The sequence below is a fragment of the Melanostigma gelatinosum genome, assembly GCF_949748355.1.
Source record: "Melanostigma gelatinosum genome assembly, chromosome: 18".
NCBI classification, from domain to species: domain Eukaryota; kingdom Metazoa; phylum Chordata; class Actinopteri; order Perciformes; family Zoarcidae; genus Melanostigma; species Melanostigma gelatinosum.
In genome coordinates this window covers 2,732,457-2,802,832 of record NC_136651.1, presented here as the reverse complement: position 1 = coordinate 2,802,832, position 70,376 = coordinate 2,732,457, and the positions used below count along the sequence as shown (strand labels likewise).

Below are 70,376 nucleotides of genomic sequence, written 5' to 3'. Positions count from 1 at the left end.
AGCCTGGCCAAGGTGAGAGCCCCGGGACGCATTCATAGTAGAAGTGTGCACGCGCTCTCTCAGAAAACATGCATGTTGTTGTGGTTGAGCTGTATTAATTGCTGCTGTTGTTTCTAGTTTGCAGAGAAGTTTGCCGAGTTCAAGGAGGCGGCGCGGCTAGCGAAGGAGAAGTCTCAGGAGAAGATGGAGCTCAGCAGCTCTCCCTCTCAGGTGACTCACAACATCAGTGAAACGCAGCGATATTCAAACATTTAACTGAATGTAGAATACAACTATAAAATAGAACAAAGTGTTTCAGAAGAAGCACTGAACTAAAATGTGTTTTAAGAAGGAAGGAACCATACAGACTCAGTTCGGCTTAGCTTAGCTTAGCATAAAGACTGGCTCAAGCCTCAGATTTATCATACAGACATGAAACTCTCGGCATTAAAGGAAATGATCTGTTTTCCCTAAAAGGTTGAACTGTTGCTTCAACAAAATCTCCATGTGTTTGTGTTCTGCTAATATATATACGTTTCTGTTTACCGACGTGTGGAACCAGGAGTCGGCTCCAGGCGATCTGCTGTCACCGATGACCCCAGAGAGCATCAACGGCACAGACGATGAGAGAGTCCCACCGGCCACACCTCAGCACGCCGAGCCCAGAGCAGAGCCTTCCCACAATGCACTGCCCTTCTCACACAGGTAAGCCAGGTTAGCACAGAGCCGAGAGGAGAAGAGAATCTCACCATGTGACTTCCTGTTCTTTCCATTTGCATCCTGATGGTGAAACGATCACGTTCGGGAGCGTGTGCGAGACGCTCTGGAGTGCTGATTTAAAATGAAACTGGCACAGCGCGGCTCAGAGCGCTGCAGCTCGTGTCGATTCGTTCGCTCGTGTATTGTTAATGTGGTCCCCGGGCCTCTGGACAGCGTTACATTGAACCACTCCGCATGCTTCCTATTAATTCTAAAGCACTAAATGAGTGGAGATAGTTTTGTCCGCTGTGCTTCGGGGGACATTAATGCAGCAGAAGAACTTTAACGAGTTATAACCACGTAGAAATCTAACTTTTCTAAATGCTTTTCACATTCTTCTGCCAAATGTTAAAAGGAAAACTTCTGTATTTTTCAACCAGGACTATATTTTCCATGTTTTTTGTGTCCGAGTGACGAATGAAGACGACTCCTTTTAAAACCGGTCCAGTGTTGAAGGAGAAGACTGTAACCGGCTGTAACTTGCTTTTGTCCCCTGATTGTTGTTATAAGTGGAAGTTAATGACGGTGCCAGCTGGTGCCAATACATGACATCGCAGCCCTCTCGCTCATTACTGGACCAGTTTGCACTAAAACATGAGGAAACAAGCTCCAGGTTTAAATATACATGAGCTGCAGCCCTTCTAACGGTCTCCTCTTCACGTCCCAGTTCATCCAACATCAATAAGCACTGGGAGGCAGAGCTGGCGGCTCTTAAAGGGAACAACGCCAAGCTGACGACGGCTCTGCTCGAGTCCACGGCCAACGTCAAACAGTGGAAGCAACAGCTGGTGGCCTATCAGGAGGAAGCGAAGTGGCTACACAAACGGGTATCGCTGCAGTCATTAACATGATCTTGTTTAGTGATGAGTCAGCTTCGGCCCTGTGTTGATGGTTTATTTTGTATCCCAGGTGACGGAGATGGAGTGTGTGAGCGGCCAAACCACAGTGATCAAATCCCAAAAGACAGAACTCCACCAAACGATAGAGGAGCTGGAGTCGGCTCTGAGGGCCAAGGAGGAGGTACGAGTCTGTGTACTGAGGAGTGCTACACGTCTTATTTGAGCTTTAAGAAGTACTTTCTCTTTTTGGATTACTTCCAGGAGTTGGAGATTCTTAAAGAAGAGGTGCAGAGTGCCAACGAGTTTCACCCTCAAAAAGACTCCCTGACACGGAAGCTACAGGTGAGTGAACTACAGGTGCACCTGCAGCTCATTAGCATGTTGCTGCTGATGCTGCGTTCATGACATATTGGACAGTCTGTAAATATGAGCAGCTGAAACAAGGTGAATTTCTTTCATAATTCATTTACAAAAATTGTAAAAAAAAACGATGGAATCTATACATCCAACATGTGTCCAAAAGTGTAACGAATGTTAGAAATAAACATACGACGCGTTATCTACTTTAAACTATTCACATTTCTACAGCCTCTCCTCTCTGTGCGAAGTCTTACAGAATATTTGTCACGTGACTGTTGCTCTCAGTCAAATCAATCATGGCTTCTGCATAAATGAAAACATACGACAACTAGTCTGATGCACCAAATTCTGACGGGCATGTTATTTTTATTGTGTTGTTTTTAGGACACGGAGTCGATGAACCAGGCGTTGGAGGCCCGGCTGAGCGACCTGGAGCAGCGTCTGCAGAGCAACCAGCAGGAGAGGGAAGCCTTCCGCAAGAGCCTGCGCTCGCTGCTGGAGCTGCTGGACGGGAAGCTGTTCGAGCTGACGGAGCTGCGGGACGCGCTGGGGAAGCTCATCGAGAGCAGCTAGAGAGACCAACGCAGCCGCAGACGCAGCCAGAGAGACCAACGCAGACAGAGAGACCAACGCAGATGCAGCCGCAGCCAGAGAGACCAACGCAGACAGAGAGACCAACGCAGATGCAGCCGCAGCCAGAGAGACCAATGCAGCCAGAGAAACCAACGCAGACGCAGAGACCAACGCAGCCAGAGAGACCAACGCAGACGCAGCCACAGAGACAAACACAGCCGCAGACGCAGCCAGAGAGACCAACGCAGACGCAGCCAGAGAGACCAACGCAGCCAGAGAGTCCAACGCAGACGCAGCCACAGAGACCAACGCAGCCACAGACGCAGCCAGAGACCAACACACCCGCAGATGCAGCCAGAGAGACCAACGCAGACGCAGAAGCAGCCAGAGAGACCAACGCAGCCAGAGAGACCAACGCAGCCAGAGAGACCAACGCAGCCAGAGAGACCAACGCAGATGCAGCCGCAGCCAGAGAGACCAATGCAGCCGCAGCTCTGGAACATTCTTAACACGAGTTTCTTTAATATCATGCCGTTTGCGGGGACATTTTGTATTTAATGAATTAATTGAAGGAGAGCGGCGCTTTCTGTTTTTGGAGCTTGGCGTTGGTGCGTTGTGCAGTCACCTGGAGCCGGTGATTGTTCGCTTTTTTTTTTCTCTTTCTTTCATCGTCTGCCAAAAAGAACACTTGGGAGTCAGATGAGATGGACTCCAGCTTTTCCTACACTCGGATTCATTTGTATTCAGTTGAACTTTGGAGGTTTGAAGGCCGCTTCGAATGTTATGAAGAGACAAAGGTTCCTCCTGTGACTATAATCCACCGAGGGACTGCCAAAAAAATAACAAAAAAAAAGATGACCGGTGAGGACTCGTCTTATATTCTTATAAAATATGTGAGCAATACAAAAAAGGGAGCTTCAGAGGGTAAATAAACACTTTCCACTCTCACTTTCAGGTACTTTTACGCCTCTCTCGGATATGTTTGAACGACAAGCGAGATTTTATTCACGTTCTTTCTAAACTTTTTTTTTAAAGAATATAAATTCATAGTGCACTTGTAAAAATGGAGTTTGTGTGTATGAGTGAATCTCTCTCTCTCCTCTCATTTCTGTTGCGACTTGAAGTGCAAAGATTGAACCTTTTTTGATTTGTTGTTAATTTATTACTAACAGTTACTGAAGATGAAAGTTGTACACAAGCAGAGATCTTTATTTGCAGCTTGTTTTCACTTAATCTTAAATGTCTGGTACGTGGGTTGTCGAGGTAGATTTGTTTTTTGGAAAAACTGGCAATATTTTTGAACTATTTATGAAGATGAGAATATAAAGAAGGCAATTGCTGGTGGGATTTGCAGAGAATCTTTTTTTCCTTTTGCCAAATCACGTTTTCCTGTACAGATTTGAACCGTCGCCGACGTCGCCGCTGGTCCAGAGACTCACCAACGGTAGCGGACTAGCGCTCCTTTATTTTTTTGTGGGATTTACTATTGCCAAAAATTCAGCGCCGTTCAGAGGAATAAGTATACACACACCTGAAGAACACTATTTAAGGGCTTGTTGTTGGTTCGGGTACATTTGGGAGACTTGAAATGATTTTAGCGGTGTCTTTATCATGTTGAAAATTATGAATATTACAGCTTGAAAGGAAGAAAATAAAAAACATTTGAATAAACTTTTAAATGTTGATTATACCACATGCTTAAAAACACAAATTGTAATTTTGAGTTTATAGTAAAAGAGAACCAAATGCAACTTGTCGTGTCGTTCTTTCACAATCTGGGCTGCACATCGGTACTTTGAGTAAAAGTAGTAATACTACAGTGTAAAAATACTTTTACTGGCAAAATGTAGAGTAAAAAAGTACAAAAGTAACGGCATGAACATACACCAAAGGTCTGTGTCTATATCAATAATCATAATGTATTAGTTTATTCATATTTTGTGTTAATCTGCAAAGTGAAGAGTTATAGCTGTTAAACACATGATATAATCCATCTCTTAAATGTTTATAAACTACTTAATAATGGGGTTTAAAATAAGACACCGGAGAGTATTCTAAGACATGTTGGTGCTTCATTTTATTTTGAAAGGGAAATATAATCAGGATATAGAAAGCGGAGAGGAATGTCATGATAGGAAACAAAAAGAGCAACAAAAAGGAAAACTTTATAAAGTACATTTACATTTGTATGCTTTTAAAAATCATTTTAAAATATGAAGTTTCAATAAATACTTCAATACATTTAGGCATGCGGATATAATTTTACATTTCATTACAGTATTTTAATTCATAAAAATGAATTTTTTCTTCTGATTATTGCACTTACGTTGTGATGGGTTCGTCACATGCATAAGGTCGTAAAAGGTTCAACCAGTGTCGTATTCTGCACGTTTAAAAAACAGGTTTTTGTCAAAAGCACGATGGTTTAAGAAGCTCAAATTAAAATATAAAATAAGAGCAGTGTGATGGAGTTACTGCCACTGAGCTAATATCTGCTGCCAAGTTGTACTGTTACACATGATGTAAAAAATGTTAAATATCATTAAAGATCTCCGTGGATGGAAGAGAAGCACAGTTTGAGCCACGATGTCGTCGCACAGCATGCAACATGTTCAAGAGTCACGATGATTTTCTAACACTTAGCAACAGTTGCTCTCTTTAAACGGCAGCTGTTTAACTCCATTATGTTCACAGTGAACAGTTTGACACCTTTTGTTTTCCTTGCCGAGAGTTTTAAGGAGATTATTGACGCCACTGTCGCACGTCTGTGCGGGAAATGTGAAGACGATTAGCTTAGCTTAAACGGGGGGGGGAGGACAGCTAGCCTAGCTCTGTCGAAAGCTAACGGCTAACGACTCAAAACCTCACAAATGAACACGGTATATCGTGTGTTTAAACCAAAAGTGTAAAACTACAGTTTAGTGGTTTAATGGAGTATTATGCGTCCGATTTTTTACTATAATTAAACACAACACTCATTTAAACACTTTTCTTTGTTAGCAAACGCTTATGTACTCATACATCCGGCCAATACAGAGCAACGGTAGCTTCTTTTAGAGTCTGTTAACTCTTGTTTCTATTTTATTGGTCTGGTTAACAGCATTCAGTCGTCTTTTATCATGTTAAACAGACAAAAAATACAGGTTAATCAACGCTGGTAGGTGGTTTTTCTCATTTCAACAAAGCTAGGCTAGCAGTTCCCCCCTGTTTCCACTCTTTAAGCTAAGCTAAGCTAACCATCGGCTAGCTGTAGCTCAGACACGAGTGTATTTCTAACCTTCTCATCAACCTCTCGGCCTGAAATAAGATGAATTTCCACCCCAACAAAAGTCAAACTATTCCTGTTAAATGTAACCATCAGTGCATTACTTGTTAAATACAGGAGAGTACGGGTGAGATTCAGTTAAAGACAGGTTTGACACAGTTTAACACATAATAAAGACTGGTATAAAACACACACACACACACACACACACCACAACTCCATAAGTAAACAAGCTTGGAAAACGAATGTTTGAAGGCAGTGGAAGGAGAGAAGACTCTCGGGTTAATAAAATGACAGTACAAATAAATAAAACGATCACATGTGATGTAAATGTTGACCAGCAGAGGGCGATGAAGCCTCAGACTTCAGCTCGTTCCTGCAGACAGGCTTCAACATGCTGCAAGGAGAAGCTTCTACATCATGTATCCGAACCAGATATCCTGGAGTTTGTTACACACGTGTGTTTAAAGTATATAAATAGAGGGGGGGGGGAATCTGCAGGTTGTTTTCTCAAGTAATCGATTAACCGCTGAGTCTTTAAAATAGTGAAACATGCTCACAAAGAGACGTTTTCAAATGGCTTCTTTTGTCCCAATAAACAGAAAGTGACGTAAAACAGATAAAAGCAGCAAATCATCACATTTTAGGAGCTTCAACCGGAGAATCATTTCAGTTTCTGCTTTAGGGAAATCACAAGAACAATCGTTTAAATACTTTGTATTCTGCAGAATTGTTCCAGCAGAGTAGAGCTCCATTAAAAAAATATTCTTTTGTGTGTTTTTGGGTCTTGAATTGTGATTTAACGGTAATTAAATGTATGATAACGGGGGGCGATCGTACATACACACACACACACACACACACACACAGTCAAAATACTGACCCGGTCAAAATGGCGTCCTTGGATGCACAAGTCAACTTAATTTGTTATGAATATGCATCTGATAAAAACTACAGGTGTTTGTGAACCAGCTGAGCTTCTAACGGTCTGATCCTGTGTTGTTGGGTAAACAGTAAATCAGGTAGACGCTTTATTTGGACACAAGCGCTCACTTGTCAGCTACAGCGTGTTAAACTTTCAAAGTTCCGAACACGAATACGTAGATATTTATGGTTTTTTGTCACTCCTGTTATTAGAAAACCTGCTCTTGGTTTTGGAATTACATTTCCCATGATGCTTTGGGGGGGATGTAAACAGGAAGTGCGATGTCATGGAGTCAGTGAGTCACACTGTGGGAACCAATTTGAGCCCCATTTTTGGCAAATTGGCACCATTAAAAGCAGTGTCAGCACTTCCTGTTGTTTCCAGAACCGATGACGGAGATTGAAATGGACTTTGATGTCCTTCCCCTAAAATATGATGTCATTGTTTAGTCACATAAACCTCTATATGCAAGCTTTTTTAGAATATACCTATCATTTTTAAAGTGAAAATGCTAAAAACTAGCATGACTGATTTGCTAAGTACACAAATCAAAGCCAGTTTTTTACATTCTTCCCACTAGGATGATGAAATTAAAGTAGTAGTTTGACATTTTTGGGGAAATACACTTTGCCCATTTTGCTGAGACTGTCTGTATATGAAGCTACAGCCAGCAGCTCCATCTCCTAAAATGTCAAACGATTACTGCAAGGAAGGTGGGAATGATCCTCCTCTGCATACACGTTTCTATGCAGTGAAATATACAGTATAGATGGTTGTCGCCAATGTAAAAGTGTACAGCACACGTGTTCAGTGAACGCTTACTGTGTCGATGTAAGCGAGAGAAACGTAAAAAACGAAATACTCACTTCCTAAAACAAACCCATCACAGCAAGCTACAGTACGACTCTGACAAGTAGACGACATGATGAGAGGTCAGAGGTTGTATCCTCGCCGAGGACGCCACGGCAACGACTTAAAAAATAAGAAGATTAGTGGTCCATCTTTACAAACGACACACAGAAGTATGAATAAAAAACAACGACATACTTCTGAGCGGTTTTCTGATGTATAAAAAAGAAGAAAATCAAGTGTTTTTGTTCAAATTGTACCAAGCTACCTCCAGGTGAGTTAACCCCGGCTTGTCCGCTGGTTTCCTCTTCGTTTTGGCTCCACGTATCCATCAAAATAAAAACTTCCAAGAGCTAGTTTTCCCAGTCAGTGCACGGCAGGCCTTCGTCCTCCGACTCGGAATCCGGCGAGGCCTCTTTGATTCTCCTCAGGGCCTCGTGGATGCTGCGGGTGAGAGCGTCGGCCGAGTGGGTGAAGCTCCTGTGTTGGCGCTGCTGCTCCGGCCGGGTCCGCACCTTCTTCAGCCGGACGCCCTGCCGGATCTGAGCCAGGATGTTGTCGCCGTCGTCGTCCGGGTCCGGGGCCAGGACCCGCAGCTCGGCCTTCCTCAGGTGGAAACAGCCGCGTTTGAGGGACGCCAGCACCTCGTCCATGGGGGAGCTCGCTGCGGGAAACACACAAAGTCAGCCTCACGCACAAGGTAAAGACGTTTAAATACGGGATAATACGCAATTTAACACCTGTTTAAAGTATCACGGAAAACCAGTGGGGACGATAGAATTTTTTAACAATAATTCCGAATGTTGTAATTCATGAAAATAACAAAACCTGAACCTGGAAAAGCTGCAAGAAATGAATGTACGCATGCATGAAGAAGGTATGTTCACGATGAGATCGCCTCTCTATATAAAGCAGTTATTACTGTAATTAAACTTGAACCTTTTCCTTTGTTCTGACACACGTCAATAAAAGACTTCCCTCCTCACCTCTACTCCACTGAGACGAGTCCAGCGAGGCCGTCTTCTTCAGCTTCTTCCTCGCCGTCTGCAGCTGACTGCTGTCAAAGAAGCGAGGGGAAAACGGAGCCAGAGGCAGAGACGAAGATTCAGACTCGCATTCAAGACGCCGCACCGGGCTGGGGTTACCCTCCCTGCCCTCACCCTGCTGGTCCTCTGAGGGAGGAGGAGGTGGTGGAGGAGGAGGAGCACCCAGTGACAGCGGCAGCGAGAGGAAAGGAGGCGACGAGTCGAGGTTATCGAGTTGAACCGTAGGCAGAGAGACGCAGCTGTAGGCGTCAGGCGGAGGAGGAGCAGAGAGTTCTGGGAGATCGGAGATGCAGTCGGTCTGAACGCTGGCCGAGTGAGTGCCGTGCTGCTGGCCGGACCTCCTCCGGCCGGGAGGCTGACTCAGACGCAGCCGGCTGGACTTCAGGGTCACCTGGCCGGGATAACGCTGGTAACAAAAGATCAGACACACCGCGGTCAGTCACAGGTTGCAGGAGCTCTTCAGGAGGAGCTGGACATCAGTGGACGTCTGAGCTTCTCACCTGCTTCAGGCTGCGAAGTCGGTCCAGAGTCCTCTGCCTGTCCTGACTCACTCTGGCGTTGCTCTTGGCTTCGTCGTCTTCACCTCCCTTTACGGGGAAACAAGTTTGATTGTTTGGTGTCTCTTAGTGTGGTTCGCTAACGATGCAACTCGGACTAAACGCTTGCAAAGGAGGCTCTCCCCTACTTCTGTTCTTACCTTTCACAATAAAAGCCCTGGACAAACACACCAGAGGGAGCTCAAATTCAGCCAAAATGCTTATGAATTGCACACAGTGGTGTCTTACCTGTTGCAGGGTCTGTAGGGACACATGGCTGCCTTGTCGCTGTTGAATCTTTTGGTTGTGATTGACGATGCAGATTTCCTGTTGAAGAAAAACAAAAAGGAGATAAACTGACCCGTGCAGCTGTTCTGACACACTTCCACAGAGACATCTTCATCGTCGGCGCTTACCTTCTTGTTTTTGAGGTAGACCTTCTTGGCGGTGATGCGGCCCCGGCGGGCCTCGAGCTGCCTCGTCCTCTGCTGCAGGATGCTGATCTCTTCTTCTCTGAGGGGCGGCGGGGTCGCCGGGTCCTCGCCGCCCTTCATGGCGTCGGGACTCTCAAAGGCGTCGTAGTAAACGACCTCGTCCTGTCGCTCTGGTACAACATCAGAAGGGATTCAACCAAACGCAGGTATAAAACTGCTTCATCAGGTTCTTAAAGCACATCTCTGAACAGACTCTCACAACTCATGCAGCAGAATCAAAGCCTTAACTGTGAAGTATTCCTTTATTGTGTTTTAATGGTCCCTCATGAATTAATGTAATTACCTCACTCAACAAAGATCAGTCTTGGCTCTTAATATTTACTGCAAAGACGGACAGAATTGGGAAAGTAAGGCGTCTTGAGACTCATTTTTAGCGAATACAAAATGTGACATAACCACATATCGGCCAATATTTATTCTTAACATCAACACAAACATTTTGGAAGCCATAGATTTGTGGTGAGTATGTACTGAATGGCCTGTTTTACATTTGAATGACACATTTGTTCCACGGAGCTGGACTGCAGCCCTGAAAGATGCTCACCGGTCATTTGCCTGCGGAGACTCTGCAGCTGAGCGGTGAGCAGCAGCTCCTCACAGCGCAGCACCTCCGCCTGAATGTCGTACAGCTGCAGCTGCAGCTCGTAGTACAGCTCCTCCAGCTGGTCCAGGCGCAGCATGGCGTCCTCTCCGCCGTGCAGACTCTGCATCTAGAAACGCAGACGCACGGTTGTTGCATTACTCTCCTGAACCACAGAGCGGAGGGGGTCCGCCACAGGACGGGTGACTCTGCAGTACTTCCCGTCTGCGCACTTGTTTTTTAACATGCGTTCCTTTTTGAGCTACAACAGGTACTTCTTCATGCGTGTACACATGTACAGTACGCGTGTGACCCCTGCAATCATTCCCAGTGAGTCACTTCCACTGTTGTACAGCAGGATGTCTGAGCCGTGAGCTCATGTTTCGAACACGGACATTCTCTTACTTCTTTCTCAAAGTGTTCGTGTCCCTCGCTCTTGTTGCTGTCGAGTACATTTACTCAAGTACAAGTTGGAGGTACACGTTATAATTTATACTTCTACTTACTACATTTTGGAAGCCAATATTGTATTTTTTACTCATTTATTTGCCAACATTTGTACTTGCTTTGCAGATTCAGATTATTAATAAAATTATTATCAATAAATTGATGTATAATTACAGATTAAACTACCCAGCAGTATATTAAGTAGCTGCAACATTAAAGTGATGAACACATTAATGCAGCAATAATTATAATCCAGTAAAATAATATATATTATGAGCCCCTCTGCAGAATAAGGACTTCCAGTACTTTTAGTATGTGATGCCAATACTTTTACTTAAGTAAGACTTCTACAGAGTATTTGTACACCGTGGTACTGCTACCATCTGGAGTACTTCTTCCATCCCTGGTTATTGTGGCTTCTGAACAGACTCGCTGTGAGAACACAGCGTGATCTCAGCGGTGAACCTTCTCGCGAGCAGCGTCGGTGGACTTTACCTCCTCCTTCAGGCCGTGCTTCCTCTGCTCCAGGCAGATCTCCTTGGCCCTCATCAGCTGCAGGGTCTCTTTGGAGACGGAGTACTGCAGCCGCTCCATGCGCTCCACCGCCGACGCCGACTTGCCAAACTTCTTCTGGTCGGCGCGCATCCGCTCGTGCAAAGCTGCAACACGTATAACACTGCTGTCAAGAGATGGACCAGAGCTGCACTGTTTGAAGACGCCGCCGTCATATTTCATCACCATCTTCTACCGTCTTACAAACTGAGCCTGGAATCGACTCCTCGGAGAGTAATTCACAGATGAATCAAAGAACACAACTGTTAGTTTCAGCCCTTACATGGAAAACAAAGCAGTGTTTGGTGCACATGTGCTTTAACTGGAGGTCAGTGAAGCCTGTTCCTCGTCTAAACAGAAACATGTTGACGTGTTTCCGAGCGGTTCATAGCTGAGATTGTTTCAGGATTTAAATACTTCTGGAGGACTTGTAGACATCTCTTTGGTATGCAAGGTTGGAAACCTGAGACTGGGTCTGCTGGTTTTAAATCATCTCTACGTGGAGCGTCAGCTGCACTTTGTCATGGAGTAAACGCAGAACAAAGACAAAAGACTCTTCATAAAAACAGGAAAAGCCTCCTTTCACGCTCGCTCACCTTTCTGTGCCCGAGTCGTGGTTTCAAAGAACTTGACAGTCAGGTCCTGTATGGACAGAACGGCGGCGTGAGCCTTCTTCTGCCACTCCTCGTCCTCCTTCCTCAGGCCCTCCACTCGACGGGGCCCCAGGCGCTCCGTCTCCAGGGAGATCTGTGTGGGGGGGTCAAAGCAGGCCCTTAAACATCAACACACAACACAGTGCAGAGAGTACGGACACGTTGCCCCAACGTTATCACACACTATACACGTTTACTGCAACGTGACAAACGTTGATATTGTTGGTTCTGTTCCCCTCATATTATTATTCTATTCTTTGGTGGAGAATACACTTTGAAGCGGATGTAAACAGGAAGTGTTGTCATGGATTCAGTGAGGTCGCTGTGGACTTTTTATCGTCTGTATAACTGGCTCGACATGCACCGATACCAGCACCGAGAGACGTTCTGCAGCTATAAGGGGGCGTCGTCTTTTCTTGTGACTTCTGAGCAGATTTCTGGACCTTAATTTGTGGCGCACATTGAAATGTTCGCCTCGGAAAGTCACACTTCACCTACAACTGTGCATCATGTCCGAGTGCTCCGGTATCACTCTGTGGAGGAGTACTATGATGACACAAACAGGAAACTGGGCTTTAATGAGCTGCAGCAGAACAAACAACTAACCTCCTCACACAGCATCTTTGCCTCACGTCTCCCCCTGAAAACCTCTGGTTCAGCACACACCGTTCACCGCAGTGTTCAGTGTAATACCAGCACATGACAGCAGATGGCGGTGATACTGCTCGTGCATGTTTATGTGACACTAACCCAGTGTCCTGCTGGGACAATAAATAAATAAATAAATAAAGACAAAAACAAATCTCTGATAACAGAAAGAGAAAACGCCGAACACACCTCGGTAGGAGTTCATGTTACGAGGCACAACATCACATCACGTCAACCAGAGTTCACTGTTCACAGCTCGTCTCAGGCCATGTGGCAAAAGAGTGAGAAACAGGGGGAAGCAGTGCCACGTGGAGACCTGAACCCACCTCCAAGAGAAGACCACATGGAACAAAATGTACACAAGCGGGTTCACTTCCTCAGAGAGCCTCGTGTACGTCAAGGCATACACTAATATCTCAATGTAGAACAGATGTGTGTCCGCGAGCACACGCTGTGCTTTTTACAGTGCGCATGTGCGGAGTGGTTTTGGGGTGAAACCGGGAGGAGAGATTACGTCAGAGACCAGAAAGAAAAAGTCTGAAAGTTGGGAATGAGTCGAGTCGAGAAAAGAAAAAGAGAAAGAAAATATGATCTCAAGTCAGTGAGTGAGCTCATTGTTCAGGTGTCCGTTAACACAAAGCATACAGTAACCAAAGCACCAACACGAGAACACATCGGAGGAGAGCAGGCGCCAACATTAACACCAACAAAAGGCAGATCAGTCACACAGACACTAAAAGCAGCTGTTTACTTCATGTTGTTGACATGTTTATTTACAATGAAGGTACGGGAGCGTATTCAAACGCATGATTGTGATATAAGAATTACTTGAACCGCACTTAGTTCATTTAGGTCTTTTACGGACCTGCACATCCCGATCACCATTACACACAAGTCTGAACTGACTTAATGTAGATTTATGTAAAGGCTGCAGCACAAGGGGATGCATAGCGAGAGCGAGAGAGAGCCGTCTGTGAATACCAGTAAACAAACGACATAATTAAGTAGCACTTTAACACCTTGTATTTAAGTCAGCTCCCAACTTGTGTACAACTAAAACCAGACAGGACGCGACGGGGGAAGATGCCACCGTGAGTGACTTCCTTCAACGCCTGTTGGTGGTCGACAGCTGTGACAAAACACAGACGACCTCTCAAACTCTCTGAAAATAGACGCGAGGTCAGATCCGCCGTGCCGGGTTCACAGCGTGGATACGGTCACGGTGGAGCTTCATCTCGTCGGGTTAAAACAGTGAGAGACGCTAGTAGGCAGTGATTATCAGGCATCTGGATGGACATAACACCCGTGAGCTCCACATAAAGGTTTGCATGATGGCTCATGATAAGTCAGAAGAAAACAATGCGTCTGTGTATCCAGAGGCCGATACATCTCATCCAGCTGTGCCGCAGAGTTCTATTGTTGTCCAGAAGTGATTAAACACACATCAATGAGCCTCGCGGTTGCTCTGACTGACATGTTCCTTCATTAACATGAACACACGCGGTGGCTTGTTTTGACTCAGTCCCACATTCACCGTCCTGCTGCATGAAATACTCACGAGGATTAATCCGCCGCTGAAAGTAGTCCCCAACAAATGCACCGCGTTGTCCAAGTTTAAGTGACGTTCGCTAAAAGCTTTTGTGATTCTTTTGAAGAAATGAAACTATACATTTGTGAGATTGTTCAGTGGGACGTTTTGACACGTTTCGTCTTTTCATGGGATGTGTTGAGAAAGTTATCGCCAGGGATTCATGTAAACATCTGGATCCTTCTTACCTCTCCCTCATGAAACCTTTGTACTCATGATTACAGATGTCTGGATTCAGTCCGTTTTATCTGCTGTCATTTAACTTCACACATTAAAATACAGATTCATACGCAGTCTACTTGTAAACTGAATAGTTTGGGGTTTTTTTAACAGTTAGTCGCACAAAACAAGACATTTAAAGAAGTCAGCTTTGGCTTTAAAAAACTGTGACAAGCATGTTTCATTATTCAAGGAAATCATTTGATTAAATCAATAACCAGAGAGGTGTTTCTGTGAGACATGATGTATTTGACTAAGAACATTCAGGAACACGTTTTACTGAACGTGGTATTTACAGACGTGAGTAAAGTTTGACAGCCGGAGGAGTAGACACCCGTCGCCATGTCACAGTACGTCAGTAACTGGAGCTCACTGCGGTACAGACGTCTCTCAGACGCGTTACAGAGGAACCTCATTCTTAATTCATGGCTGACCTCTGACCCGCCAGGCAACCGGACACCGACCCGGCACCACCCCCAAAACACACAACACAGACACACAGCAGCGCTCCCTTCACCTAAAATACTCCACACCCTTTGTTGTGATTCACTCATTCATTCACGGCTGCTCGTCCTCTCTCTGACTCAGTGAAGCCAACGAGCTCAGAGAGGAGACAGAGTTCAATAACCTGCAACTGTTTTAATCATCGATTCGTTTTTAAAGCAACAATCTCAAGTTTCAGCTTCTCATTTGTGAGGATTCACTGCTTTTTCCTTGTATGTTATTATAATAATAATAATAATAATAATAATAATCTTTTCAGCACTTCTCTTATCAAAACAAAGTGATGTACATGTTGGAACCAGGACAGCAATAAAGCAAATAAAACACCACAATATTACAATGATGTGTGACGGTTTATGTGATCATAAACAGTAACTTTGGGTTTTATGTGTATAAATCAAGAATATAAAAGATTGCGATGAGCATCTTTCACTATTTTCTGACCTTTTACAGATCATACGATGAATTGGGAAAATAAGAGATCGCTCGAAGATTTAAATAATAGTTAGTTATCGCACCGATTCACTGTGAAACTCAACCTGTAGATGAATACAACTTCACGGCTAACAAACCCTTCATCACCCCTAACCTGTAAAACGTCTCCTCCACAGTCGAGTTCACTGTCGGCTTTCTAACGTCCGTTGCCACGTGTATTCAAGTCATTGGCGGCCTGCCCCTCCATCAATCAGCGTAGCAGGATGCAAACTGTATGTAAATGACAGTCACAATAAGCACAGAGGCTCTCCACGATCCCTTTAGGAGAAACCAACCGCCTCCGCCGGCATCGAGGACTCATTTGCATGCAGCTTTGTTTTCAGCCGTTGGATCGCCCCGAGGGGAGCAGCTGGTGGAGCCGGGAAACTTTTCCACCGCGGAGAGTTCGGAGTCTCCGTAAAGTGAGTCCGAAACGAGGGGCGTGTACACCTCAAGGCTTCAGGTCAACGAGATTTAGCTCCGTGTAAGACACACCTGACTTTCAGCCTCCATGTGCCACGCTCCCAAAATTCTGCACAACTACAGTTCCCATAATGCAACTCCAAGGATATATATCTTTCATCGGATGCTCCGTCCACTTCTTTAACAATCACGTGTCCAGAGAAAGAAGCTGGATCTCTAGGAAGGTTTGACATTACGGACCACTTTGACATTATATCGTATAGATTTGAGCTTTTTCATGCTAAATGACTCGTTTCTGAGCACATCTCTGGTGAAAACAAGATTCAAAGAGACGCTTCTGTGCGATTCTTTGTGGAGAAACTCAGTTTTATAGATTTGTCGATGACATCAACTAATCGATTAGTCGACAAAGAATTTATTTGGTCGAGGGAAATCCCTTTTTTTTTTGTCTTCTTTGTCGGTAAATTGAAGATTTTTGGTCGCACAAAACAAGCAATTTGAAGATGCATTGTTTTTATTGTCAGCAAACACCAAAGACGAGTTAGTCCGTCTCTAAACGGGTCACAAACTGTTTCATTCTTACAAAAGGATAAATAAATCTACAAAACAGCTGGTCGCTGCAGTTTTTAATCCTTTTTCACTCAAAAAGGAGGAAATAGTGCATTTGTCGAGGACTATTTTCAGCGGCGGATTAATCTACATGTGGAGCTCTAGTGAGTATTTGTGGCAACGTAAATACACCAAAGTGTGTGTTCAAGGAACATGTCACGCTGTGCAACAGTGAGGCTCATTGACTTTGATTATTGTTTTTAATAACCTGTTCACCACAATGGCACATCTTTGACACACTACTTCTTAGTAGATGCAGTCACTGATGTTTTGAGAGTTTCTTCATGTTGTTGACAGTAACCAGACTGATCCTTGAAGAAGAAATGCTTAATTTAGAGCAGCACCCGCCCAAGAACCCAAATACCATCATACTACCACACACACAATTCTTTTAAACGCCACATCAAAGTCCGACGTTGTGCTGGTGTTATTCTCGCGCTGTGAGAGTAGCTTGTTATCGTTGCCGCGCCACCACTGACTTTCTCCTCCGTTGTGTGTTTGTTCTTGGACTCCGCATTGAACGGACACACCTGGACACAGCGGGGTCACTTGAAGTAAACGCAACGAAAAACAACATGTACGTTACTTTCTGCTGACGTCATCACCTGTAAGTGACGACGCAGAATGATGAAGATCCACGTCCTGAATCTGTGTTTCTACTGCTCACTATGGAGCTCAAACTGTGCGGCAGAGACGTGAGGTGAAGGTACTGCGTGATGTGAGAGGGACAGCTGTCTGACAACAACAGGAAGTGGTTTAGTCCTAACTGAGTCGAGTGAACACACAGAGTGATCTCCGCTTCATTTCTGACGTGCATAAATCGGTTAAGAAATTCTAATGTCAGATCTGCAGCTCATGGAGGCGATTAAAGCACAGATTCCTGCTATCAGAGTCGGCATAGTGCTGCTCCACGGAGGCATAACTCAGTCAAATCAGAGCACGCAGGCATGACACGCGTGTGTGTGTGTGTCTTTCTGATGTGCATCGCAAATTAACATCCATAAATCTGCTCAGGAGTCACACTTAAGACCGCAGAACTTTATCTTTTCTTCAGTATCAAAGTAATCCAGCAATAGTTTGGTAGTAATTTGATGAAATGAAACATACTTAGTGTCTGAGGGAGTGCAGGGTGAGTCTGAAATCACTGTCCTGTTCAAAGAGTAACGTACGGTGTCTTTCAGTGGAAACAAATCTGTTCTCAGGTGGTTAATCATATATTGGGACATGTTTTAGGAAGACCTACGATAACACAAGGCATACATTAAAACGCCCACAGCTAATGCTAGCAGCAGTGAAGTGTTTCGTCAGAGGACGGTAGCTGATTCTGCTGTTGCATTTCAATGCCATCACATGCATTTGTGCATCAATGATTGAAATGTCTGCAACGTATTCCTGCAGGGCTGAATGAGTGCGAGTGTTAAGACTGAAGGGAGCTCTGTGAGACAGCGGAGACGAACCTGCGGGTTTTAAAACCTCTAATGAAGAGAAACAACTAATGAAGAGAAACAACACAAGCTGTGAGAGGAGAAGGAGTGTGCCGAGGCTGCAGAATTACCGAGCGGTTTAGTGGCTGCTGTGATAATACTCGTGCTGGTCGTTAAGCCTCTCTGGCTGATCCTCTGCCCTCCACACAGGCAAAGCTACGGACCGGCTACTACAACGTCTTCATCATCATCATCACACATATCCTCGGAAACTAATGTCATCGCTGTGGGCTTAGGAGGCTCAGTGGAGGACATTACCAGCACTAACCATTGCTTTTAAAACCACCAGAATAACACTGTAGCTGGTGGAGTAGAATGTAGCAGAGAGGCAGTCGTAGTGTGCTCCGGGACAGACCAGCTCGCCAACTACAGCTTAAATCAAGCCCCCAAAACAGATGGCATTTGTATCCGTGTGTGTGTGTGTGTGTGCATTACCTTAATCTGCTGTCTGCGCAACATTGCCAGCTCCCTCATGTCCCTGAAAGGCTGCAGCAGGTAGTGGTAGAGCTGAGTCGTGGCCTCCAGCAGCTCTCCGTACGCCTCGTCCTCCTCGGGGTACACCTGCAGCAGCTCCAGCATGCTGTCCGTGGCTCTGTGTTTGTCCAACACCTGGGACAAAACAAAGAAGAAAAAGATATAGAGATGGAAAGATGTGGCGGGGAAATGGCAGCAGAGATCCACCGCATGTTCCACTTGAATGTTAACGTTAAAGGCCGGTGGTGTTTTATCATTTTCATATCGTCAACAAATCCCATGAAAAGACCAAAACCAGCGATGTGTTCGTCTTTCTATTAATACCCTCTGACTGCCCTGCTCTGACTGCGGCTTTTGGCTCCTACTGAAGACGTATATCCAGAAAAGATAAAGAAAAGAGGCCCAAATATAGACATGTTTAGGCTAAACAATGTCCTCAAACAACAAGACTGTTTTAAGATAATCAATTCCTTGTTTCAGCGTTTCTTTAAAAGGAAAATGCCAAAAGTTCACTGGCTCCAGGTTCTAAAATGTCGATCAGCAGAATTGTCCTTAAAACATTGAGGAAAATTAAAGACTTTTGACATATTACCAGCAAACATTGTCAGATGACCAACACAGGAGCCTATTTAATAGGGTTACTTATGAAGAAGAGTGATGCTGGCTTCGATAATAAGTGGATTTGATTGTGTAGTGCATCTACTTCATGACTACAATGAGTCCTAAACCAAAGTAAACAAACCAAACCCATGAAAGTGAGAGATCAGAGGAGGAGAGTCTTTGTGTGTGTGTGTGTGTGTGTGTGGTCTGTAATGACACCATTATATTGCCTGAGTGGAGCACAATGAGAAGAAATTGGCCCCAACTGTTGCTGATTGGTACCATATGTCCTGCTCTCCACAGACCGCTCATTGTTCCTGAGATAGCCGCTATCAGAGCCGCTATCGTACACACAAACACAATCCACGTCCCGGCTCTGAAGAGACCAGCACAGCTGCGATTCACACGGGACACAATACGTCTCCTTCACTTGCGCCTCAGATAAACATTGAAATGTGCCACTGCCCAATATTTGGTCCTGAGCGCTGGATGAAGTGCTCTTCTCTCTGCGAGGAGCGACGGATATGAATGGAGACTCTTACATTTACTCCAGGCTGCTGAGGAGACACACTGAGCGATTCAGCTGGAAACACTGCTGCCACTGTTTACCTTGGGCCTGCGTTACCATGGTAACCACCGGCCGACCCCCCCCCTCTGCAGTCGCCGCTCGCCAGGAAGCCCCCCCCCCCCGGGCTAAATGAGCAGAGTCCTGCCTGGACACGAGCTCCGCAAAACTATGAAGTCTTACAATTTATTCAGGTGAAACTTTGACAGGTACAAATTTAAAAAATCTGGATTTTATTTGACTACTTCCTTCTACTTCCAGTTCTGGCATCAAAATGAATGTTTCCAAGCAAACTGTAATTAAAAAGTGTCTGAGCTACAGCGGTGAGTGCAACACTAAATGTACTTATTTAAAAGACTTCATTATACGACACATGGTCGTGTACACAGAGTACGTAATTAAAGCCGTGATATGAGCTGCAGTACAGACACTTGAGCCCCGTCATCAGGACCAGCTCTTCCAGTTCATCTGCACTAGATGTGCTCGGTCTAGCTGGGGGACTTGTAATTGAAGTATCTCACAGGAAGAAGCAGACACTCTGTTCAATGGCTCTCTGAATGAACCGAATGCTATTTTGGAGACATGAATTCCAAAAGGGGAATCACTGTTATCTTACGAAACTCAATAGCAAAGTTCTTTGCGGCGCTGTGACCGACAGAACAAAGTGGGTTAAATCTTCACCGTGTTCAAAGCTCTTCCTCAAGAGGACTCGCGGTTCCAGCAGACGCCGGGTCAAAAAGGTAACGCGCACCTCGCACACAATATTACGTCTTTCAGCTCAGAGACAAATAAATGTGTTCGTGGTTTACACAGAATAAAAGAACGGCCGGCACACCCCAACGAGAATCGTGCGATGTAAACAAACTGAAGCTGAAACGTTGTGCCACAAAGCCACAGCACGGCAGGCTGATCCATCGCTCAGAGAACATATTCAGACTTCTGTGTAATGAGGCTCCATTCAAACGTATCTGTTGTCTTGCCATGTGTCTGGTTGACTGTAGGCGAGCCGACGTCTGTTTAACAACAGACTTCAGATGAGGAAAAACCACAAGTCCCCGGTCAACGATTGACAAGAAACATGGCCGACATCTGTGGACGGTCTTTGTGCATATTTGACCCAGTTATCAGCACCAACAGGGCGGATAAAACGCACAACAGTGATCCTCCATCTGCTCCATACACACCGAACGCTCTCCTTGTGCTTTTCCCTGATCACATAATATTATAATCCAAGTCTGCATGGTGTTGTGATGAGGTATACGGTATATTAACTGAAGGTGAAACTGTCATCGTCTCTCCATCTTCCTGAACATCATATCATTGAATCCAGACTACAGACGTTTCAGTGGCGGTCACACTGTTGATTATATCACCTAATAATAACCTCAGTCGAGATGCATTTAGAATGGACTTAGTGGAAAACGGAAACGCGTGCGATGCACTCAACCTTTCCTGTACTAAATACTAAATACTCCCTCTGTTGTCTCAGAGAGGCTAATCTTGAGGCTGTTTCTAATGTGTTCTTCTATAGTGGGACAAAATAAGACAAAAATACACTTCAAACGTGTGATTGTCTCACAATACAAGGACATTGCGTTCTGTGTTGTCTGCAACTAACAATTATTTCTCATTATTGATTAATCTGCCGGTTGTTTTCTAGATTAAATCGACTAATGTTTTAGCCCCAAAAATATCAGAACATAGTAATTATCGTCACTATTTCCCAGAGCCCATGTTGACGTCTTTAAGTTGCTCGTTTTGTCAAACTAACAGTCCAAAACTGTTTGTGATAAACTGAAGGATGAAGTGTTTCCTTTATGTGTTGATGTTGAATGTTTGTGATAAACTAAAGGATGAAGTGTTCCTTTATGTGTTGATGATGAATGTTTGTGATAATCTGAAGGATGAAGTGTTCCTTTATGTGTTGATGTTGAATGTTTGTGATAAACTAAAGGATGAAGTGTTCCTTTATGTGTTGATGATGAATGTTTGTGATAAACTGAAGGATGAAGCGTTTCATTTATGTGTTGATGAATGTTTATGATAAACTGAAGGATGAAGTGTTTCCTTTATGTGTTGATGATGTTGTGTTTGTGATAAACTGAAGGATGAAGTGTTCCTTTATGTGTTGATGTTGTGTTTGTGATAAACTGAAGGATGAAGTGTTCCTTTATGTGTTGATGTTGTGTTTGTGATAAACTGAAGGATGAAGTGTTCCTTTATGTGTTGATGTTGTGTTTGTGATAAACTGAAGGATGAAGTGTTCCTTGATGTGTTGATGATGAATGTTTGTGATAAACTGAAGGATGAAGTGTTTCCTTTATGTGTTGATGATGTTGTGTTTGTGATAAACTGAAGGATGAAGTGTTCCTTTATGTGTTGATGTTGTGTTTGTGATAAACTGAAGGATGAAGTGTTCCTTGATGTGTTGATGATGAATGTTTGTGATAAACTGAAGGATGAAGTGTTCCTTTATGTGTTGATGTTGAATGTTTGTGATAAACTGAAGGATGAAGTGTTTCTTTATGTGTTGATGTTGAATGTTTGTGATAAACTGAAGGATGAAGTGTTTCCTTTATGTGTTGATGTTGAATGTTTGTGATAAACTGAAGGATGAAGTGTTCATTTATGTGTTGATGATGAATGTTTGTGATAAACTGAAGGATGAAGTGTTCATTTATGTGTTGATGTTGAATGTTTGTGATAAACTGAAGGATGAAGTGTTCATTTATGTGTTGCTGAAGAATGTTTGTGATAAACTGAAGGATGAAGTGTTCATTTATGTGTTGATGATGAATGTTTGTGATAAACTGAAGGATGAAGTGTTTCTTTATGTGTTGATGATGAATGTTTGTGATAAACTGAAGGATGAAGTGTTCCTTGATGTGTTGATGTTGAATGTTTGTGATAAACTGAAGGATGAAGTGTTCCTTGATGTGTTGATGTTGAATGTTTGTGATAAACTGAAGGATGAAGTGTTCCTTTATGTGTTGATGATGAATGTTTGTGATAAACTGAAGGATGAAGTGTTCCTTTATGTGTTGATGATGAATGTTTGTGATAAACTGAAGGATGAAGTGTTTCTTTATGTGTTGATGATGAATGTTTGTGATAAACTGAAGGATGAAGTGTTCCTTTATGTGTTGATGATGAATGTTTGTGATAAACTGAAGGATGAAGTGTTCCTTGATGTGTTGATGATGAATGTTTGTGATAAACTGAAGGATGAAGTGTTCCTTTATGTGTTGATGATGAATGTTTATGATAAACTGAAGGATGCATGAGAACATATGTTATCTTCCAACACGTTTTTCAGCAGCCTGGACTTAAACAATCCCAACAGCTGTGACCGGTGACACATCATTCCTCTAACTCCACCCCCAGTTGTTCTCCTATTCTTTTCTTTTTTATTCTATTAGACTCCCATTAAAATGTTCAGCCCACTAGAGTGTGATGTCTGGCCAGACCAGCTCATATTACAAGGCCTGTGAACGTGCAGCAACAGATGGTAGATCACAAAAGGAAGAGGAGGAGAATAGGCAGACCATGGGGGACAGACTTATGTTCTTTTGCTGCAGTTGTCCTTAAAAAATACCTTCTGGTGTAATCTACATCTGATTTTAAAGCTGTAAAAATGTGCTTTTACAAACACCAAGTACCAAAAGATATATCACACCTACATCTCATTCAAACTCGATGAAAACACAAGTTAATTCACCTCTTGCATGCCTCTCTTGGCCCTCCCCAGAGCATCTTCGTAGCCTTTCTGCCTCAGCTCGCTCAGGCTCTCGTAGTACTCCTCCGTGTCCTCGCTCTCGGAGAACAGCACCTCCATGAGGATCTTCCAGCCGCAGGTGTCCAGCGCATGACCCAGGTACACCTGCAGCTGGTAGCACAGGGCCGTGTCCGTCTCCCGCTGGGACACCGACGGGGCGCCGAACAGCACCGACCACACGCCGGACTGCTCCTCGGGAAAGGAGGGCAAACACGGCTCCAAGTCCGAGTTGACTGCGCACAGCTGCAGGTGAGCGGCCCGCAGGTCCTGGAAGGAGAACAGACCGGCCCAGCTGAAGTCCTCGCGGCCGCTGACGTCACAGTCACCGTCGTCTGAGTCTGCATCATCCGGAGAGACCGGGACCTCCACGTGGTCCAATATCTCGATATCTATCACTTTGGGTGTCACGATGTCCCACGACGCTAACGTGGGGCTGACGCACTCGGGCGTTTTTGAACCACCGGGTTTTAAAGTGTCTTTGTCCCCAATAATAGTCTTTGTTGTGGACTCCGAGTGCGGTCTAACTTTACCCGCTTGGCAGACTTCATCTTTATTACTTTTCGTGTGTTGTTCCGCCACGGCGGAGGCACCGCGCGGAGGATGCGTAACGCGTAAAGCCTCATCGAGGAGGAGAAAAGTAGTCCGTCTCTGGACGGTCCTGTTGTGGCAGGTTATGGCGAACTTTGCCTCGACCACGTTCCAGGCCACGATGAAGCTAAATTTGTGCCTCTCTTTTTCGTCGAAGACTCTCGGTCGCACGGACACCCACTCGGACTCCAAGTTATCCTCCATCGTGAATGACATCTCATCCAGCCAGTTAAGAAAAAAAGATGAATGCAGAATCTGACGTCGACGCTAACGGCTACTGCTAAACTAAGATGTGGTGCAGGTGAAGCGGATCGACCGACGAGCTAAATTAAGAGGCGAGACAAAGAAGGTCCGGCTTTGTTTACCCGTTGCCAGCTGCGCGCGAGCTGGAGAAGACGCAGCGAACGTCGTCGGTCGGATTTGGGATCCAGACATTAAAGACGTTCACGCGCTCGGACACGACGGTGGAAAGTCTGCTCCATAATGTCGGTTGTTGTCATCGTTGACACCTGGCCTCGCGCTCAGCTGTGATAAAAAACGCTGACTGTTGTATGTGTGTGTGTGTCGCTCTTTGTCCGCGAGCAGACAATGCGGTCGCGCGGAGCGCTCGAGCTCTCTTTATGTGTGTGCGCTTCTGTTTACAAGCAGTCAAAGGTGCGTGTTGTCAAATCCGGGGAGGGATTTAACTGGTGCACCCCCCCCCCCCCCCCCCACAATGATGCGTTCGCGCTCCATGATGAGATTAGGAAATGCCAGCACCCAGAAATAATCTGCTCCCAGTTAAATGTATTTGCACAAAATTCTACTTTACAGTATAATTTTTAGAATGTGCATTTAATATTGTAATTATGTGATATAAAAGTATTTTCTTTGCTGTTTCTCTTTTTTTGCTCAAAACTGCTGTTTCTATATATCTTACAAAAAGTAAAAGACATATATATGTATATATTATGTTACTGAATTATATTTAGTATGCATTAATGTGAACATTATTTTAATATTGCATCTGGTAAAGGTGTGGCTTAGATTTCACTTGATATACTACCAGGTAGCTTGTGACTTTCACCAAGGGATCAATGAAGTCTTATTTCCATCTTTAACATATCAATTATTGGTTGATTCGATTTTTAAAATATAAACATGAATCTCCAAAGTACCCCTAGTGTACATATATTTATATAAAGAATAGACAGGACTCGGTGTATGTATGAATATATTCATGAAATAAAATGTCTGTAAATTGTAAACAATACAAATACTACAAATTAATAAATACTAAATGGATATACATGGGTTGGATGACTATGTACATGATGTACACGTAAAGATGTTTGTATAGGCTTACTATATTTAAAGTGTGTAAGATCTATATTTGACATTGACCGATGATGTACATAATAAAAAATGTGCACACGACTGTACAATTGTAATCTATAAAGGCAACAGTGAATAATTGAGTGTTTAATATTTTGAGTAAATAATATACTTTAATGTTAAAATACAGTTATTAATGCAGATACTTTTTTAGACATGTTTCAGGCTTGTAAGAGAACGATCACTATTGAAGCATGAAGAGGAAGCACATTTTTCCCATGCAACTTGAAGGCATCACAGTACCTTTAACAGTTTATTAAACAAAGCGAAATGCAAATGCTTACAATACATCCGCATTCATTTGTTTTCTTCTTCTATGATTTAATGTTTTTAATTTAAATAGTTTTCCTCAATTCTCCCTTAGTCTTCTATAAATCGTTTTCTCTCTCTGTCTCTGTTCACTGCAGACGTGCACGAGGAGCATAAACATCTGCACGTGGGCAAATCCATGACGCAAGCTCGCAGAGCACGTGACGACTGCTGGATGCTGTACGGCAAGTGAAGTAGGACAAAGGAAAGTCGCTTATAAACAAACGAGAGATGGCGGTTTCAAAATACAAAATCTATGAAATCCAACCGGAAATTATATTTAAAGAAATACATCGCTATTAATTCCTCTTCATTTGTACTTGATGGTGAAACAATCCCACACTTGTTATATTACATTATATATCTCTCCAGATAACATTTCTGCTCTACATTTACCTTTAACCCCTGACATATTCTACTCGAACATATCCAGTATAGGTTGGTCCTGACAGGATTTTCTTTACAAAGTATGACAAATCAGAAAAGCTGCCGTTTTCTCCAGACGTATGTCTGCAGAGCCGTGCATGAGTTCTTGAGGATGGTTAGTCAGCGCACTCGTATGTCAGTACAACATGTACATGCAAGACCACATCCTAGTATTTCCACATCACTGTGCAGACAAACACAGGAAATCACAAGTCCCTTTGGACGTCCAGTTTACACACACACACCTTTGTTAAATGTTCTCTGGTTTAAAAATAGGAGCACTTACCAACGTCTGTAGATAAGTTGTTAAAAAAACCTATCTTGATGAAAAACAGTTTAGTCTCTCCTATTATTCTTTGAGTTTTCATCCACTAGATGGCAGCAGCAGTTTTGTGTCCCATTTATCACCTTCTTAGCTCCTGGTGCCATGATTATTGCAGCAGTGTTCAGAAAGATCTTGTGCAGACGGTGCCCGATGTCACTCAATAGGAACCGCCTGTCTCTTGCACAGCTCATCTTTTCGGCAGTATTGCATAAGATAACTTATTGTTCATGAGACTCGTGCTCTACATACACAACAGAAGAATTAAAAATCTTTAAATGAAGAATTTACCGTCCATGCCCTGCAGCTTTAAAGTCAGTTAATTCAGGTGTGACGCAACGCCAACCACAAAAGGCACGATATAGCTCAGCACTTAGTTACTTTCCACCACTGCATCTATAAACCACAACTTGGACATCATGAAAACTCAGATTCAGTTGAAACTTTATGTTTTCTACTTCTTTGAAGCTATCCAGTTTAAAAAAAAATAAATAAAAAAAAACCAGAACTCACACATGCTGATTTTGTCCAATTATACATTTATTGCTACACATCATTCAATATTGTGAAAGAACACATGAGGCACATTTGGAGTGTTGAGGCATTACTTTAAGTGCGTGCACGGTGGCTGCGTGCATGTTTTTGCAGTAATTCACAGTTAATATTTTTGAACGGGCACTGATTCTCGCTTTAAACTGGAAAGCTAATTTAAAGCTCTACCATATGACGCCAGTCTTCTACATACAGTGAACAAAGGTCCCAGAAAGAACGTTTCAATCTTTTTGGTTTCTAAACTTCAGGGACTGTGTGAATACGCCTTCTCTCGCCTTCACTGGTTTTTGTTGGCCTTGTCAAAGAGGGCCTTCAACTGCTCCTGGGATGTGGCCTCCTTCTGCTGCATCAGGTCAGCGTGGCCTTTGGTGACCCCCCAACTATCGGGCGTGGCCATCGAGGGGCACAAGGGACGGCCGGACGCGGGCTTCAGCTTCTCCCAGTAGTCACGGCGGGCCCTGCAGAGAGGAAAACCTTTAACGCCAACCAGACTGGAGGCATTTTGAGAGAAAGCGTGAGGTTAAAAGAAAGAAGTCTCTCCAGTACCTGGCTCTGACCCAAGGCTTCGTGTGCATCTCCAGACCACTGCCCCAGTCGCCGTGCTTCTCAGAGCCAGCAGGCAGGAAGCCCCTCTCAGGCGCCAGCTCCTCAGCCAGGGCCCGGATGTGATAGGGCTCGAATCCACAGCAGCCCCCGATGTAGCGGATGCCAACAGCGTACGCCTCCCGGGCGTAGTGCTGCATGTCCCATCTGGTCAGGATCCTCGGCTCCAGACCTGTGGGAGGAAACACGGTTGTACGTTATCTTTGTTTGGGTTGAGACGTTGAGAAGCAGCGGTTTGATAGTGTGTGTATTTACTGAAAGGGAACTCCGGCAGATCAATGAAACCCTGGCAGTTGCAGTCAGGAGTGTGGAACGCCAGCGGCTGGCTCATGTAGTGAGCCTTCAGCCCGGCTTTCTCCACTCCCTCCTTCATCATCTTCACAGTCTTCACACAGGTCTCCGGGTCAAAGTGGCAGTTGACGCCCACAATATCAGCTCCTACGGAGAGGAACCGTGCAAACTTTAGAGAAAAATGACAATCCAGGTGAGAACTAGAGCATCTTTTCTGTTGCTCTCTGTAGCAGTGTGCGCTTTAGTCTGCCGCGTTGGTATACGTCCACTAGATGGCGCCAAAGTCAAATCATTTAAAATCCTTTAAACACAGACTTTAACTACAGTTTGAAAAGATGTTATACTAGACTGTTCAATTAATACAAATCTGCATTTATTATTTATACTGTGAACATGTGCATATTCCATCTCTTTTTAAAGCATTGAACAGATCTCTTTATTTCAAAAACCGGTATATTGTCATAGGACCGTTCCATGTTATATTTTGAACTCTTAACCTGCAGTAACAGTTATTTTGTCCTACTATGCTTATTGTTGGAATGCTGTTTAGCAGGAGGTTTTAAAACCCATTCATACCGGCCTTGACGAGTCTGACGGCACAGTCTCCGGGGCTGACTCCGTTCAGGTCTCCCTCAGGTCCGATGCACAGAGTTGCAGCCACGGCCTTCCCGGTGCTCTTCAGAACCTGGACGGCCCACTCGGCCTCTTCCACGTGCTCGAAGTACTGCAAGCAATCAAGCGTTAAGAACATCCACTTATTATTCACATTTTTAAGTCAGAAGTTTAAAATAGCCACTGTAGGTGTGAAAGATAAATTAAGACACCAAAAAGAGAGCTAGAACATTCTTCTTCTCTGCAACAGCTGCATGTAAACTTCCTGCCAACAAGTCCTCCACATCAACTCAAAGGGATTTCATGCTGCGTCAGCAGCTTCTTTCTGCCGCCACAAAAGTGGCCAAAGAAATGCAGCTCGTTAACGCAGGTTCAACCGTAACGAGGATCAGGGGCTGTCAGTCAGCAGCGAGCAGCAACACGTTGGCATCGAGGCAGTGAAGGAACGCAGTTATCTGAGAACACCGACGTGAAGATTTCAATATACTGTAGAGCAGGGATTCCCAAAGTGGGGTGCGCGCACCCCTGGGGGTGCGCGAGCTGCCTCTAGGGGGTGCGCGAGAGGAAAAGTGTAATGGCGGTCTGATGGTGTAATAATATTAAATATTTAAAAAAAAATGTAATTTTAATTTAAAAACTGTCAGGTGGGACATCTGAAGCTATCAGTCGTAAAAGAGGAGAGGGACAGAGAGAGAGAGAGGAGGCGAGGGGAACGGAGAGGTGCGTTGGGAGAGACCGGGAGAAGAAATCGAGCCAGAGTCAGAGGAAGATGAGACGGCGCAGACTGGGAAAAAAAGAGGAAATATGATGAAAAGTATCTGTGTCTGGGCTTCACTTGGATTGGCAAAGCAGATTCCCCAAAGCCACAGTGCGTGGTGTGCAGTGAGGTTCTGGCTAACAGTCTGAAGCTCTTATTTACGTCGCCACCTGAACACCAAGCATGCCAGTGCAAGTCAAAAGCCCCTTACATTGTTTATATCCAAATTGGAGGAGTTACAAAACAGCCAAAAACAACTGCAGTCTCATTCATGTGTTGGTCTATAAATGACGCACTACGGGCTTCATATCTGGTTACAGAATAGCGAGAAAGGGGCTACCGCACACAATCACTGAAGACGTGAGCTTGCCAGCTGCCAGAGATGGTGGAATGTATGATTGGGGAGAAAGAAGCAAAAAAGTTGTGCATGATCCCGGTGTCCAACAACACTGTGTCGCTCCGCATCGATGCTTTGTCCGAAGACATCCTGGCTACATTAGTCGCTCATTGATTGTAAATTAAATGTGATAATCTGCCTCTGAGCCTGTGCGTGTGTGCTCGCATCTGTATTGCTCTTTAAAAGTGACGCCTTGTGTCACTGAAAGTTATTGAAACGTTGTTGCAGTGTTTCAGGGCGTTTTCACACCTTCAGTTCGTTTGCTTTGTTGCAGTTGCTCCTTTGTTCGGTTTGTGTTCACACTGCAACATTTAACAGCGGACTAAATCTTGTAAACAAATGCCACGCGCGAGCAAACTGTTCTCTCATTGGTCCGATTGTTATGCGGCTATGAAGGCTTAAAAGGCTCTGTTGCTTCTTTTTTTTTTTTTTATTAAGGGGGGGGGGGGTGCGCGAACCCGGTCGGGATGTAGAAGGGGGTGCGCGGCCTAAAAAGTTTGGGAACCGCTGCTGTAGAGCAACGATGGCTGACTGATGGGTTGTTGTAGCTGCCTGTGGGGTTTGATGTCATTACAAACAGGTGTCACTTTTCAGTGCCTGCGGAGTTTGAGAAGTACAAACGGCAGTGTTCTCTACAAGAGTTATGTTTCATCATGTGCGGCTCTGGACTTCTTCAACAGCAATATAAACCTGATGCTGAGGCAGAGATGATCTCATGAAACGGTTACCGGTTGCATGATGGGAAGTGAAGGGTCTGGTAAAGATGAAAGCTTTATGAGAGCATTCCTAAAGTTATTTTTCCAGACATTTGCTCTCATTTCTAACTCACCAACGGTGCTCACCACATACCTCAGCAATCAAGAAGTCCACGTTCTTCTTGACAAAGACGTCGGTCTGTTTCTGAAAGATGGCCTTGACATCGGTCTCGCTCTTGCAGCTGAGGTAAGCGGGGGTCTGAGAGACTCCTCCCGCCACCACAGCGTCACCTTCATCAGCCACCTCCCTGGCCAGGTCACACGCTGCCTCGTTGATTTGCTGCCCCTGCAGATAAAGATTAAAACACTCAAGAAAAACGCATCTCAGGTCAAGAGAACACAAAGTGCTTGTCTCCTCCTCCTCCTCCTCCTCCTCCTCGGGACTCGAGGTGAGTCTTGGGAGCAGCTGCAGTCACAGACCGGAGCTCTACTCACAGTGAAGCGCTGAGTGTGGCCCCTGTTCTCCAGCTTATCGTCGCTTGCGTAGAACGTGAAGGTCTGCATGACATTGGAGCCTGCTCTCAGGAACTCCCTGTGCAGCTGCCGCACTGAAACACCAGCAGGGCTTCATTCAGCACGTGCAACACGGATGTACATGTTAGGACGTGAAAAGCCAGCAGTACCTGCTTCTGGGTGCTCTGCGGCAGCCTCGGGGGTCCACGGGCCTGCTTTGACATAACCTCTCTTCTCGAGGGCGAAGACGAAGCCTCCGTCCCCGATGATGACCTCTCCCGCGTCCAGACACGCCAAAATACCCTGCGTGGAAACAAGAGCGTGCACGAAGCACAGCGATGCACACGTGTGTTACTCTTAACCATCTGTGTGCAGAACCACTTCCTTTTGCACAAAAACAAAACGCGCCCACAACCCGAATCTGAGGCGTCAAAACTTCAGCCATGCAGCAAGTTCCATCAACAAAACGATGTTATCTTATTCACTCACCTTCTTAGCTCCTGGTGCCATGGTTATTGCAGCAGTGACCGGCCCGCTCCTCAGCTGCAGATCCTCTGAGCTCGTGCAGAGCTCGTGCAGACGTCCACGCTGCGTTTATAGTCGGAGGAGGGCGCGGTGCCCGACGTCACTCAATAGGAACCGCCTTTCTCTTGCGCAGCTCGTCTTTTCTTCTTCTTTTGGCAGGTTTGCATATGATAACAGATAACCTGTTGTTCATGAGACTCGTGCTCTGCTGATATTTTGTGATTTTGATCCCTGATATGCAGTATCTGTGCAATACTTTAGCAGTGATGTGATAAAGCTTGTAAAAGGACGATATAACCTGATTGTAGAACATTTGTACATTCATTTGTAGAGGAAGAGATACGTGACTGCATGTGAAATATTTGGCCTTTTGGGGGAGTTGGAGGAAAAATCAGGAGATCACAAAGTTCATTAGGATTCAGCCTCAGGGGATCATGAATGTATCAAATGCCACCGCTTGGTCAGTGCCCCTTGGGGATTGGAGATCGAGGCAGTAGGTACCCCATAGCCTTTAAACGTGCAGTGACGGCTTGGTGTAATTTCAAAATAAACTTCACACAAATTTAAGTTTCGGTAAAAAAACCACACTTCACTAAATCATGATGTGTTGAAGAAGACTTGAAACTAGAGATTGAGACATAAACTCATGTTTACAATGTTTACTGAGGTAATAAATCAAGAGAGAAGTAGAGTCATTTTCTCATAGACTTCTATACAACCAGAGGAGTCGCCCCCTGGTGGCCAGTAGAGAGAATGCAGCTTTAAGACACTTCAGCATTGGCTTCACTTGTTTGAACAGAAGGTTGCCGCCTGGTTAGGAGTGAAAACGGATTGAATGTACACAGAAGAGTTCACACCAATCAGTCATTGTGGACCAAAGTGGTGAACCATGCAACAGAAAGACGTTGCTGTCGCTGGAGTCATGTCGCTAGCGTGGCAACACTTTTAAAAACCTTTAAAGTAAACCTTACAGGTAAAAACTACAAAATACAGACATATGCAGATATAGAAGAAGAGGCTGTGCCTTGGGACAAGCTTTAAGCAAACAGTCCAGCATGTTGCCGTCCCACCAGAGATAGGCAGCCTGCATGGACCACATGCTGTTGCGTAACTTGAAGTCTGCTGCACCATGTTTTTTTAAACACTTTTTTAACTCCAAGTTTGCTTGAAAATCCACCAAATACTGTTCAATAAACTGTGCACATAATCACATTATTTTAAATAGGTCCACAAATACATTTGCGTCTGCATTTTGGTGTTTATTTAAAGCAGCTGTGAAGATAAACGTCCGGTTCAAACCTGTTGCAGCTCTTCAGGTGGTTGGAGGAAGCTGTGTTGCAATAACAGGCTCAAGGACCACTCAGAGATCAATGCGTCCGTATCGATCGGTCAGAATAGAGGTCTACTCTTGTGACTGTTGTTTACGTTTCACACAAGTCACATAAGCCAGACACAAATGACAGGTTCTATGCAAGAACACCAATACAGGCTCCATCATTTAACAGGTGTGAGACATCTGGCTGCTGATTGTTTTTACAGGTTTCCCTCTGTGGTCCAGACTGAAATATCTCATCAACTACTTGATATATTGGTATGAAATGTGGTACTTTTACTGATACTTTAAGTCCATGTTGCTGCAAATACAAAAGTACTTTTACATTCATTTTGAATCTGAAACACAATAAACATTAGACCTGGTAGCGTGACTGATCGAAAAAAAGAAATTCTTGAAAATCATTCACATATATTCGGATCTCTGTCGCCTACGTTTGCTTTGCTTTGGCGCTCAAAGTGTTAACGCGCGTGAGGGCTGTTCCGGGTAAAGTCTCGTCCTGTGGGCGTGCCAACACGGCTGTCAGTGCGAAAGTGGGATATTTGTAACCACACACGGCAGTGAAGGGGTCCAGTGAGAGAGAGGATGGGGGGGGCTGGTTATATTTGAAGTTGCATGTATGGTTTAAATCCAAAAATATTACCTCAATTATGTCGCGTATATTAAACCTGATCAACTGTCAGTTGCGGAGAGATTTAGCCGCGTGTCGAGCGAGAGATCTGCTTCCTTTCAGGACCATCTGCTGCACCTCAAGAAAACAAGCTGAGGAGAGGTGAGCTGGTGCAGCTTTCTTCACATGTGCGCTGCTGAACACTTCATTTAACACGTTTATTGTCAATTATTGTATTAAATAGCCATGCTGAACGTGTCGTGCGTAAAATGTGCGTAAAATGCGCGTAAAGCTGCACAGCCGGTCGATTCACACAACTTTGAATGCAGAAATGGTAAAGCATGGTGCATCATGTCACACATGGTGGTGACTTGAATATGTCAGCTCTGTTTGCAGTGAGGACAACATTGTAAACGAGGTGCATGTTGTAAAGCTGCAATGATGCACCTGTCTCTGTCTTTCAGTCATGCATCCTCAGCTCTGAGGAAGAGGTGGAAGGACACCGCTGACACGGTCATCATAGGCGGGGGATGTGTGGGGGTCAGCGTGGCATATCACCTGGCCAAAGGTGGCGTGAAGGATGTGGTGCTGCTGGAGAAGTCTGATCTGACGGCTGGGTCCACCTGGCACGCTGTACGTCCACCAAAGTCGACTTTTATTGATCTAATCCAGTGAAGGTGGACATATGAAGGGCTAAATAAGCTTTTCTTGGAAGACCCATGTGATCTGTGTCTGACAGCACGAGCACATTGTCATACCACATGTTTTGACACATTTTCACTCACAACTAACATTTCTGTTATTTATTATTCATCCTCAATACAATGTCAGAAAATACTCAATAATGCCCGTCACAATTTACTCAAGTTTACTTCATCCAGTTTCCATTCACATTAAGCCGACATATATATATATATATATATATATATATATATATATATATATATATATATATATATATATATATATATATATATATATATATATATATATATATATATATATAACTCGTTTTCAAATAATCTGCGCATCATTTTTTGGATTGTAAATGGTGTCCATAAAAGTGAGGCCAAAGTGACACTCTTTAAATTCTTGTTCTATCCGACTCAGAGTCCAAAACTAAACAATATGTCCTTTAGTGTCATTTACAGCAAAACATAGCAGCAAATCCTCATATATATATTTTGATTAATTGACTTGATAGTTGCAGCAAAATCCTCCCAATTTAGGGGCTGGAACTACGGAATATTTGGCATTTTTGCTTAAAACATTCCTTCACTTACAATCGTTTCAGCCCTATTTCCTACTGACCACTGAGCGTCTCATGCTAATAGCACAAGTATGGAGAGCTTTCTTCCTCGACAGCCTCATTTACTGAAGAGGTTCACTGACACTTGTGTTGGAGGGCAGCTTTCAAGGCATCTGAGGCCTCGACTCACTTACCCGCACCGCCGCTCATTCACGTCACTGTGATGCTATTAATACACGTTTGACATGTCGAAGAAGGGAACTTACTCTTACTATGTTACTCCCTTCGTCTGTGGGGACGGGAGCCGATCCCAGCATGCATTTGTGTGAGTGACAGGGAACTCATTTTATGAGTTATAGTCAGTTCAAACTAATTTAGTTTCACAAATACGAATCCATGTGAGTGATGATGTTGCTCTGTGTCTTGCCAGATGTCTAAATATGCAACTGTTTGCAAACATATAACAAGTGGTCAGTGTTGTGTTTTCAGTCTTCATTTCTGCCATAGAATGCGCTGATGCACCGGTGAGTGCTGTGTCGTCGTGGATGTATTTTCTTATCCTGTTGTTTTGTACTTCAGGCTGGTTTGACAACATATTACAATCCAGGCATCAACTTCAAAAAAGTCCACTATGACAGCATGAAATTATACGAGCGCCTGGAGGCTGAAACTGGACAGGTGAGGTGTCTCGCTCACCTTTCCTGACTGATGTGTTGATGAGGTTCTATCTGTGTGCTCACACGTCACATGTTTTCATCTGCAGGCGGTGGGCCTTCATCAGCCCGGCAGCGTCCGTATTGCGTCTTCGTCGGCTCGAGTGGACGAGATGAAGTACCAGATGACGCGCACACACTGGAATGTGACTGAACAGTACTTCATCGGACCGGAGAAAGTCCACGAACTTTTCCCTCTCCTCAATATAGACAAGGTCTGTGAGAACCATGGAAATATTCGTGGATTTAACCTCGTAGTGAACTTGATTCCGGTGGATTAATGATGTAATGTTTGGTGGTCCTTGATTGAACCGTCCATAATGATCATCCACCACACCGTAGTACAACCATCACATAATGTGCTTTTGTCTGGCAGCATCACGAGAACAAAATCAGTCTTTGTGCACAAGAATTGTCCAAATCTAGAGATTGGGATAGGATTCACCAGCACACAGCTTTGAAGAAGAGCTCTTTCCATTTCGGATCTTTGCATCATCTTCATCATCATCCAAAATGTAAATTTTTCACATGTAAAAACGTCTTCAAATCATCAAATATTTGGCAGGTTGACAGGAATTTTCCTACAAATATTAATTATCCACAAAAGGTGATTCCCTCAAGTGAGCCCCTGTTCTTTTGTCTGGCACCACCACGAGAACAAATGGATGAGTGGACAAAACATCAACATTTTACACACAAAAAACTCTTTTAAATCATCAAATATTATCCAGACTGACATCAAATCAGCTTAGCACATTCATGCTCGCATGTGGATACACCCCTTTGGTTAAATACACCATAAAAATAAGAGGAAATCTGCTGGTACGTTGTCGGTACCATTTAAGTGTTCTGAGTATTATAGTGATGAATATTGTTCCATTAAAGTTTCTCTTTCTTTTCAGGTGTTGGCAGGTCTGTACACCCCAGGAGACGGCCACATTGACCCTTACTCTCTGACGATGGCCCTGGCTGCTGGCGCTCGCATGCACGGTGCCCAGATCTACAACCCAGCCCCGGTCAGCGGCCTCAACCCGACCGCTGACGGCAAGTGGGACGTCCAGACTCCTCACGGGACCATCCGCGCCAATCGCATCGTCAATGCAACAGGTTTGTACCTGCACAAATGCACATTCACTCTCAAATCAGAGACATCAAAATGTTGATGGGTTCTGCGCTGGTCTTTGGTGCAAAATCAGGAATTAAATGTCTTTTTACTGCAGTCCATACACTACGTTTTGGGTCTTGGAGGTGTTTCACATGAAAGACCCACGCTAAAATGTGAGAATATCCAGTCGCTGCTCGATGTTATCTGTGCACACTGTACAGCAGGAGAACTTTGCCCACACAGACCACTGCTTGCAGAGTTCAGAGTCATTTAGACTTTGGCTTGAACCGGGTCAGACCAGTTCTGGGGGGATTTTGTTGGCACGGACTCCTTTCATCACTGCTGCTGCTGTTTGTTTATCTGGCAACTTGCAGGAGTTTGCTTCAGTGTGTCGTCGAAGAGATTGTGTAACATCTATAATTATATTTATATATATATATAGAGAGAGAGATAGATAGAGCATGCATATTTTATCCTTGGTCACCCTTGCAGAACAAATGTTCTACAGCTCATACGGAACGTCTTGTTCCATATTTCCTGCACATTCTGTACTCTTGGTCGAAGCCGCTTATGTTGTGGAGCCTGCTGGTGTTTTTGCCTTCACTGTCTCCGACAGCCAATCCAAACAGGCCAGCAGTCCACACGTCGTCCAATCTTCAAGCAGCAGCACTTGCACGCCTCCCGACAGGATTCTCTTTTTTCAATCATTTTCTTGCTTTTTGCATCCAGGGACTGAAATGTCAAACTGATAGATATCACACCTGTTGGCCGTAACGATTCCATTACTGATGTTAAATGAGTAACTGGAGGCTTTTGAAAGTACTTGCTGCCATAATTAATCCAACATAGCAAGAAAGAACGCTTTCACCAAGAGACAGCAGGAACCTCAGTCATTGAGCTCATGTTACTGTTTAAACTCATTACCCACAAGCAGCTGTTTTGTTGAGCTTGCACAACAGCAACTGTCTTTGGTTAAAGTTTCTCTCTGCTCCTTCTTACACACCGTATCCCTCCCGTTCTCCACAGAGCCTTGTGCAGAACCGTAACCACTTCTTTTGTCCAGCCGGCATTTTTATTTTTCACAAGTTCTGTTCAATCAAACTGTGGAGCAGTCTGAAGCGCAGTACTCCCTCCTCCCACTTGGAGCCTAAATTTAGGTCAAAGGTTAGCCAACTGTTTAAACTTCTCTGCAGGCTTGCTAACTAGATTTTACATTCCCAATTACAACACGTGATGCTCAGGAGTTACAGCTCACTGTAACTATGTGGATATATTTTTAAATCAAATCGTAGTTTCTATTTCATCAAATTTGTCTTCACAATATTTCCACATGTTATTCAGCCTGCGACCTTCTGACCTGATGATTCTACGTTTATGTTCATGAGTAGAGAAACTAAAATAGTTCAGCAGCGTGGACACAGCGGGACTTGTTGACTGCATCACTACTCCTGTGTGCAGGCGTCTGGTAAACACGGTCCTCTGCAGCACAGCTCTTGCATAACCTGCCCGGCTCCTTATCTGGATGTTGTGTGCATGCCCCCCCCCCCAACCCCGTCCCTCACCACGAGAGAGTTCACGTGTGGTGCACGTGCATAATGTGAAGAGTAAATGTTGCAGATCGACATGCAATTAAACAAATTTACCCCCTTGCGGTAAATCCAAAAATGGTCAAAGGGATGGCCCGTCGGTGGAGCTGAGGCAGGTCAGCGTCGACAGACAGACAGACAGACAGACGGACGGACGGACGGACGGACGGACGGACGGACGGACGGACGGACGGACGGACGGACGGACGGACGGACGGACGGACGGACGGACGGACGGAAACTTTATTTATCCCCAGGGGGAAATTCGTTTGTAGCAGCAGCAATTTACAGAGTAAAATATAACACACGGAATGCACAATATCTACAGTACAATAAAATAACACAGCAGATACTGAATTGAAGGAATAGATTAATAAAAAATAAGCTGAAATAGAAATGCACAGTATATACCATGAATATAGAGGTATTAATTAATTAAATAAAATTAGCAACTAGTCAACGAGACTAAACAACCTGGACAAGAGGTTGCCACTTGGTCACAACAGTGCACATTTGTTGTGTTGGGCATGAACCAGCTGATGAGAGACAGACAGCTGCAACGCTCGTACTGTTTTCACCGTGTGTGTGTGTACCTGTTGTATCAGGAACCACCACAGAGGAGGCTTTGAGTACTTTGCCAGGTGTTGTTATTTCTGTCCGTCTCTCTGTGGATAGATTTTGTCCCAGCGGACGTAACTTCTTGCACACAAACGGATTCATTCATCAAACTTAGTGCGTCCACCAGGAGACATAAAGTCTTTATTCAGGGTTCAATAAATCCTCTGAGGCAGTAGAGAACATGCTGTACCAGCACTGCCAAGTTGCCAAAAGTCTGGTACAGTGGAGGCAGTTGAGAATACTTTGGGAGTTTTTCTTTCTTGCTAAGAGTTAGATGGGAAGATTGACACCACTGATATATCTGTCTGTTGAATATGAAACTAAAGCCAAGCGTAGCTTTGAATAAAGACGAAGCAGGAGGAAACAGCCAGCGTAGCTCTGTCCAAACGTAAAAGAATGTGCCTCTATGTCTTGTGTTTGATGCGTATATTTCTAGGTAGGGCGCGAAACTGCCGATAAAAAGCTCGTTGTTTTTTCCACTTCAGTTTTTGTCCTGATTACAAAACAAGACAGGGATGAGAGAATGTGTTCTGAATGAGATTTAGAGCTGCTGGTCGATTGTTACCTGTGGACAGAGCTAAGCTATTCGTTCCAACTAATTCAAATGCAGCCCACAAAGCAGAGCCGACTTAATCTTGTTAGTTGATTTAATACCATCCCTGTGGTCGTTTTTTAAAGGTTTCTGGGCCCGGGAGGTGGGCAAGATGATTGGGTTCGAACACCCCACCATCCCGGTGCACCACCAGTACATAGTGACGGCAACGGTACCAGAGGTGAAGGCTCTGAAGAAGGAGCTGGCCGTCATCCGGGACCTGGAGGGCTCTTACTACCTGCGTCAGGAAAGAGACGGCCTGCTGTTCGGCCCGTATGAAAATATGGAGAAGATGGTGCTGCAGGACTCCTGGGTCAGAGACGGAGTGCCGCCAGGTCTGTCCGCCATCTGTCCGTCTGTCCTCCATTTTTAAATTCTTTTAGCTGACCATCTGTGCCTCTGTGTGGCTGCTGCAGGTTTCGGTAAGGAGCTGTTTGAGTCGGACCTTGACAGGCTAATGGAGCACGTTGAGATGGCCATGGAGATGGTCCCCGTGCTGAAGAAGGCTGACATCATCAACATAGTGTCTGGACCAATCACGTACACCCCTGACCTGCTGCCCATGGTCGGACCGCACCAAGGAGTTCGCAACTACTGGACTGCCATTGGCTTCGGGTATGTGTTGGGTATTGGTCAGCAGATGAGGGCTGATTCATGACGCTCAAAGCTTTGGACTGTTTTCAGGTATGGAGTCATCCATGCTGGCGGGATCGGTAAGTTCCTGAGTGACTGGATCAGGAATGGGGAGCCTCCTTACGACCTGATTGAATGCGACCCCAACCGCTACGGCAAATGGTCGGACGAGTCTTTCCTGTGCGCCAAAGCTCGAGAATCTTATGGCTTCAACAATGTGGGTAAGAACAAGACGATCGCGCGTTCCATCGGACCAAACCTTCTCTTGTCACCGTCGCTAAACGGTAACTCGTCACTCTGTCGGTCTCGCCAGTTGGCTACCCGAAGGAGGAGCGATTCGCCGGTCGACCAACCCACCGAAAAAGTGGCGTTTACGAGCTGCTGAAGGACGAAGCGTCCATGGGCTTCCACGCCGGCTGGGAACAGCCGCACTGGTTCTACAAACCTGGAGATGACATCGGATACAAGTAAGGCATCGAGTTAGCAGAGCTCATCTGAAATATTACTTCAATGTACGCTCTTTACAAATCTCTAAGAACATCTTTGGGCGTGGTTGCACGTATCTTTTTAATGTGACTTTGGCACTTTGCAACCCTTTTAATGAACCAGCTGCTAACGTTCAAACAGTCAAGAGCTGCATTTGACACAACTGTCACCATGAGCGGGAGCTCAGCTTCAGAGTATGTGACATGACAATGATTTAAAAACCACTGTCAGACATTTCTCCGGAGTCTTGCCAAACCAGCTGGCTGTCTCAGGAGCTGCAGACTTGGCTCATATCTGTGACGTGACGGTTTGTCTCTGAACAAAGCCACAGCACATGTTATTATGCTGACATTAGCATTTAGCTCTTACAGCGATGCTAGCATGGCTGTCGACTCATGAGTTTTGTTTATGTACTACAATAGTCTCAACAAGAAATAGCTTGAACAATGTTCATTCATAATATTTCCACTTTGATTTGACATCATGCAATTATAACGCCGGATTATAAAGAGATGTTTGTGCTGTGCTCAGGCCCAGTTTCCGACGCACCAACTGGTTCGGACCGGTTGGCAGAGAGTGCGAGCTGGTGATGGAGAAGGTGGGAGTGATCGACCTGACGCCTTTTGCCAAGTACATCGTGAAGGGGAAGGACTCGCACAAGCTGCTGGACCGCCTGTTTGCCAACACCATGCCCAAGGTAGAGCCCACGTGTGCTTTATGAACACCCGTGTGAGCTGTTTGAAGTGCACGCCGCCTCTCTCTCCGACTCGTTATCCTCTGCGTCTGCAGGTGGGCCTGACTAATATCAGCCACATGTTGACACCCACCGGAAGAGTCTTCGCTGAGGTCACCATCACCCAGCTGGCACCAGGAGAGTTCCTGCTCATCACGGGCTCTGGGTCAGAGGGGCATGACCTCAGGTGAATCTGTGTTTCATCTCGCTCCGCTTAATCAGGCTAACAGTAGCTAGCTAATCTAATCACACGAAAAATCACTCTTCCCACAGCGCTACTAAAGGTCTGAAACTCCAACCTTTAACCCTCTTTAAAAGGCATTTGTTTAACATGCATAGCAGCGATAGTGATACAATATTCGCCTGCTGAAAGTTGTCTCTGTGTATTTGAGCTTTCTTCAGGTGGATAGAGGACGAAGCTGCAGACGGCGGGTATGACGTGGACATCGGAAACGTAACAGAAGATTTAGGCGTGTTGGGCATCGCGGGGCCAAACTCCCGCAAAGTTCTTCAGAAGTTGACGGATGAGGATTTGAGTGACGCCGGGTTCAAGTTTCTGCACTGCAAGTCCATCCAGTTGGCCGGCGTTCCCGTCCGGGCCATCAGGATCTCCTACACAGGTACTGCACACTGTGTGAAGTTACTTCCTGTTTGATTTAACAAGTACTGGTCTTATTATAATCTTAATCTGGCTTTATAAATAATCTGCAGCTGCTTCAATAATCGATTGTAACTTGTAAACTACACAAACGAAAGACTGCTAAAGGCCTCTGCCCAGTTGACGGCCGTGCAACTGTCTTGACATACTGGTCAGTGATACTAAACGTGTGTGTGTGTGTGTGTGTGTGTGTGTGTGTTCAGGTGAGCTCGGGTGGGAGCTGTACATCGAGCAGAAGAACATGGCGACTGTGTACCAGGCCATGATGAAAGAAGGAAAAGACGAGGGCATTGACAATTTCGGCGTGTACGCCATGTCCTCCCTCAGACTGGAAAAGGGCTTCAGAGGCTGGGGAGCCGAGGTACGCGCACGCGTACACACACACACACACACACACACACACACACACACACACACACACACAGGAGGACAGGTAAGAGTACGTCACTAGTTTTCTTCTGATTGAACAAACAAGATATAACATGTTCATCAGTGAGCTTTAAAGGTGCTGGTACACAGATTTTGTTAACTTTAAAAGAGCTAGGCTAGCTGTTCCCCTCTGTTTCCAGTCATTATGCTAAGCTAAGCTAACTGGCTGTTGGCTGTCGCTTCATATTTACCATGCAGACAGGAGAGCGATATCTAATCTTCTGATCCAACTCTTGGCAAGACATTGTGAACTATTCCTTTAAGGTTATGTCTTTTGACATCTGTCGGTCTTTACAGATGAACTGTGACACAAATCCTCTGGAGGCCGGATTGGATTATTTCATCAAATTGAACAAGGTAACCATCCATCTCGTTTAACATACATTAACAAGTTTTTACGATTTATTTCCTCTATAACCAGGAATAAATTCTGAATAACACTGTTTTCTGTTGTCCAGCCCGCTGACTTCATTGGCAAAGCCGCCCTTCAGGAGATCAAAGCCAAGGGCCTGAAGAGGAAGCTCTCCTACATCACTGTGGACACGGACGACATCGACCCCGAAGGCAACGAGACCATCTGGCACAACGGCAAGGTCGGCAACGGCGGAAGTCGCTCGGTGGGGCAGTTTTTCGGGGTTGTTTTTGTGGTTATTTCTCACATGAGCGAGGTGTCTCTTGCCTCGTCAGGTGGTCGGCAACACGACGTCCGGAGCCTACAGCTACAGCAGCCAGCAGAGCCTGGCCTTCGCCTACCTGCCTCCGGAGCTGTGCTCGGTGGGCCAGAAGGTGGAGGTGGAGCTGCTGGGGAGGAAATACCGCGCCATGGTCATCCAGGAGCCCTTAGTCCTCACCGAACCCACGCGGACCCGGCTGCAGAAGAAGGCAAAGGGAAAATCATAAGATGTCCTCGATCAGTTCCTCACACGCCAATGAAAAAACGATTTTATTGTGATGTGTCAACGAGAGTCTTAAATCCATGTGCTGGACTGTTTGTGGCCACCTCACAACTTCTAGTTCCTGTCTTGTCTCTTCACGACGGGGACGTTGAGAACAGATTGCGAGTGTGATTCATGAATGTGTTTTTTGAGCAACAGGGAAATAAAAAATGTTTAATGTTCCTGCATTGAAATGTCTGAGTTGGGTGAGTAATTCACTTTTTATAATTCTCTGAATGGATGTTAATGTTTTACAAGTCAAACGTTTTGTCAAGGATGTTTGAATTCTTGAAATTTCAACTGGAAGGGTTGAAGGGGAAAAAAGCCTTTTGCGTTTATTTGAAGAAAAAGCTGCATTTTTAATGGTCTTATTAGCATTTCATGATAAATGTAACAAAGTATACAAACAACAATAACCAACAGAAACAAGAGGCTCACCAACTTGTACAAAGATTGGTTTATAAATCTGTTCTTTGTTTTACGAATATGTAATTAAACTGGTTTATATTAACACCTTGATAATTAAATCAATGCACTCAATGTCTTGTAAAAGGTGTTTTTGTGTCTTCCTTATTATCTTATCTTATCTCTGCCTTATTGTGCAAGTCTTTCATTTTCTAGAGTTTTGTCAGACTTTATTTTTATTTCAAAATGCTTTTTTGTCAAGTCTATTTTTCCCAATTCACCCGACTGAATACATTCAACAGTAAAACCACCGCAAAGTAACATCCATGCAACAGCGGCCCCTGCTTGTACACTACAGTATAGTTTATCGTGTTTGTATACTATATGTTGTATACAGTACATCCACTGTACAGTAATATGACATATATATATATACTGTAAAATAGAAGAAAACCAACCGTGATATATAATTTGATAAAATACATACAAGCACACTAGTAATATGGTGTTATACAGCCGAATGAGTAATGTAATGCAATGTAAAATAAAATGATGGATATGTTTCTACATCTTCATTACATTCAAATTAGGTCTCCAGCTATCAATTACTTTCATTATCAATACATCTTATCATTCGCTTGATTAATCGATTCATTTTTTCTCTCTTAGGATATAGTGACACGTTTCAAATGTCTTGTTTTATTCTCACCAAAACCAAAATATAATCATGTAAAGTAACTTTCAAAAAGCGAGATATTTTAACTTGGAAAGTGACTGAAACGATGGCTCTGTTGTCAAAATAGTTGCAGATTAATTGTCGGTTAATCGGCAAAATCGATGAATCAACAACATTCAGCTCTGATCAAAATCAATGGGTCGTTTTTCCTCTATGGCTGTTCTAACCGACGCGACTCGTATTTATATTTACCCAAGTGGGCTTCCATACCTTCACGTGATTGGCTGTTTTTTTCCAGTCATCTGATTGGCTGCCGCAGTCCTTGTACGTTTTCAACCTGCGGGACACGGAAGTGACAGCTAGGCGCGGTTGTCACTTGTATATATAGCAGTGATTTATGTCTTATATCATTTCAATGAAGGGACTAAACCGTTAACGAAGCCAATAAATCAATACACATAACCTAACGGACGTCCTTGTTCACGTTACGACAGACTAGTTGGACTAATGGCGATCATAACTGAGAAACTAACGATGGATTATTCGCTTTTCATAGCTGTGTTTCTTGTAAGTTCCTCTGTGGCTTTAGCGGCCGAGCGGCCTCACGTCGTCTTCATCCTCGCGGACGACTTCGGTTGGAACGATGTCGGTTATCACAACTCGGAGATCAGCACGCCGAACCTGGACAAGCTGTCTGCAGCAGGAGTCCGCCTGGAGAACTACTACGTCCAGCCTCTGTGTACGCCCTCCAGGAACCAGCTCATGACCGGGAGGTACCAGGTGAGACCCTGCAGCCTGCTGCGCACAGAGGGGTCCTAGAGGATGTGGTGGTAGAAGTACACGTTAAAGTACAAGTACCACACTGTAGAAATACTCCCCTGCAAGTACAAGTCCTGCATTCAAAACCTTACTCAAGTAAAAGTATGAAGAGTAAACGTACTGTCAGTGTTTTACTATTATATCTGATGTTCCTGCTGCAATAATGTGTGTTTGTACTGAAGCACAGTACTTGAGTAAATGTATTTAGTTACATTCCACCAGTGGGAACCAGTAAACACTGGATGTCCATTTAATGACTGATTAAGTTGACTTTAAATGTGAAGCAAATCATAAGGAACTTAACATTAAAGGAGCCTCCTCTGCCTCATGATGACTTTGGGTTTGTATACTTTTCTGCATTTAGAATAACTTTCCAAAAATCTGACTTTAACGCTGGTGGAAAGAAGAACAAAATGACCTTATTTTGAAACTTCAGTTTGCATCACTGTTGCCGTTGGGTTCCTCTTTCTGCTATTCTCATATGTTGCTTTGGGCCATTTTCAACACGAGGCGTATTTATTTCCTTACATGTGGTTTTTTATTTTTAACCTCCTCAGATCCACACGGGCATGCAGCATCAGCTCATCTGGCCCTGTCAGCCCTACTGTGTGCCTCTGGATGAGAAACTGCTGCCCCAGTGGATGAAGGAGGCGGGGTACGCCACACACATGGTGGGCAAGTGGCACCTGGGCATGTACAAGAAGGACTGCCTGCCCACGCGCCGCGGCTTCGACACATTCTTTGGTATATTTCAGTAAGAATACAGCTGTAGATGTAACTACGGAGGCAGTTTTATTCCTAATATTTGGATTGACGCGTTCTCCAGGCTACCTGTTGGGCTCCGAGGATTACTACACTCATGTCCGCTGTGCTGTCGTCTCTGCTCTCAACTTCATTCGCTGTGCGTTGGACCTGCGGGAAGGAGAAGAGGTCACCACCGAGTACAAAGGAGTTTATTCCACCGAGATGTTCAGCCAGAGGGCCTCCAGTATTATTGAAAACCACAACTCCAGCAAGGTCAAGCACACACACACACACACACACACACACACACACACACACACACACACACACACACACACACACACACACACACACACACACACACACACACACACACACACACACACACACACACACACACACACACACACACAGTGTAGAGCAGTCAATCCTGATTTCAGTCATCTAATGAACTTTGCCACCTAGAAAGAGAAGACAGCCATGGACCAAGAGTACTTCTTTCACCTCTTTGTTTCTCTATCAAAGTCCATTGAAATACTACTCACTGTTAGTATACACTGTGTACTATATCCTGATTTTCAAAGTATACTGTTTTCGCTGTTAATAGACATCTGTGTACTTTGCCGTTTTGTACCATCAAGAAATGACGTTAAGTTGACTTAACGTCATTTCAACTGCATCTTTGGAATCTCACTGCCAGTAAAAACGAGTGATTCCGATTGTTTTGTGAGTTTCAGCTCAATGTTTCGCTGTTCAGCCCACATTCTTACTGTTTCGCTGTCGTCGCTGTGAAGAGTTTCTGTTGAGCATCAAGCGATAGACAGACACGGTTAGAGACTCGCTGGACAACATAGTGGAGCATTTAGCAGATAATTACACAGATATGTCCCTCTGGAGTTGGTGGAGACCAAACACAGAGTTAAAAGAGAGAGAATGTTTGACTTATATTCATCCGATGGTCAGAAACAAGACTCTCAATGAATCATAATGTTGTACTTTAACTGCTTGTTTAGTAAGAAACTGTTCGCTGACATATTTAATGTGCAAAATAACTGTTTTTCTCTTGATTATTTCAGTACATTTCACTGATAATACTTATGTGCTGTGAGGTAAGTGGGATTTTGAATAGAGGACTTGTCAGGGAGGATTTCTGACTGATGTATTTAACTGACATGAGTCTTCAGTTGCTGTTCTCTTTTTCTTGCAGTCGCTCTTCCTCTACGTGGCGCTGCAAGCCGTCCACGATCCCCTGCAGGTGCCCGAGCGCTACGTGGCCCCCTACAGTTTCATCAAAGACCGCAATCGCAGGCTGTATGCCGGCATGGTGTCGGCCATGGACGAGGCGGTGGGCAACATCACTCTGGCTCTGCAGCAGGGAGGACTTTGGAACAACACCATCCTGGTGTTCTCAACGGGTATGTTTTAGTGTCGAGACGCTGGATGAAGAACAGTGTATCCTCTGTGGAATCTCGTGGAAAGGCTTTTAAGATGTAAGCAAATGCTGCACCGGATCCTCTTACTTCTTTAGAGTTCACTTCTGACATTTCAACGATGAAAGAACAAGTTTTATTTACACATAAACAGGATAATCAGGTGAACGCCTCTGGGAATGCAAATATATTTTCCACTGCTTTTATTGTCTCTTTGTATCGCGCGCCAGAATGGAAACCAAATCAGTGAGTGCTAAGTGACGAGCAATTACATTTGACGTCCGTAGACTCAAAACCACATTTTCTTTGTGCGTCAAAGCAACTTCTCCAGGGCTGAGAGGAGCTCAGGTGACGGTTTATTGAGGTAAAGCATCAGAGGGTTTGATTTTTCATTTTACTACACAAGAGGGAGGCACATGAAACAGATATCCTTGCGTGTTTGATGTTTGCAACATTTTCTCAGTCAGGATTCTCAGAGAAAAGAGCTCCTGTAATACACCAGCGGTCCACTAGAGGGAAGTGTTTTCTTGTATTTGTCCTGTCGGGAGCTTTGTCCAGCCGGATGTGGAGATTCACAGACAGAAATCACACTGAAGGAACGTGTCATTGGCTTCATACACACCACTCTGCGGTTGAGTCTTGAAGCGATCATTTTGATGGAGAACATACCGGTAGAATGAGGGCTCTGCTCTCACACATGTGGAACTTCTAATGAATCACATCTGAAGTAGGTAACTCCTTTAAGGGTTATTTTTAGTTTTTCTTTTAAAAGGGTAATTAGAAGACAGGAACAGTGCTGTGAAAGTGAAGTTCAAGGCTGTTCTTTTTTTCTCATGCCTGCGGTAGGTGGCCTCTTTCATTGTTCTCCTTCCACACATTTGCTTGTGGAAGGATTCAGCCGGCCATATGCCGGGCAGACGCAGCGGAAAGAAAACTCCAAATACTTCCGTCAGTTTCAATGTGATGCACCGGTGTTATGGATTCTAAACAGCCTGAGTCAGGGCTATCAATCGCTGTATTAGTCATATCTGCAAGCCATGGTCCAGCTGTTACAATTGAGCCACATGTGTCAGAATGGACAGGAAAGAGCTGGGCCCTAACCTTGAAATTCCTTTGTGATGAAACTTTGTGCCTCACCGAGACTTTACTGTAAGTAAGTTAAGCGAGAGAGCTTGAGGGGAAAGAGAGGGAGAGAGAGAGAGAGAGAGAATCGGCCAAAGCAGCTTGAAAAGGCATTAAGGAGCAGACGGTCTTTTCCAGAACAGTTCGGGAATCGGCAGAGACTAACTTCCTGGACTCGCATGACACAGGGAGCCCTGCCTGGATGTGATTGGTCAAGTGTGTTTATACTGGATGATGACTGTGTGTGTGTGTGTGTGTGTGTGTGTGTGTTTGTGCACTTGTGTAACGGTGGGATGTCGAGCAGGAGTGTTCGTCCTAACAGGAAGCAGACAGATGGATGGACATTGTTGTATTGTTTTAGTGCTCTGTGGATGTTGTTGTCGGTCGCTCCACCGCTTCGATCCAGACCGAAATATCTCAACAGCTTGTCGATTGATTACCATGAAATGTGGTACAGACGTTGATGTTCCCCAGAGGATGACTCCTATAGACTTCGGTATCGACTCTTCCTCTGGCGCCACAATGAGGATCACATGTGTGGGCTTCAAGGGGAAAGTCTCAACAATAATAAGATGATCGTGATTGTTTCATCCAGCGCCGCCATCGGGTCAAACATTATATTTTATACCTGCAAAACTAATCCCATCAGCCTCAGCGGCACTTTGTGTTTTATTCTGCTAAATGGCAAATGTTAGCATGCTAACATGCTAAACTAAGATGTTGAACATTGTAAATGTTATAGCTGCCTAACATCAGCGTGTTAGCTTTTTTCTGTTAGCAATTAGCTCAACGGCACAGCGCTGCTTGCGCGGCTGTAGCCACATTCTACGACTGTACGTTTCTACTTTAGTGGAAATTATTTAGTTTTTCCATTTTTGTGTTGATTTCACGGATTTCTACCTGGAACGATAAAATGTTTGGGACAAAACCAACATTTAAAAGCAATATTTCCTCTTTGCGCTCTTGCTTTCTGTGTTAATTGATGCATTTTAAAGTTCGGGTTAGGCTATAGATTCTTAGTCTTGTTGAGCATTCTTTACACTGACACCTCCCTAAATCTCATTTGTCTGATTTTGTTTTCATATTCACTGATTTGATAATCCCGTATCTCTGTTTATTTTCTTCATCTCCTCATGTTTTGACATTTCGTCCCCCAGATAACGGCGGGCAGACTCTGAGCGGTGGCAGCAACTGGCCTCTGCGGGGCAGGAAGTGGTCGCTGTGGGAAGGAGGGATCCGGGGGGTCGGATTCGTCGCCAGCCCGCTGCTGAAGCGACCCGGGACCGTCAGCCGCGGACTCATCCACGTCTCCGATTGGCTGCCGACTCTGGTCGGCCTGGCGGGAGGGAGCACCAACGGCACGAAGCCGCTGGACGGATTCAACGTGTGGAACACAATCAGGTGAGCCGAGCTTTTCACACCTCCGGGGAGGCAGGTTCAGAGTTTACAGCCTGAGCGATAGTTTGCTCTCCGCTCTTGACAGCCTGCCCTCTCTTGGTGCCTCTTTATCCGATCCTTCCCTCCAGCGCCGTCTGCCTGTCTCCCTGACCCCACGTCTTCTTCTTGTAGGAGCCCCCTCGCTCCCTCAATAAGCCCTTTGTTACTCTGGCAATGGGAGCTCCAAGAAAAGGAAATTCCATCAGTCATTCTCACACAAATCTGCAGCCCTTCCATCCCTCTCTGTTTTCCGGCACCCCTTGTCCTCTCTCCATCCCCACCAAGAAAGCCTGCTATTGGATGCGCTAATTAGCTTAGCTGCAAATCCCTTCATGTGGCAACATACCTGAGAATTAGAGGTAATATATTCAATTATGTTTTGGATATCTTCGCAAAGATTCACCGCAGATGCACTTTTCCACGTGCGGGTCGTCACGCAGGCCGTCACCGACTCCCGTCTGACTGACGCGTTATATTCGTAAACTAAATGTGGACGCAGTGAGAAAGGAGGTGAAATTGAGGGCTGCAGCAGCAGAAGAGCCCCGGCAGAAAATCGAAGGCTTAACCCCCGAAACCGCAAACTACTACTCACAGCCTCCACTTGGCTCGATTGGCTGCCGTGCGTCAGCTGACCGCCGGGCCGCTGCTGCCGCCGCCCAGCGACTCGGGGCACAAACCTCCTGTTTGTTTTGCTGCTTTGCAGTTTCATTTCGTTTTTAATTGGCTCGCCCGTTTCAGAAAACAGCAGCTCGGCCGTTTTGGAATTTACAAAAAAAAGAAAAGCCCCAAACGACTGCCCAGAACAGTAGGCGGGCAGCGGAGAGTTATTTTAGTTGTGCTATCAGACACTGTGGTCAGTGAGAGCTGTGTGTTCTCTGCGGTCAGAGCATACGACTGCCTGGTGAACAACAGCCAGCTGGTTTAGATTTACAGATCCCGCTGGAGTTTACAGTGCGTGTGTGTGTGTGTGTGTGGGTTGTGTATCCACATCTTGTGCTTTTTAATCTTACAGCAATGGGCTTCCCTCACCCAGAATGGAGCTGCTGCACAACATCGACCCTCTGTACGTTGACATCGCTCCATGTAAGTTCACATGTTTCTCTATAAACTGGCGGTATATGTAAACGGGGCTTTCATTGCAGCCGGTCTGTCCCGTGAATCAGAACACACCAGACCGAATACCTCCAGCAGGGTTTCATTTCAGGATTTGGACAAAGTTGAGGTTTCCTAACCTGCCCCTGCTGTGTGAGAGTGTGTGAACAGTGTTTATGTACATCTGCTCCCACACAGACCCGGTGAAGAGAGACGTTTGACGTGAATTTTGAAATCCGATCTTGTGAAATACAAACATTGGCCGACGCGAGCTGCAGAGATCTCGTCACTTTGCTGCCAACGGGCTGAGATCATTTCACCCCGTTGTGTAAATCTGGAAACTTAGTTTGCCTGCAGCTGAAGCCTCTTTAGTTGATCTAATATCCCTTTTGATGATCCGGTGATGGCTGGTTTCAACTCGTGCATGCTCCTCCTCCTCCTCCTCCTCCTCCTCTCCGTGTCCACGATGTCTACCAATGTGTTTCCCTTCGTTTTCTACCGTTTAAATTCCCATCATGGCCCTCGAGTATCAAGAGGCTCGTTGTCTGAGCCCGTATTCACAAACACACCAGACATCGTGGATCCAATTAGCTCGAGTCCAAGCAGACTGAGGCCTCAGAACAGCACGTTCTCATATAACATCCCACTAAACGCACGTTATAGATCCACCTCTAGTTTACTGTGAGTGTTTGATGTTTGTGTCGAGGATTAAGAGTTCATGAGGGGAGTCTCACACGGTGTCTGGATTATTATCAGTGGATGTCCTTTAATCTCGGCAGCTTTATGAAATATAAACGCGCGTTATTACCAGTGAAGGTAATATTTATGTTAAGATGATTTATGAATATTAACGGTCTCTAATTTAAATGAAACATCTTCCACTTGTGTACAAATAAGCTTTATTTTTCTCACATTTTAGTCACGTGTTTGTGATTTGTTCTGCTTCCATGTGAGGAACAACAAAAGGTTGGAACTGTAGTGTGTGTGTGTGTGTGTGTGTGTGTGTGTGTGTGTGTGTGTGTGTGTGTGTGTGTGTGTGTGTGTGTGTGTGTGTGTGTGTGTGTGTGTGTGTGTGTGTGTGTGTGTGTGTGTGTGTGTGTGTGTGTGTGTGTGCGTGCGTGCGGTCTGGAGGTTTTCCAGGAAACAGCTCATGTGACTGCCTCTTGTCTCTGGGCTGTCAGACACAGTGAAGTGGTCTCGTTCTCAGTATGAGCTGGTCCTGGTCTGAGGCCACTGTTTCTGACTTTGTGGAGAACGCTGCACCTTTGGTTCCGCGTTCATCAACAGTCGAGGTATGGGAGGAGGACATTCTTTTTGTTGCTGAAATGTTTCACAGATAATGGCTCTTCATGAGAATAGAAGCCGTGTCAGTCAGTTCTGTTCTTCTAGCGTGTAGGAGGTGTGGTAGAAGACTCATTATCGCTGATCAACACCGTCTGTGGCACACTGCAGTACAACTTGGTTATCTGATTGAAAAGGATCTTGGCTTACACCAGACGGGTCAATTTAACCTTAAGATAAGCATGAATTGATTTATTTTGGCTGCTTGGATGCAGCGTAACAAGCTGTAACCACAACATCGACACATTATCTCTTCATGAAGGCCATCGGGTACATATTTACATGTACAGTTGGACATGAGACCAATATTTGCCCTGATTTCTAGCTCTGTTTTGGTCTCCACCAACTCTTTTGCTCCAGTATGTCCACCAGCTACAGTTGCTAACTTTGTGTGTCCGCTGTTTGGCAGCGTAGAGTCGGGTTGTTCAGAGCTCGGCTGTGGATGGCAGCTGTGAGACTAAAACATTACGAAGTTGTGGGCCGTAAGAAACAAAACAATGAGCTGAAAGGTGCTAAAACGCTCCGTAAAGATCAGATAATTCCCTGTTTTGTTTCTCTTTTTACGACGCACTTTCACATCTCATCGCTCATCTAAAACGGAGCCAAGAACTACTGGGGAAACACCCAAATCGCCTGTTCAAATGAAAGCTTATTCATAGTCCAATCTTTATGCAGCTAAAAGCCAGCGGAGCTCAAATTAATCTCAACGTTTACCGTCGGTCACTACCATCGAAATCATCAACAACACTGCTGCTTTACAAGCCCCGTGCATTCCAGGCTGAGATTCCTCTTCTCCTGTTAACCCGGCCCGTCTTAGAGACCCGGCTTCTCCTCGTTCCTTCTTTTGCTTTCTCCGTTTCGCTCATGAAAGACCTTTGTCCTCTTTTTACATACTTCCTCCTTTCAGGCCGCTTCTCAGAACCCCCCCTTCTTTACGCCCGCTCTGTGTGAGAAGAGGGATCCCGGCTAAATGGGTCACAGAGGGGTCCCTGAACTTCTCGCGGAGAAACCCTGGACTTTAAATCACCCCCCAAATTTCCCCTCCACACTCCTCTGCTCTCTCAGGGTCTCTTCCCCCCCCCCCCCCCCTCGCCTCCCTCCTTTTTGGGTCCAGATGAGCGAGGCCTTGCTTTGACGCGCTCATGCAAAGAATGAATGTAGGACGTGTTGCGGTTTGAGGCCCCTTTTTCTGAAAGAAGCAAGTGGAAGAAGAGCTCGAAATTCAATCGAACCCACTTAACACCTAAATCTGGCACGATGTCAATAACTCGCCCTTCTTCTGCAAAGGATGTGAGCTCTGCAAGACCAGTTGTTTACACAAAATTCCGGTTTGGTTCAGGGATCGGCGTAATGCATGTGAGAGCAATTAAGATACCCGCACGGCATTCTGCGCAATGATCAGTGGAGAAATCAATGTCAGAGCTTTTATCAAGTGGTTGCAAAACACCGCTGAGATGGGAAATGTTTTAATTCTGCAGTCATGTCGCTGCGGTCGAATCCACTCCATGAAAACGAGCTCCGATGGGAGCGTTGGCTTTGTGTGGGTGTGGATTTGTCTTTATGCAAAGCATGTGAGCGGAGTACTTGTTTCTGACCGCGTTAGGACGCCGGAATTACGCTTAAATCTGTCAAATCAGGACCATGTTGTCGGGGTCAAAGGCAGCATGAACCTGAGAAGCTCTGGAGGCTGATGCTTGCTTTTAAAGAAAGGTGTGCGCTCTTCTGGGAGACTTTTCCCCGTAAGAGCAGAAATAGCTCGAGGCTGCAGACATCTCTGGACACCCTCAGAACAAAGATGAATTATTTACTTTTGCCTCATGGAACCGGTGAGATGAAGCCAGTTGGTAACTGTGACCGTTGTTCCTCGTTTTCCGACCGCTTTTCAAATCTGCCCAACTGCAGCAATGGCAAATTATTCATTGTGCTTGGCTGACATGAAAAGACTGGTGCTGAGTCGACCACATCGCCGCCGTGTTTGTCAAATTCCTCCAGCCCTCAAAGCTCCACGTGTTCAAAGGAAGTTCACACGTGCGATCATTTCTCTTCTTAAAGGAAATGATTGTTTTGAAGCTGTCAATTCCTGCAGTTTCACTGATTTTAACAGCTTTCTCATTGGTGTGTTTATTTTGACACCACCTGATTCCCAGGTATGCACTGACCTTCGGTGCCAGTCTACCAACTCGTGTGGTTTACATAGACGTCCACTGAGGGCGTTTTGTATCCAGTGGTAGTTTAATATCGTCTCAATCAGCGGTTTCTATGCATATTTTTAAAGATGGACGACCTCCCTGATTAGCGCTGTCCTCCGCTCTCTGCAGGTCCTGGCACCGGGGGTCCGGTCAGCGGAGGCTCCTGGGCCAACTCTGGCTTCAATGTGTCCATTCACGCGGCCATTCGATCCTCCAACTGGAAGCTGCTGACTGGCTACCCGGGTCAGTATCTTCTGACACCCTTAATGCCGTGTTTAGTCTGTGGTGGGAGGCGGGAAATCAAACGCAGGGAAGCACATTTACTTCTTATCTCTGCTAATCAGTGGAGGAGGAAGTATCCAGACAGTTCAAGGAAAAGTACCAAATCATGAATGTAAGTGAAGTTAAAATCAAAGCAAAATGTACTTAAAGTTACTGGGAGGAACTTTTAGCTGGTTATGAAGCCGTCTCAGTTAAAACTGATACCTCTCTGTGACCTCCATCGGTGAACAGACCATCAGAGAGAAGATGCTCTGTTTCTATAGAGTTATTCTTCATGCTCGTCATCGGGGCCACGCAGGTTCACCAGAAACTCCTTCAACTGTGCCTCCGGTAGCGACCAGCCCACCACAAACGGACCCAGATCCGGCTTTGAGGCTGGTCCTCCTTCGCCTCGCTGCTGGAGACCCAGGACGTATTGCTGGACCCGCTGGAGGGGAGGGAGGGAGGGGAGAACCAGAACCAGCACTGAGAGGGGCCGACTGTCAGACCCTGCTGCAGTAAAATGAGAGGTTTTCTAAAGGGACTCTGGTGCTCAGACACACTACCACTTTAGTCCACAGGGGGTGCCAACATCAACACAACATGAAAGTTCCTTGTAGTAACTTTAAAGTATCCAAAACAAAAGGCCCCTATGACAGCTGGCGCAGGTGGAGCTAGTTTTACCGACTTGGTAACGTTCCACCGCGGCTGCTGATGTCGTCATCTTGCTTCCTCCAGGTTGTGACGTTTGGTTCCCGCGGCCCGGCCACAACAGCACGGAGTCCGGCCACAACAGCACGGAGTCCGGCCACAACAGCACGGAGTCCGGCCCGTCCCGGGCGGATCCGCTGAAGTCCGTGATGCTGTTTGACGTAGAAAAAGATCCAGAGGAGAGGCACGACTTATCCGCTACCTTCCCGGCAGTCGTGGAGTATCTCCTCGGGAGGCTCCAACAACACCAGAAAAGCGCTTTGCCGATAAACTTCCCCGACGACGACCCCAGATGTGACCCGGGCCCCACGGGGGCCTGGGGGCCCTGGGCTTAAACGGCCGTGAGGTGACGATGAAGACGGCGGTCGCACTTACCGTGAACTACAGCAGCAGGAATCTCTTCTGTGGAGAAGAACAGGGACGTGTTGTACTCCGTGATGATTCGTTATCCTCCCAGCAGCCAGCGGAGAGCCTCGTCACGAACCCACCGACCGATGCTCTCGTTATCGTCTGTGCTCTGAGATGCTTACGGAGGTTTAGTTGAACGCTGTCGGCGACACATGTTGCCGATCTGTAAAGACTATACCTCCCTGCTGTTGCAGGTCTTTGCACTTCATTCATCTACTGTTGAGAAGCCGCAGCCTCCTATGTGGTCTCTTTTTGGAGCTTTTTAAGGATCGAACAGGAGAGAGCAAAACGTTCCAGAAAGCAGAAGACTCATAACGTTGATTTCAGACCGATTTTAACATTTCAAACCGCACTAATCAATATATTTAGTTGACAATGATTACATGGAATGTGAAAGGAGTCTTGAAGTGGCAAACTCACAGAGAGTTACCGTCGGCCTCCCCTCAGCTCTGCAGAGTGTTTTAGCATCTTTTAGCTCCTTGTTTTGGTTCAGTCTCGCAGCTCTCAGCAGCAGGAACCTTTTTTTAAGCAAACCAATTATATTCTACCTCCCCGACACCAAATATCAGACGAGCAAAGCTGCCAACTAGTGGCTTTTTGAGACTGTTAAACCTAACTCTGCTGTTCCATTAGATCATGGAAATACCTTTTTAAATATGTAACCAGCGGCCGGACAAGATTCATCTTCTCAGGGAACATATGCGACCAACTCACGGAGTAATGTTCAAGATAAAAAGAGCCAAAACAAAACGTGCTTCTTATCTGCCGGCTGTGTAAATAAGCAACTCTTTGCTAACATGATCTTCATACGCTGATAATATGTCAGTGTTTTGTTGAACTGGTTTTGTTGCCTCTACAGTGTTATTGCAGGGTGAAAACATGTTGCTTTAAAATAACTGCGCTCTGCTTTCTTTGTTTTTTATTAATTGCACACACTATTCATCAGTGCCTCCTTGTCAAAGATCAAGATGTGTTACCAATGTATGTGTTTTGTTCAGAAAACTAAATAATAAAAAGGTGAAGATGTTTGTAGAACAAACTGAAACTGTGATTCTGTGACAGTCAAGTTATTTCTTTGGGTTACTTGTTTCCCTCCAGTGCTCAACGGGTTCTCTGTGTATTTCTAGTTTAGAGGTTGAAAATGTGAGGAATGTCTTGTGCTCTTCACGCATCCCTCGTGTTATGTCTTCGGCTTTAACTCCCTCGTGCCAGTCATTCACGGCCGTACAGCGCTCAAGGTTTAGATACAGTTATGGTGACACGTCGTCAGGGTTGCTGAAGATAAAGATTCTGTCCCCACATCGTGGAAAACAAACGTACCAAAGAAGGAACATCAGACGGGATCATGAGCATATTTGTAATTTAAGCGGGATAAACTCATTTCCTGAATGCACCCTCCCTCTTTGACCTTTTGCCTCCTGGTGATGGACCCCCTACGGGCAGCAGACGACCACAGGAAAGGCTCCCTGCAGAGAGCGGGCGGCTGGGTCCTAATGTGGGCCGTGACCTTTAACCCCTCATGTGAATTGATTGGCAGCTGAGCGACAATGCCGCTTACTGTGGAGGAGAGTGGAGCTGCACAGAGTCGGCTGTCACGGACTCTCGCTTCCTTTTATAAAAGGGTTTTTCTTTTCACAATTGTGAGCCACGGTTGTTTGTTGTGTTGTTGAAGTTTGGTTTCTACAGTGTGGTACGAAATAATAGGCCTTAACTGAGCCTAACGGCAGAGGAAAAGTTTTGGAAAATTGCTTTCTTGCCGAGAGTTAGATGAGAAGTCTGATACCACTCTCATGTTTGTGTGCAAAATATAAATACAGTTAGCTTAGCTTAGCATAAAGACTGGAAACGGGGGGAAACAGCTAGCCTGCCCGAGAAATAGTCTGACGCAGTAAAAAACCTCGTAAAAAAAACAACATGACTTTTCATTTACACACTGTTTTTTGATACATACCATGCTGGTAGGCCTTTACCTTCATACAGAGCCAGGCTAGCTGTTTCCCCCTGTTCCCACTCGTTATGCTAAGCTAAGCTAATTTAGCTTCATACCCAATGGACAGATATAAGTGTGGTCTTCTTATCTAAATCTCATAAAGCATCAATGAGTGGTTTCACATTTCAGTCTCAACTTCCACGCTTTTTACGGCGCTTTCAGTCGGATCACATGGTCTTCATCACAGGATGGAGTGTTTGTCTCGGAGATACCGTCCGTAAAAAACTCTTCTCATCCTTAGAATCTGTGAGTCCTGTGATGAACAATGTGACTCTGTTGAAAGCTCCAGAAGAAAGCTTGTTAGTGGACCTTGAGTTGTGATTTTTGTGTGTCAAACTCGACCCAGATGGAACTTTGATGCTTAATTAATGAGCGTGTTTTGAGATTTTGGGTCGTATTCCTCTGAATTATTTATTTCGTAACGGTCTGCTCCAGATGGCCGCCCGAGGCTCCTGTGTGATGCCACTAATGTGCTTACATTTTAAAAAATTCCTTTTTTTTAACCTTGCTTTTTAAGAATCAGTGGTTTCTAATTTTGAGAAAGTGTCTGTTTGAACTGAAGTCTATACGTGCCTTTAAAAAAAGAGCCCCACCATCTTCTCCCAAAGTGGAATTTAAACTGGGATTTTGGTAATGGGCGACTTCCAGAACACCACACGACGATGATATGTTTCTGAGAAAGCGCTTCTTACGTCGCCGAGGCTACAAACGTGTCACTCGCTTGTTCTGTTAGTTTACTCTTCTCTTTTCCGAAGTGCTTTTGGTGTGTCTTTCACGCTTAATCCTGCGCTGAGACTCGGCCCTGTGAAGTCTGCCTCGCCGAGTGACAAATGCACTCTGATTTGCGTCTGCTGGATCAACACATGGGATTCGCCGGCTCTGAGTCTTTTACCTTTTGTTTTTTCAGCTGTGACGAAGCTATGTGTGCCACCGCTGTGATGGCCCTGAAAGATATGACAGTGTAAAAAGATATGATAGCAGATGTTGTGATGGTGAGCACATGTGGGACCTTGCGTTTAAAAAAAGAACACGGCTGCCGCCCTTCATTCCCCTTTTGGTGTGTCCACAAGGAGACACCGAGGTGAGGTGCGACTGGAATTCCAAACAAGATTGTGTCTGTCTGTGAAAACAGATTCAAATCATACTGACCACTGCAGGCAGGAATGTGTTGAACCTTGAGCCTCGATGGGGGAAGTCCAGCAGCTCATCACACCTAACAAAGAAGACGAGCTCCTCGTAGTGTTGGAAGACCACCACAGATAAAAGATCACGTTCAAGGAGGCGTCATTAGACTGGAACCCTTAAATCGTTACGTTCTTTTAAAGTTTGTTTCTGTAGCAGAAGGTGCAACTTATCGTTCTTGTTCCTATAAAGCATGTCATCACTTTGCAGAGTAATTACAGACAGAAGAGCTTTCGAAGACTCGAGCTCAAAGCCTCCTCGGTTAGTGGGATGGTTAAAGGTCTTCAGCAGAGCGTGGGCTCAGTATACTTCATCTCAAACAAGGACTGGAAACATCTTCAGCAACACTTTAGATTAAATCCATTAAGTTACAGCGTTAACCAATGAAATACTTAAAGAAGTGCAGAGGGAATATGTGCGTAACAACGTTTAAATTACTCTGTCAACGTTTCCAGTAAATATTGCATATTTACAAGGTACAAAAAGGGGGAATATGTCTGATATTTATGTCTTTATACAATATACAATAGCCGTGCCATGAAACTGTTTGTGGCACTTTCACTCAGTAAGACAGAGGAAGAGGCCCAGTGGTGCTTTCAGCTAAATGCTAACACATTTAGCGTGTTCAGGGCTGTTATTATTGACAATAACTGCTGTTTGACCAGAAACAGCCGGACCACGTGATGGGATGGCCCTCGTGTCTTTTCACTGTGTTCAGTGAGATCCTGGCTCCAGTTGTTCTCCTCCCAGTCTCAACTCTCAGAATAGTCCGTTCACACTCGTTCACTGCCGTGCAAAGCTTGCACGAATGTACAGAAGTTGTTGTTTGGCGAGAATAAAAGACTGGGAATGGGAGATGCATGCATTTTGTAGACGCGTGCATCTGGAAGTAATGCTCAGTTTGGCTTTTAGCTGTGCAGCGTAGAGACAGACATGTTGGATGTTCAGAATGTGAGCCGTCTGCAGTGACTGGTGTGAGATGTGAGGCTTTAGCTCAGCTGTTAGCCTCCCAGCAAAGGTTAAGACTAAGATTTAGAGAGAATGTGACATGGAGACAGCCCACATGTCCATGTACTGTGTGAGTGGCTTGTCTTTAGGGTGAGTGGCAATCAGAGATGCTAAGACAACAACTGCTGTCAGACTAGATGTTCAATTTCCTCTTTAATACGTTTGAGTGTTATTGTTGTAGAAGAATATCTTAATCTGCTGATTACTTTTGTGATGAATTGATTCATCATTTAATTTACAAAATCTTAATCTTAATCTCCTGACGTCTAAGGTGATGTCTTCATTAACCCAAATAAATTAAGTTTCTTATCATAGAAGGAAATGAAGAGAGGCAACAAATCCTCAAAGCTGAGAAACTGAACTACATGGTTTTCCTGCCTTAACCTAACTTTTATTAGTTATTTCAAACCCAACCATGATGTTTTACGAAGTGGTTTTGTTGCCAAAATCAAACTTTTATTTGTAGCGTAGTGTCATCACGAAAGAACAGACAATTTGTGTCCCTGTACACAAAAACAATATGACATTTTGTGGATTTTCTTTGCACTTTTTAAATTACGTGGTTGGTGAACTAAGGCCGGGGTGAACCTTCACTTTAATATTATATTCCATTTCTGCCAATAGATGTCCCGAACTAACACACACTGTTCCTTTAATGTATTGGGTTTTATTCAGCGTTTTAATTTCTTTATTTAACACATTTCACAGCAGTGGTCCTTCACATCGTATTTCACATGAAGTGACATTAAATCAATCATGTATCCTCGTGAGTGTGAGCAGCAGTGATTGGTGGACGGGGGCAGTCACTCCCATCCCTGCGGTCGTCTGTCTGCAGCAGAAGAGGAGGACGGAACCATTCATTCTGTGGTTCCCGGAGAAAACGTGGAAGATGAAGAGGAGACACTGAAGGGGAAAAAGTCCGGATCAAACCCGACAACCGAAACTCCACAGAGAAGACTCAAAACACGTCCTCAGAGGCGTCGCTTCAACTACAAATCCCCCAAAAACCGCACCGCCAGCAGTTACACGTAAGTAGAAAAACTCTCTTTAAACAGTGCTTTTCTACAACAGCAGTACTCGTGCATGAAACGAGTATAAGTTGAAGTATCTCAGCCGCGCGCGCGTATTGTGACTTTCAAGTGTTTCCACGTTTTTTAACTAGTTTTGTCATTTCGCTCGCGGAGCTGCGCTGAAGGGGAAACTCGTGGCAGGAAAGCCGAGCAGACTGATGCTCTGCCAGGCAAAGCTGCAGCACAGTATGACCCCTCCTGGTAGTATGTGATCCGAGCTCATCACATTTCATTCGTTTATTGCTACAGGTTTTATTCATATCCGTCTTTAATAGAACTGACCATTAGAGCGGAAATGGGTTTTTAAGTTGGACTCAGGCGTCAAAAAATCCACAATTAACCAATTTACTATAATGTCGGCATCACATTTTCACATTTGAGAAGCTTAAACAAAACAATGTCTGTTGTCAAACTAGCTGCAGATTATTTTCTTATCAGTTAATTAGCTCATCGTCTCAGCTCTGATGTAATTAATGATTAGTTGCAGCTGTTGTCTGCAAAATTCAACATAAAGACCTCTTCACTTTCCTTTATTCATCTGTTTTGTTACACCATGTGCATTGTTACCCAATAAAAGGTTTATTAAGGGTGGAAAGACACACATATGAAACATTAATACTCTTGTTTAGTCGTTGAATGGTGAGAAATGTCCATTATAATGTCTTAAAAGCTAATGATAATGTTTCCAAAAGTCTTATTTTGTCCGACCGACAGCCCAAAAGCAAAATACGTTTAGTTTACAATCAAAGAAGACAAAGGAAAACAACAAATCCTCACAAGTGAGGAGCTGGAATTGGGCATTGTTTTGTATTTCTTCTTGTAAAATGACTTGAATGAATCACCTAATTCTCTCGGCTCTACACAGAACCACGTGTAGTGTTCCACGGGAGCCCTGTCAAAAGCACCACTGACCCCAAACACCTGGTCCTGGACCTGTTCTACATATCGGAGGTCTACGGTTCGAGAGGCAGTCTGTCAGTGGTCTCGACAGAGTGCGACACAGATCCTCGTCTTTTGTTGTGTGCTGTGTTTCAGCAGTGAACCTGAGAACAGGTCCCACCTGTGAACCAGTGTTGATGTGGGAAAGAGACAGGGCTCCTGAGGGCAAAGACCTTCTAATGTATGAAGTCTTTGGACCATGAGGTAACCAAAGCCAGGAACACATGTTATGCATTTTGCATAAAGAAAACCCGCCTTTGCTTTTCTCCAACGAGCAGTGATTTTTTTTTATTTTCCACGTGTGATGCTCTTTATTGCAATGCTTTAACAGACGCAGTGTTCATGAGGCGTGTGGTGTTTCTGTTCCAGACCCCAGTCACCGATTCATCATGGCAGGAAAGATCAGAGCCACATGAACTGTTTCCACGTGGAACTCTCTGCTACTAGATTAACACTTCAGCTGTTGTAGGTCTTGTGCTGAAGGATTGTTGTTTAAATGTATTGTTGTCGCTGCATTAGTTACGTCATTGTAGCCACTGTGTGGTCTCGGTTGTGACTCCATATTCTGTAATTAGCTTGAGCCGTTTCTGTGTAATTTTTGAAGGCACGCAAATGAGCTCCAGATGTTTAATGATGCTTAGGTCATCTCCAGAATGAGTGACTAGCGTTAAAGATGGCGTTTTTGTCGGAGTCCTCTTTCAGGGGCTATCAGTGGTTTGGGATTATGCGCCAGTTGCACGTGGTCCCTCAGGGCTCCGTGTTCGGCCCATTAAAATAAGCTTCATTCATTACGACCCTCCGTTTGGGCCACAAGAAAAAAGCAAAAAATACATTTCTCTCTTGGCAGCATGGCAGCGCAGATGCTGTTGGAGAAGTTCTTTTAATGTTTTATTTTACTCTCCTTTCCTAAACAGAATGGTCAACCTTCAAAGCACGGACATTAAATATTTCCAGACTCATTTTTGCCTGGTGCAGATGATCCAGTTGGTGAAAAAAGAAGAGTTTAACTAGCATGCCATTCACACAGACCACATCATCTGTGTTTGGTGCTTTTCTTTGGGCTTTGATGGCGGCGCTGTTGTCATTAATCCAGGATGCTGGCTGCAGTTTATGGGAGAGGGGTCAGTATATGTCTCCTAGTAGGGCGATGTGGAGCCTAAATAAACGCTTTTATGCGTCTGTGAGCATTACATTCCCCCCCCCGCTGATGGAAATCAGACCTGGGCACTATCGATGTGAGCCAGCACCGTGGTGTCACCGTGACCAGAGTGTGAAATCCACGAATGGAACGGCTGCTCACCGGGTCAGAGGTCAAACTAGACGACTCCGGCCGGCTGGGACGAACATCTGGATTACAGTTTGTCACAGCAGAGCGCTGCTGTGGATCAAGCCTGATAACAAGGCTGGTTCATGTGCGTCATATGTCCTCAGTCTACTGTTTCACTACTTTGAGTTTGAATATTCACTTCCCCGGCTGTTTTTGACAATCAGCAAATTTTTTTGGGGGGGGGGGGTATTTTAACCACAGTATTCTTTTGTTTCCCAACGAGTGCGGTCTATAAAACTTTATACAGGAGCATCCAGGAAGTGCTCTAATGAAAGCAACACATCACAGAGGGTTTGAAATACGCGTCTCGTCGCCCTAAAGATTGTTTATTTGGTCATACAATTTACGTAATGCAAGGAAGACGGTCTTAAAAATGATGACAAATCCTAACTGGGTCACATTACGTGAGACGGTTTTCCGTTCCAAGCTTCTGAAAGGAGTCATTCTGAGTGAATTGAAAGCAGCCGTGTGTCAGAGTTTGTTTCTTTTTTTATTAGTTCTATGATAAAGCAGCGTCAGAAACAGTCAGTTTCACCGGTACTGGAACAGTCCGTGTCACAGTCTGCATATACAGAGGAGGAGAAGGGCGTCCGAGAGGCTTTGTGCTCCACTGTCTCAGGGCTGTCACCTCAAAAAGTTTCAACCAATTCAAACATCTTTGTCTTGAATTGATTTGATCGTAATCCATGTATCCGGCCATGAACTAAACTGCATTGGGAGCCTGATCGTTGGTATTGTACTGATAGTTGTAGTCTACGTAGAACATTGAATCTTCTATGAAAGACCGGCGTACATTCTGCTTGTTGTACTGATGTTTGTATGGTATTTATCATGTGTGTATGTTTAAAAATAAGGGACGCACCGTTTCAATTGGATATTGATATTGGCCGATACCGAGTACCGATGTGTTCTGATCCGACACCAGATCGGTCCATTGTCACCCGATCCAGCTGTTCGAGTCAGAATTGGACCAATGTCCCATATCAGTATATTCATATCAGCACAAATTCACTCTTCTCCCGATTTATAGATACGGGATGTAGTGAATTGGGTTGCGGCGGTTTGTTAAAAGTGTGTCACCAGAAAATATAAAAAGCTGGTGAGTCGTAATGTTTGGTAACTTTGCTGTTAATAAGCCCTCGTCTGGCTCTGCTATTCATTCGGGTGCAGAGATTTACTGTCGTTCTACAACCAGTCGGAGCTCAAACGACGTCACGTGAAATGTGACGCCAGTTTACATGATGGCCTCGCTCATGTGGCCCCCCCCCCTGTTCTGAAACAACTGATATAACTCTCCCAGCCCCCCCCCCCCCCCCCCCCACGCCTACACTGTGGGGCAGTCATGCACACTGATTAGATTGGGCAGTGCTGGAGCTAATCGCCCCTTCTCTCCCCGTCCCCTGGGCCCCCCTGTGGCTCCCAGAGATGAGCCTCTCCTGGGGGTACGTCTACCTCCAGCGGCTCCCCACTGGGAAACCAGCAGGGTGGGGTCCTCGCAATAACAAAGCCCTCGCCCTACACTTGTCCCCTCCATCTATTGAAGGTACGTGGAACATAGCCTCCCCTGTGGAAAAGAGAGAGACGTCCAAAGAATGACTTGGGGGGGGGGGGGCCCTCCCGTCGGGTGAAATGAGGAGAAGGAATCTGCGGTGGGTTTTTTGTTCCTTTGTGGCGGCGCTGGGGGGTCAGTCTCAGGGGAGTGCACGGCAGACTGTGGGGTTTTGCAGCTGCACGGCCTCCAGCACTTTATCTGGTCCCAGAGCAACCGCAGGCTCATTAAACTCTGCCGGTTGTGTTCAGTTCACTTCAGTTGAAAGTCTCTCAGTCAGCGTTTGCATCTCCTGTGTTTTTTCCTCCCCGCCATGTTTCCTGTCTGAGCTAATGTTGTACCAGACGTGTTTGAATATTGATTAAGCTGGAACCGGTGCACACTCGGGGACCTCGGCCTCACAGCTGTATGCTAATCACGGGAAAGGTTACGACCCACCACAATAGGCCGTCTGTGTGTAGTGTGCGATAAGGCGGTGTCGAATGTTCACTTTGGCTTCGGTCATGGAAAAGGCTTTAAGCTGCAGGAGTCAGATTACTCTAGATTGCACATTGTGTTTGTGACAACAGCTGAAATTTACAATTTGCTTTCATGTTCCGGTTGGTTCCCACTTTATATTAGAGACAGAAAACAATGACAACAAAGAGATGGAGTCTATTCATGTATTACTCACACAAAGGTTGCAGCTTGTGATTATTTTTTCTTTTTGGTGAAACACAAAGTTTGGGAAATATTCTTATTCACTTTTTTGCCAAAAGGTCGATGATTATGAAGCTAGCCAGTGGGTGGTTAGCTTAGCTTCACAGCTAGCCAGGGCTCTGCCCAAAGGTCAAACAAAGAAATAAAATAAAAGCATCGCTCGCTCATAAACACTTTGTATCTTGTTTGTTAAATCTGTACAAAATGCAAAAAAACACAACTTTTACACAAAGATATGCACGTCTGGAACAATTAGCCTCTTCCTTCCTTCTTTATGCTATGCTAACCGAAGCTAAGCTAACTGTGTGTTGGTTTTTGCCTCATATTTGGTGCACAGACCGAAGCAAATAAGCAGTTTTCCCTCAAATTATTAAACTATTCCTTTTCTTTGAAAGTCAGAAATTTGTTGAAGTGTGTCACATCAGACATGTGAGTTTTATATGAAGTCTACATTTCTAACTTCGAGCGTCTTCTAGCATAAAATCAATCAGCTGACCGACTCCATCATCATTCGGGGGGAAATTTCGATCACGTTATCGTAGTTTCATTTTGAGTCTCGCTTTGAAAAAGTCCCTTTGTCATCCAGAGTCGTTTCACTTTCACTCACTTTTTACTGTAAATTCTCAGCACAGAGGTCTGATTCCTTCGTGTTTGGGTTTCACCAGGTCCAAGGAAACCGTACTTTGGTGTGCAGTCACCGCTCACTTACCACCGATGCTACTTCTGTTAGCCGGAGCTCAGCAGCAGGACCTTCACGCTTCTGTCTTTCCTCTACATCCTGCATTGGCCTGCGTTAGTTTTTAATAGCGGTGACTCGCGCTGAATATAAAGCAGGTCACTGGTTTGACCTAATCCTGCTCACATTACGAACTGCATTCACAGTCGTCGACCGTTAATAACCGTTTCTATGCCTGTCGGGCACAGTGTGCAGCTCACAATGATAATGTTGATTCAGCTAATGGGCTTCATTTCACCTGTAACCCGACACACAAATATCAGTAAGTCGGTTAATGAAATGCTCGTTGGCCTTGGAAGTAAAGCAGGTTTTGTTTTTTTGTCGGCAGTTAGCTCATTAGCCGGACATGCTAACGTTTGTACCTTACGTTCAAGGTTTTGTTGTTATACAGCACAGGATTGCGCAATGACGTGTGGTTGAAGCCCCCTCCACGCTACTCACACACAAAATGCATTGACAGATATTTGAATATTTGAATTACAACAGATCATAAACAACTGAATAGAAAATAAATCTCATTTCATATCTCGACAACTGAGTTCTCTTGTAGTTCAATAAATAAATAGTCTTCATGAAATAACTCCGGTGTGAATTAAATACTTGACAACTGAATATTGGGATAGACGAGTTTTTGCCGTATCTCCCGGGTCTAATAGTTGAATGTAAAACTTCGGCGGGTTTGTTGTGAAACCTTTGGGTTGAATTGTGTGTGAAACCTCAGGAATCTTCCCTCTGCGTCGCAGAGCAGAGGGCGGCCCAGCGGTCTCTGCAGCTGTGAATTGATTTGTAGTTTACTGCTCTTCTCCAGGTGAGAGTGACCCCTTCACTTAAAGGGATCATGTTACAGCACCTGTGAGAACCACACAGTCACGGGGCTGCAGCACAAAGAACATGAACCGGTTTTCACCGGTAAATCAAGAAACACACAATCAGGTTTGATGCTCCATCACACGAAACACCCCAAAGCTCCGAGCTGATACGAGCAGGCGTAATTGAATCTACCCGGTATTTGCCAGGCTGGTCTTCACCGCCACGGGCTCGTCCACAGATGCATCCTGTTTGATTCAATCTCAGGTAGGATCGGCACCGACGTGGCTCCGGTTAAATAAACAGTTTGAGGTTCAGCTCGGAGTCAGTTCCCTCCTGCAATGAGCTCATAAACCCCCCCGCTGTCTGAGCTAAACTTATTGTCAACAGAAGCAGCAATAGTTCGCTGCAGTTGTGACGCTTCTGCAGACATAAAGTGAGTCCACGCGGTTGACCTTTCCAGCTTTGGCTCGTCCAAAGCCTTCTGGACACGGATACTTGCAGAGAATGAGGCATTTCTTTGTTTGCTGTTGGTCTTTGCAGCTAAGTGGTATTTGCACATCTGAAGACGGCGCGGATCAGGCCGGCGCTCGCAGCGCGGAGAAGGGAGAGTAAACAAGAAAAAGTGACTCACAGAGGGCCGTAATGACAGAGTCAGGAGACAGAGTAGAAAGGAGACAGAGAGTAGAAAGGAGACGGAGAGAAGGAGAAGGTAAAGCTTTTCTGTTTCACAATTAACTGGAGCGGCTCTGGGTCAGACATCCGTGATCCGTCTCCCAGGGGCAGGCGTCTGGAGCTGCCTTTGTGACCTCTCTTTCTCCCCCCTCCTCCTTCTCTTTCTCCCCCCTCCTCCTCCTCCCCCTTCCCTTTCTCTCCCCCTCCACCAGCAGCGTGCCTTCCCTTTGACAGCCCTGCTGCCCCAGAGATCACTCACTCTGAGGGGAACCACTTTTCTTTCACAGCTGCCTCTGACCTCCGTCCGTTATTCTGTCCATCTGTCCGGAGTTTACTTCCACACTTCCTCCGATTTGCCCTCGTTTCCACACTAAGCCTCCATTTTTGATTTCTAAAGAGAGTGTTCGGTAAACGGTCTCTGAAGTGCATACGTTTTAAAACACCTGGTCTGTTGTACAGCTCTGAAACGGAACATCCAACTCACATGACTGATCAGCTGTTTATGCTGTCGCCGTCTTCTCTGATATTCCCGTAACGTGTCATGAAACATGGCCAACAGAAGCTGCCATGAAACAACAATCATAACTTGCTCGACTGAAACAAATTGTAAAGCCCTATCTCCACATTCCTCTCGTGGACGATGAGGAGGAGACTTGAGTTGTCTTCCCAGCGAGTGGACACCTAAACAGTGTCGACGTGGCCCAGCTCAGGCCGCTTCATGCCAGGCATGCACCGGCCAGACAATGTAAACACTGATCCTCTTCAGGATGGTGAGGCACATTAACGCAGCCGTTATGGCCCCCCGTTTGCTGCGGGGCCGTTGGATTCCTGGGGGCCAATAGCCTGTGACACTGAGTGGGAATCTTCATCACCGCGGGTTCAAAGGTTCAGAGGCTAGACAGGAAAGACGATGCCTCTGAACGACAATTACAGACATGATAAAAACAATTCGGCGAGTCTGCAGCACACATACAGTCCTGGAGAGTGTGTGTGTGTGTGTGCGTGTGTGTGCGTGTGTGTGTGTGTGTGTGTGAAACCCATTACGTCTGTCATCATGTCTGGTAGGAACTTGGCTCTTATCCAACCCTGAGAAATAACCCTCCTATCCACATTAAAGAGCACTTAATACACCTGTCTTTTATCATACGGAGAGTCGGCGAAGATGAAGTCACCACATCTGAACAAAGGAAAATGATTTCTTCTTCTTTGATTCCACATTTAATCTTAAAAGCACGTTTATCTCGAATGACGTTTATAAAGTGGCCTCGCTGAACGATCCCTCCGCAGCCATCTGTTGAGATAACGGACTAATCGCTGGGAGGTGATGTCATCCCTGTGTGCAGTCTGGTTTACAGGCCGGACACACACATGTGCGTCTGCATGCATGTAGGCACACACACACACACACACACTATATATACACGAGAGGAAATTGGATAGAGTGTGGCTAATCAGTGCATTAGTGCAGAGTGTGTAATCAGCGTGCGCCCGAGGGACACCTTGTGTTTTTACTTTACAGATTGAGTCCTTTTCCTAACTGCTGTGTTAAGTGTTCTTGTTGCGGAGGTGGAAAAGGGGCGTGTGCTTGAGTCAAAGGGAATTAAAGGGCTAACTGAGGAGCTGGACCTTAGTGGTGTGATGTCATCTAAAATGGGGTATAGTCGTATTTTTATGTACTGATAATCTTCTTAGAGAATTCTAGGGATAAATTATCTTGGGAATCAGAAGTCAAATCTTTGTTTCTCTGTGAATTTACTGCTGAAATGGGATGCAAGGATTGGGTTAGAAAATATCTGCTTTTGAATTTGCTGCCGCTCCCTCTGAGTCATGGCTCTGAACGGTTTCTTCTTCATGGCGACAGCGGCAGAGCTTCTTGGGTATTTAGACCTGTTCGTGCTGAAATGACGGACAAAACAAGGTTGAAATAATTAAACTGGTGGTTGAAACATAACTTCATAGGATGGTTGCATCATCCGGGAGAGTCCCATCCGTCTCTGTTTGGTTACATTGAGGTATCGTTGAAAGACAACAATCAAAAGGACGTAAACTGTCTTCATGGGACTCGTCGTGGCATCATGGAGCAGCATTGTTTCTGGCTCCCAGTCGCCGTCAGCCGGCCGAAGCTCGCGCCCAAACCCAAAGCGGAAGCTGCACAGGCTCCAGGAAGCCAAATGTTTTTTTCCCTCCTCTCTTTGAAGAGCGCCTGGCGAAGGCTTTCAAAGCCCCGCTGTCTCAGCGCTGGCCCCGAAACAATTATGTGTGGTAAATGTAATGCAGCTGCCCAGCCGAGCTGGAGCAGACGATGCTCGTTATCCTCGAGAATAATCATTTTTTTGGACGTTCTGTACATTTTACATGACAAAGTTCAGCATCATTATCAGCTGTCACTTGTGTTCAATTGAACAGGACATGGATGATACTGAATCCACGGAGCGGTTTGTGTGGTGCTGATGCAGCAACAGTTTGCTGGTCCTGTACAAATGTTCCAGTGACACACACACACACACACACACACACACACACACTGGCTGCCGAGCACAAAGATGAAGTCATTGTTGGTCAAGTCTGTTTCGTATTGTATGAATATAGACCGCTCCAGCCTTAAGATAAGGGGTTTGTGGATATATATTTATATATATATATATAGATAAATATATATATAATGTGTTTTGAAACAGATGGTGACACGTAGTTTGTAATTAATAAAAATCCCATTATTTCTTTCCTTAGATAAACATGTATTTGACCTTTTGAGGTGACCAAACAACCTGTTTGTGCCTGATATCCGTCTTTATTAGCTTCTGTAAATATTTGCTCCCAAATAAATCGCCTGTTTGAACAGTTTGTAGAAGCGTTGCAGCGATTAGTGTTGGAGAGCGAATGGAGCTGGAGACC

At 45.0% G+C, this 70,376-nt stretch overlaps 5 protein-coding genes across 6 annotated transcripts in view; 3 read left to right on the top strand and 2 right to left on the bottom strand.

The window, feature by feature from the left end:
* Positions 1–4,244, top strand: part of homer1 (homer scaffold protein 1) — a gene marked incomplete at its 3' end in the record, with an annotated part of 12,579 nt that extends 8,335 nt beyond the window's left edge. Inside the window, exons 3-9 of one of the 2 annotated variants that reach the window (XM_079288907.1) lie at positions 1–12; positions 118–210; positions 542–684; positions 1,406–1,565; positions 1,648–1,758; positions 1,839–1,919; positions 2,322–4,244. The exon at positions 1–12 is cut by the window's left edge and continues 120 nt beyond it. In XM_079288907.1, coding sequence (XP_079145033.1) covers positions 1–12; positions 118–210; positions 542–684; positions 1,406–1,565; positions 1,648–1,758; positions 1,839–1,919; positions 2,322–2,510 — 789 coding nt within the window. Of the gene's footprint in view, positions 13–117; positions 211–541; positions 689–1,405; positions 1,566–1,647; positions 1,759–1,838; positions 1,920–2,321 lie in introns of those variants that run through there. The other variant, XM_079288908.1, reaches the window with a different exon arrangement.
* A 341-nt stretch (positions 4,245–4,585) lies between these two features.
* On the bottom strand, positions 4,586–24,024 carry jmy (junction mediating and regulatory protein, p53 cofactor; the record flags this gene model as incomplete). Its single annotated transcript, XM_079289105.1, has 10 exons — positions 4,586–8,213; positions 8,536–9,001; positions 9,096–9,182; positions 9,381–9,458; positions 9,548–9,735; positions 10,170–10,335; positions 11,148–11,311; positions 11,801–11,951; positions 18,242–18,415; positions 23,164–24,024. 10 exons carry the CDS (start codon positions 24,022–24,024, stop codon positions 7,903–7,905), a joined length of 2,646 nt encoding a protein of 881 aa, XP_079145231.1. The 3' UTR covers positions 4,586–7,902.
* Positions 24,025–26,758: 2,734 nt separating this feature from the next.
* Positions 26,759–31,275, bottom strand: bhmt (betaine-homocysteine methyltransferase). Its single transcript, XM_079288917.1, has 8 exons — positions 31,149–31,275; positions 30,830–30,962; positions 30,642–30,754; positions 30,301–30,492; positions 28,262–28,409; positions 27,650–27,832; positions 27,338–27,566; positions 26,759–27,249 (listed from the first exon to the last, which is right to left on the bottom strand). The coding sequence occupies exons 1-8, from the start codon at positions 31,167–31,169 to the stop codon at positions 27,069–27,071; spliced, it is 1,200 nt and encodes a 399-aa protein (XP_079145043.1). The 5' UTR covers positions 31,170–31,275; the 3' UTR covers positions 26,759–27,068.
* A 1,803-nt stretch (positions 31,276–33,078) lies between these two features.
* Positions 33,079–43,047, top strand: dmgdh (dimethylglycine dehydrogenase). Its single transcript, XM_079289000.1, has 16 exons — positions 33,079–33,289; positions 33,592–33,760; positions 34,956–35,054; positions 35,140–35,304; positions 35,992–36,196; positions 39,077–39,325; positions 39,407–39,605; positions 39,675–39,844; positions 39,937–40,090; positions 40,641–40,806; positions 40,899–41,029; positions 41,245–41,462; positions 41,704–41,861; positions 42,227–42,286; positions 42,388–42,522; positions 42,617–43,047. Exons 1-16 carry the CDS (start codon positions 33,168–33,170, stop codon positions 42,827–42,829), a joined length of 2,613 nt encoding a protein of 870 aa, XP_079145126.1. The 5' UTR covers positions 33,079–33,167; the 3' UTR covers positions 42,830–43,047.
* Positions 43,048–44,298: 1,251 nt separating this feature from the next.
* On the top strand, positions 44,299–56,550 carry arsb (arylsulfatase B). The gene is made up of 8 exons (XM_079288974.1): positions 44,299–44,725; positions 45,322–45,508; positions 45,591–45,781; positions 46,716–46,923; positions 49,218–49,461; positions 50,510–50,580; positions 54,249–54,362; positions 55,119–56,550. The coding sequence occupies exons 1-8, from the start codon at positions 44,453–44,455 to the stop codon at positions 55,424–55,426; spliced, it is 1,596 nt and encodes a 531-aa protein (XP_079145100.1). The 5' UTR covers positions 44,299–44,452; the 3' UTR covers positions 55,427–56,550.
* The last annotated feature ends 13,826 nt before the right edge of the window (positions 56,551–70,376 follow it).

Bases quoted from the DNA above. Each gene is read 5' to 3' on its own strand.
- dmgdh (XM_079289000.1), top strand. From the start codon at position 33,168: ATGTCGCGTATATTAAACCTGATCAACTGTCAGTTGCGGAGAGATTTA. The intron at 40,807-40,898 runs GTAGAGCCCACG...CTGCGTCTGCAG, and splicing joins TTGCCAACACCATGCCCAAG to GTGGGCCTGACTAATATCAG. The intron at 41,463-41,703 runs GTACTGCACACT...GTGTGTGTTCAG, and splicing joins CATCAGGATCTCCTACACAG to GTGAGCTCGGGTGGGAGCTG.
- bhmt (XM_079288917.1), bottom strand. From the start codon at position 31,169: ATGGCACCAGGAGCTAAGAAG. The intron at 30,493-30,641 runs GTGAGTAGAGCT...CTTTATCTGCAG, and splicing joins GCCACACTCAGCGCTTCACT to GGGCAGCAAATCAACGAGGC. The intron at 27,567-27,649 runs GTAAATACACAC...TTCCTCCCACAG, and splicing joins TCTGCCGGAGTTCCCTTTCA to GTCTGGAGCCGAGGATCCTG.
- arsb (XM_079288974.1), top strand. From the start codon at position 44,453: ATGGCGATCATAACTGAGAAACTAACGATGGATTATTCGCTTTTCATA. The intron at 46,924-49,217 runs GTATGTTTTAGT...TTCGTCCCCCAG, and splicing joins CATCCTGGTGTTCTCAACGG to ATAACGGCGGGCAGACTCTG. The intron at 54,363-55,118 runs GTCAGTATCTTC...TGCTTCCTCCAG, and splicing joins GCTGCTGACTGGCTACCCGG to GTTGTGACGTTTGGTTCCCG.